Source organism: Anoplopoma fimbria, chromosome 9 (assembly GCF_027596085.1).
Source record: "Anoplopoma fimbria isolate UVic2021 breed Golden Eagle Sablefish chromosome 9, Afim_UVic_2022, whole genome shotgun sequence".
Classification (NCBI taxonomy): Eukaryota; Metazoa; Chordata; class Actinopteri; order Perciformes; family Anoplopomatidae; genus Anoplopoma; species Anoplopoma fimbria.
In genome coordinates, this window is record NC_072457.1 from 16,959,060 (window position 1) to 17,031,148 (window position 72,089).

At 40.5% G+C, this 72,089-nt stretch overlaps 4 protein-coding genes across 4 annotated transcripts in view; 2 read left to right on the plus strand and 2 right to left on the minus strand.

Annotated features, from left to right (window-relative positions):
- pmm2 (phosphomannomutase 2) overlaps window positions 1-6,473 on the minus strand; it is a 9,138-nt gene extending 2,665 nt beyond the window's left edge. Inside the window, exons 1-7 of the mRNA XM_054603726.1 lie at window positions 6,313-6,473; window positions 3,891-4,002; window positions 3,711-3,787; window positions 3,473-3,564; window positions 3,201-3,300; window positions 1,610-1,685; window positions 1,270-1,385 (exon numbers count right to left, since the gene is read on the minus strand). Of these exons, the coding sequence (XP_054459701.1) occupies window positions 1,270-1,385; window positions 1,610-1,685; window positions 3,201-3,300; window positions 3,473-3,564; window positions 3,711-3,787; window positions 3,891-4,002; window positions 6,313-6,387 (648 nt within the window). The 5' untranslated portion in view covers window positions 6,388-6,473. The remainder of the gene's footprint in view (window positions 1-1,269; window positions 1,386-1,609; window positions 1,686-3,200; window positions 3,301-3,472; window positions 3,565-3,710; window positions 3,788-3,890; window positions 4,003-6,312) is intronic.
- Window positions 6,474-12,511: 6,038 nt separating this feature from the next.
- On the plus strand, window positions 12,512-15,189 carry hmgb2a (high mobility group box 2a). Its single transcript, XM_054604691.1, has 5 exons — window positions 12,512-12,617; window positions 13,426-13,586; window positions 13,868-14,019; window positions 14,191-14,365; window positions 14,488-15,189. Exons 2-5 carry the CDS (start codon window positions 13,440-13,442, stop codon window positions 14,653-14,655), a joined length of 642 nt encoding a protein of 213 aa, XP_054460666.1. The 5' UTR covers window positions 12,512-12,617; window positions 13,426-13,439; the 3' UTR covers window positions 14,656-15,189.
- Window positions 15,190-20,017: 4,828 nt separating this feature from the next.
- On the plus strand, window positions 20,018-52,823 carry wdr17 (WD repeat domain 17). The gene is made up of 31 exons (XM_054604689.1): window positions 20,018-20,140; window positions 20,527-20,710; window positions 21,162-21,392; window positions 21,860-21,970; window positions 22,264-22,404; window positions 22,716-22,842; window positions 23,228-23,408; window positions 23,516-23,684; window positions 27,981-28,072; window positions 28,307-28,389; window positions 28,490-28,576; window positions 29,096-29,260; window positions 29,711-29,826; window positions 33,318-33,404; window positions 37,967-38,116; window positions 38,202-38,332; window positions 39,634-39,759; window positions 41,321-41,476; window positions 42,126-42,190; window positions 43,931-44,063; window positions 44,208-44,296; window positions 46,473-46,572; window positions 46,764-46,903; window positions 47,471-47,582; window positions 47,718-47,859; window positions 48,390-48,492; window positions 48,712-48,813; window positions 49,617-49,715; window positions 51,249-51,316; window positions 52,010-52,107; window positions 52,207-52,823. Exons 1-31 carry the CDS (start codon window positions 20,018-20,020, stop codon window positions 52,324-52,326), a joined length of 3,831 nt encoding a protein of 1,276 aa, XP_054460664.1. The 3' UTR covers window positions 52,327-52,823.
- A 16,004-nt stretch (window positions 52,824-68,827) lies between these two features.
- Window positions 68,828-72,089, minus strand: part of hpgd (15-hydroxyprostaglandin dehydrogenase) — a 29,303-nt gene continuing 26,041 nt past the window's right edge. Inside the window, exon 7 of the mRNA XM_054604690.1 lies at window positions 68,828-69,426. Within this exon, the coding sequence (XP_054460665.1) occupies window positions 69,303-69,426 (124 nt within the window). The 3' untranslated portion in view covers window positions 68,828-69,302. The remainder of the gene's footprint in view (window positions 69,427-72,089) is intronic.

A 72,089-nucleotide genomic window follows, 5' to 3' on the forward strand; every position in this document is an offset into this window, starting at 1 on the left:
GGAAACAGCACAATCATGCCTTTAGAGAGTAGAGAGAAGACAGAGTAGAGAAAACTAGAACATGTCTTTTGTGCAGTGTAACACAGTTACCATACCATAAATCATAAGTAAGAATGAATTTGATAACTTATCTTACAGAAATTGGAATACAATGGAATCTAGATACACCAACTTTTTCCAAGTGTCCACAATCGTACCAATTTTGAGAAATTAAATGGAGGCTCCACGTACTATATTCATTGAACTGTTTACATTTTTACAACCTGTAGTTACAGCCTCTTCTCTTTGCACTGTGTTAAGCAGCCTGCAGTTCAGTCCAAGTTTCACATAATTTTTGTCACGTAACTTGGTCTCAGGTGAGTCACTAGTGGCTTCCTAGTTGCACGGTGAAGTGCAGAATTGAATGTTTTTTTACTGTCTCTGGTTGGAGCAGAGGCAATATTTTATATGACGCATGTAGAATAGAATGTTTTTGATGAAATAATTTAAGCTTCGTTTTGGCTGCTTTTCTGTTCGTCACACATGATTTGTTCAGGTACTATCATGAAGATGAAAATCTGCCGTTAATGACTGTTTTTAGAGCTTACGGCTATGATAAACGGTGTGGTTTTGCTGATTATTTAAAGAAAACATGCTTTTCAATCCCGCCTGTGGATTTTGGGTGTCAGAGGGTTTTAAACATCAACAATAAGCTGGGAGGTTTTAGAGCGTTTTCAGTGTTTGGAAACCAAACAATCAGCAAATGTGACTTTTAACCAAAATTCAGAAATATGCAGTATCTGCTCAAACAACTGGACAAAATGCCATTGAATGAGTAAAACTATAATTTAATAACCATTTCACACATCAGCTGCAACTCTGAATAAAGCCTTTTCCCCACTGGAAATCTGGCTTGGCCATGACAACTCTAGGCTGGTTAAATCTGCACTTTGTGTTTGTAAGAAACCATGGTTCCACTGCTCTGTTTTAAGGCTGTTTTCATAAAAGAGAGTTTACAGAGTGGTGAAATTTGTAAATGCCAGCTAAGCAAGTTTGAATGGCCTAAACTGAAATAAAGGGATCCGTTTTCAAAATTGAACTGGTAAAGTAACCTGAGGTAACCAGGGTTAGAGAAACTTGGACGATTAACTCAGCAGGTACGCTTCAAACTGTAGGCCTGTGTTGCCAAAAAAAAACACGGTCGTACCAGTCAGTTCTATTGATAGAACAATGTGCGTCAAACAGCCATCAGCCATTCTGGTGTGATTCAGCTGTAGTTAGCATACTCACAGGTTTGGTCTTGTCTCCAAAGAAGTGAATGGTTGAGTAGTTGTCCTTCTCAACAAACCCCAGACAGAATCTCTTATCCCAACCATCAGGAAACACATCAAAGCTGATCTGCCCCCCTGCAGAGAAACAAAGGCCAAGAGGCAGGGAGAGATGATGTGGATAATTTACATCACACTGAGAAAGAAACGGCCACAGCTGAACTGATATCTTATGCTTCCCAAAGTCTGAAACCTGGGGCACAAGTCTGAAGCTGCTACCGATGCTGTGTTCCTTAGGGATTTAACACAGACTCACTATTAATACAAACACTGTATATTTATCATGTATGCAGTCGACTCACCGATTGAGAAAGACAATCCTTTTCCTTTGAACTCTTCCTCTAATACCGACACAAATTTCTCTCTGATTTTCTCTTTCTAAAAGGAGCAAAAAGGAAGAGAATTGCATATGTAATCATTTTTTGTCCTTCCAACTTTAAAAAGATTTGTGAATTAATTGAATTACTAAAAAGGAAATTCAGCCAAATTTGGAAATTGACATTTAGCTTTTAATGAAGTAAACAAACACAAATAACAAACATTTACATTTGTATTTTGAGGATGCACACCTGGTGGCAGTTTATTAATCAAAGGTAAATATAAAAAAAAAAAAAGACAAACAGTTGCCTAATTGCAGAGTGTTAAGACTCAGAGGAACAACGTTTGATACAATAAACATGTTTCTGGCTACCTGACCTGTTTTTGGTTTTGGTCTTCACCATCTCGTGAGAAAAATGTCTGTCTCTTCAGCTGCTAAATGCTGTACTGTTCACCAGCTAGTGTCTAACTGTGTACTACACAATAATGGCAAGTGAACTGAGTGTTGAGGTCCTCTGCTTGGAGGGTAAAGCTTAATTTACACTCGCCGTAGTGAAGCAGGCGTGAGGTGTGCGCGCCAGAAAATGAGGTATACATACAAAATTCCTAGATGGTCGTACATCTACAAATTTTTGTAACTTGCCGCACGCAAGCAGAGCTTTGTAGACGTGACTGTTGCAAATAGTTCGCTGATAGAAGAACCATTTACATCTCTAGTGATTTTACAGAAAACGATCAATTACTTTTTAAATGCTTTAGGAACAGGAGGTCTTAAAAGTCTACATTTGAGTATACATGTTGCCAGCCAAATCAAATTGTTTACAGGATAATCAACCTTTGTTTCTTTTTAATGCATTTAATACTTTACTTTTGTATTTACAGGGCTTTTATAAAAGGCAGCAAAGTAGTCCATGAATATGAGATACGAGTTAACAGGTAATTACAATTCTTCCTCGGCATTGTTGAGGTTGGTTTATGGTGTTTTGTTGGTAACAGTTGTTGTAGTCTTGCCTCTTCTCAGCACATTTTGTTGTACGCCCACTGGCGTTTCTAAGAATAATGTGTTGAGAATTCACGCTTTTTTGTGTGCTAGTAGCTTGCGCACTATCTACAGATGCTTGTGCTAGGGTGCCATGCGCACAAACAAAGCTTGAGTAGCTCATGGACTTTTTTTTTGGGGTTGTTGTGCCCAAATAACAGGTCCTCAAAACGTCCTACCCGTTATGTAACTACCTCTGTGTCGGCTGAGAGGTGGAACAACTCTGTCAACCCATTTCTCCGTACATAAACGTTATTAGAATCGTCATACATGTACATTCAGGTTCATACATGAAATTTGACCTCGGTATTTAACCCATTCTAAGCATTTGATTAATCAGTTGGCTGCTGTGAAGTGCCCTGGCAGCAACTTGGGGTTCAGTGTCTCGCCCAGGAACCCTCTCGAAAAGGCGGTCAGTACGAGCTGGGGATTGAACTGCTGATGGACGACCCACTCTACCCACTAAGCTACAGCCGCCCGATTCATTTTATACCGCCTTGAACAGGATGTGTGAAATGGGCTTATGTGTGTGCTACCTGATCTAGCTCGTAGAACTCAATCCTCTCCTCCTGTGTACAGCTGCGTCCAATGGGGGAGATGTTCAACATGCCGCTACGGAATTCAATGAATGTCCCCCTGTTTGACATTAAACAATACCATTTATTCTCAATATAGCAAAATCAGGTCTTTACCATCCATTAATATGGCTTCCAATCCCCCTTCGATTCCCAGTGCATCTGAACTACAGGACCCAAAAGACAAATACACATTGATAGATGTAGAGATCATGACGTTAACATGTCTGTACCTCTTCTTAGGCAGTTTGATCTTGGCCATGTAGTTGAGACAGAAGTTGATGAAATCTTGGAGTAGCTCTTCTCCCATATGGGTCTGGATGGACTGACAACAGCAAGCAGACAAAGTAAACCTCTGTGGGCCTGTTACACGAGGTAACGCCATTATGTTTAGTGTTTGTTTTTTGTTTTACAAAACCAAGATTAGGATGGCAAATCAGATCAATCTTGGTCAGATTACGTCAATTTTACCTGGACAGAGAGTAACTCTCCATTCTTATAGGCCACCAGACCGTTCTCAGCAAACACGTAGTCCACTTTCTGGATCACTGCACACATAAACATACAGGCAAACAGAGAGTAAAACTAACAACATATTTGAGGTATCGATATATAACAGGTTGACTATAGAGAAACAGATGTGCGTTTTACCATCATTTCCCAGCTGCTCTTTGATCTTACTGAGGTCCGAACCTCCTACCACTCCGACACAAACTCGAGTCCTGAGCTTCTGGAGAAACTCTGCCACGTTTGGAGTCACACGCTGAAAAACACACAATACTTATCTAAGTCATCAGTCAAATAATAACTCCAGCTTTTGCACCACATTCAGTACCAGATATACAAAATCTGCCCTTTATTTCAGTTGTCAGGATTCATGTCAACTGTTAAGCCTCCCAACCGAAAAGGCCTGTTAACTCATGTCCTACGTCTCTGACAACTGACTAATATTAGTCATAGTATCACCATCTCTATATAACTTTGCACTTTTCTTTCTGCTCGTAAGTCTTTCTGCAGTTATTGTACATTGAGTTACCTGTTTTGTCTGTTGCACAAGGACGCCTACTTAACCCTCTTATGATAAGGAAAGTGCAAGCGTGGAAAAGCATTTTACATTTTATGGAGGCAGGGACTGATGATCAAATACATGGTATGCGAGTGGGAGGGAACGTTTTCTACTGTGTAATGGACTTTCTAAGAGTGAGAACTATTCAGGTTGAAATATGGTCAGGACTACCAAGTGAACTGAGAGAATGAAACACCTCAGGAGAGTGTCATAAGTCCTACCAAAGATGACTCATTACAAGCTCCGCCCAATGGTTTCAAATGTTACACTTCTGGAGGAGGAGCAAAGATCGTGTCTCTGTGATGTCGTTGTGGCTCTGCATTACGATGATAAAAACAAAAAAAGATTTAAAGAGCTAACTGAAAAACTATAGTACTTCCCAACAGTAGTCTGACCATTAAGAACCACAATATAACATTGTTTTTCTTAATTCTGTTCATGACATTAATCACAATGACATAGCACTGCAAGACAAACTGAAATGACTTCTGTGTTATAAAAACAAAATTCTTCAGGAGCAACTTGGGGTTAAGTGTCTTGCCCAAGGCCACATTGACATGAACTGCCGGAGCCGGGGATTGAGCCATTTTACCAAGTGGTAAAATGAGACTACAAAATTAAATAACGCATACTAGTTCCCCTTTACAGCCTCTTCGTATACACCTACGCTACTGTGGTGTAGTTTGTTAGTAGATTAACATTAGATATTTATATCTAATGTGTATACTTCTGTGGAATGCATTTACGTTTCAAAAATTATAAAAGTGCTATTCATTTGTGAAGATTATTTTGATGAAGGAAATGTGTTAGTATCATGGCACAGAGCTCAGGGAAAAGGACTGACTTTAAATGGGCTCCTTGGCTCTTGAGAGTTTAAACGATGGGAGTTTTACGAGAAATAATTGCAGTTCAGGCAGTTATTCAAGCTTAGACCTGACGTTGGCAGCACGGTCCTTGGCAGAGATTTCTATGTGGGAGGTATGGAATCATTCTACTGTTGGAAGTGATCATTATCTCATTTTCATGAGAGAAGGTAGTGAAAGCAGGGTGGGTTTGCAGATTCAACAGAAAGGTGGGTATTTGGAAAGACTTCAGAGAAATAAATGAATCATGTTTTTAAAAATATATATAGATAACAGTATTTGGAAATGTATAAATAAAAAAGGTGAGACATGCTATAATCTAATCAGACAATTATAAGGAAACTGACACGAAAAGGCAGCATGTCACCATCCGAAAAGTGCTATTGAGCCATGCTGGGAACATAAAAAAAGGCCAACAAAGAGCTTTGTTGGGTTGTTAAAAAGAAGACTAGTGAGATGGGTATACTGGATACCAGTCACTATCCAGCTGTTGTTCTGCCAGCTTTACCTCTTCGGTTATTGCCACAGCCAGAAATTGAACTTGAACTCATTAGAAATGAATGTGGCCGGAATTGTAAAATCTTTAAATAATAAATAAGAAGGAACAGTTTCCCACAGTTGACAGTCATCTCTACGCGGTGTTTGAGTATGAATGCAAATCGACCTGACATCAGATAAATAACGATATATGATTCAAATATATGACGGACAACAAGAGAGTTTTGTAAAACATTTATTGACGTGTGTGTTTTGAACAGGCATCGACGTCTACCACTAACTTCGTCATTCACTCTCACGAACGTGTGGAGAGTGTTTCTGCAAACGGCTCCGTCTACAGGCTGTTAAAGACGCCGTACACACCGTGACGGAGCGGCTGGGCGACCTGAACGGTTACTTCCTGGTTAGTCAACATGGGTCCTGAACGGTTACTTCCTGGTTAGTCAACATGGGTCCTGAACGGTTACTTCCTGGTTAGTCAACATGGGTCCTGAACGGCGACGCATCTGCCTCACGCACGCGAATATCACCAGTTAACAGTTCATCGCGCACACCGGATGTTACACTGACACGTCGTGGCCTGCTGACAGGCGTCAGTACTGTTAGTACGGCTGCTGTCGCGCACACACAAGCACTCTCACACTACCTGTCTCGCGGACGTGAGCGTGCCGTCAACGTCGAAAAGGCAGAGCGTGCTCGAGTCCACAGTGGCTTCGCTCATCTTTTTGTCTCGATGTTCTTCTCTGTGGACACAGTCCCTGTAATGTATTTTCTCTCTTTCTCTTCTTCTTCTTCTCCTAGTTTAAATGGCGGATGGCAAACAGCTTGACGTGAATACCGCCACCTACTGTACAGCGTGTTTTATATCACACCATTTCTACCCACCAACCTTGTGTTGTTTAAATAGGGAAAGATCTGCCATCCTGGCGACTTTCACTCATTCTTTTGTTTCCAGTATCCCGGCCAGACATTCTCGTACAGCCTCTCATGCAATCACTGTCTTTAAGCTTCTAGCAGTTGCAATTCAACAACAAATATTTAACCCTACATAGTTTAATTCAACATAGTGCTGTTTAAACCTGTGTGATCCCATCTTAATCTCCTCCCTTCAGTGGTGCACAAAAGAACTGCACATCAACATCACCTCTGTGTAGTCTTAGAAGACATGGATGCAGTTCGATGTGTAAATCTTCCTGTGTAGAATTTTTTGACTTTACGCTTTTAATGACAGCTGCTGAATCCGAGCACACCACCACCCTATCAGGCTATTCCCCTAAGAAACTCTTTCTGAAAACGACTCACTAAGCCTCTCTATGTTCAAGAACATGTAAAAGCCTGCAAACACAAATAAATAGAACAAAGATGGTTCCAAGCTTCTCTCCGGCGATGTGATGTCACATCCTTTTTGGATAAGCTGATGTCGCCAGGCTGTGATTTGGTTATTATATGTTGTCTTAAAAAATATCTCATCTGACTGTCAGAGCTTCAAGAGATGATTTTTGGTTGTTTGTGGAACTGTCTTTCCTTCAGACTATTGTTTTTTGTTTTGTTGTTTACTTTAAGTTGATTTACTTTGAAACATTAAATCTGATTTAATCATTCCCTGTTTTCCTGCAGCTGTGTTCTTTAACATTTTGCACTCCTGTATGGACACTAGAGTTAAAATATAACACATTGTAGATTCTCCAACTTGTCCAATCATGAACTTTTCAGGGCTGTATAAAACCATATACTTGATCCATCTACACAGTGGGCCTTTAACCCCTAATTTATTTAGTTTAATTAATAGTCCTTCCTGTCCCATCATATTATAGGACTTTTCTTAATGTCCCAAAAAAAGATGGCTGTTACACTTTCCCTAATAATAAGTGCTTTCCTTACCTTATGTTCTAGACATAAAGCAGGGTCCATGGTATTTTGACATCTTCTGAATCAACTCTGATAAAATGATATAAAGCCTTTGTTTTCCATATCATTTATTAATCTTTTATTCATCAGTCTCTTCATCGACTCCAGCTCCGCCATAACCGTAAATAGGATAGGTGTTTACAGGTAATGGATGGATGGATGTTAAAGCAACAGGCCTAAATCTCCATGGGTTTGTGCAATCTTTTCGTGGCTAACATATCAAAACTAATACAGCTCCTTCCCAGATTGTTGGTATTTTTCCCTTTTCCCCCTCTTCACTAATGTAATTAGATCCATGAACTTTAACAAAAGTCTCTTCCAACATCCATGCTTTCTTCTCATCTGTCACAGCTACATTTCATTGTCAATTGAGACTTGATATCCATACTCTCTTTTAATCCCATTGATTCTTTTTATCATCCCCATTTCTTTTAAATTTCGGTTTCTCCTCCGAATTACAAAATATCCTCAAAAAACCCTTGCATTTTTATTGTTTACCTCCTCCTATTCAATTGCAACCTTTTATATTCAAAAGATTCTGAATGTTTTTGATTTCTTTCTGACATTTGACATGCTTTATTTTAAGATTTTATTGCATTTTCACATTCTTTTGCCCACCATGGCACAATTTTCTTTTGATGGTAAAAGAAAAATGGTTAATGGACCTACATTTGTATACACCAAATGTCAACATTCACCTATTCACACACATCCATACGCTGATGGCAGAGGCAACCTTGCAAGGTGCCACCTGCCCATCAGGACCCTTAACTAATTAATTAATGCACAGTCATACACCAATGGCACAGCCTTTGGGAGCAATATCGGGTTAATTGTCTTGCCTAGGGACACTTCTGCATGTGGATTGGAGGGGCAGGGGCATGGGATGATTGGAGCCGACCCCCACCTCCCTTCCTTTGAATTGTATGCTTTGCAGAATGGCTTCAAAAACTAATCAATCAACATTTAGATAAAAAAAATGTTTGCCTTTTTTTTTTAATCACTAATTTGCTTAAGTTTTTCCCAATCAGTACTACTGTAACCCATCTATCCAATCCTACAGTAACATACTTTTCTAAATTCGAGCCTTCCTGTTGGTGGTCACTTTCTGCTGTTGTTTCTCTTACAATTTCCTAAGTGCATATACCTGCCACTGTTTCTGAAACCAATGCTGATTCTGTACGATTTCTAACATCAATTATTGTACTGTTTCCATCATTGATCCTAGTGTTAATTGAGGATACAGTGAGTTTGGGCGACATCTTAAGCTGTTTGCTGATGGAGAAACATGTGCATGAAGATGCTGAAACACTGCTAGATGTAAACAAAGAAAATTAGGCCACCTTAACATCTCCCCAATGTTTTATCCATTAGTTTGCTCTGTGGTCTTCACTGAAAAAATAGTGCCATCATCCCATCAACACCGTCAGCTAAGAATTCCTTACAGACGATGATGCAAATGCAAACCACCATGCAGCTTGCTGAGTAAAGGCAGAGTGTTGGTATATCTTATGGTGCCCAATATAAACCCAATATAAAGGTTATGGTCAGAACAGTCAGAAGTTTATTTTTTTTAACCATACTGTAGTTTGTGGTTCTGTAGTCTGTTATATTAAAGGGCTTTTAGGGGAGTATTTCCTGTGCCGATGTGAGGGTCCCAGGACAAGAGGATGTCGTATGTGTACAGATTGTAAAGCCCTCTGAGGAAAAATTGTGATTTATGATTTTGGGCTATACAAAATACATTTTATTGAATTTAATTGAATGATATTGTTATGGTTGTTTTATTGACTTGTAGTGCTGACCTTAGGAGGGAAAAGATTTGCAACCAACCATTTGCCCCAAACAAAGGAAGAACCGTTTGCAGATGTTTTTCTTTGTCATGTTGCACCCATCCCCACTCTAGCCACTCTGGAAAGATAACCATCTATTTGCATGGATGACCTAAAGACAGTGATTCTGAGGTCTGACCACTAGCTTAGATAGATCACCCTCCATCCACTTAAACTGGGTTTCTCATTTACATCACGCATGAAAGAAATGATTAGTACTACTTTTATTTGATTTATTTGTGGTTTATTTTACTAGAATTTATTATTTATTGTGGTAGTTATAGTTTATCCTTAATCTTCTTCAAACAGTATATACTAATTATATATATTTTTCGTTTAGGAACCATGACACAGTATTTTGTTTCATTTAGAATTAGTACAAATTTTAATTGTTTCTTATTGCAGAGTTATGTGCACTTCACCCTCCACACAGTTACCCACTTCATATGTACTGGGATTTGGAGATGGTACTCTGGGCTATGGAGAAGACCCCCATTAGAGTCAATCAATGTTCTTTTTTTGTGTCATTAAATCTTGTCCTGGACAAGTTGTCCAGGCTCCTATATTAAGCATGATGTTCCTTTGAACGATCCCATAATTTCTTCCAAACTCCTTTCTGACTTAAATTCGGGCCAGATTGTATTGAGCAGATCGAAATAGGCTACTTGGTTTATCTTTTTTCCGCCACCTTTTTAGTAATTTTAATTGAAGTGGACGTTGTTCCTCATCTGCCTGTTTTTTTCCCTCATGTTCAAATTTGTTTTTAGAGTCATTTTTTTTACCAGGGCCTTCCTATAGTTTACAGAAACCCTAAACCACGGCCCAGGAAAACAAAAGGACATTTTCTATTGTTACTTAAAATGTTTTGTTAAAATATGCCGGTGGTAAATGCAATCAAACAGCTCCAATTCAGGTGATTGTGATGCGTTTTCATGAATCCCACTGTTCTTCTTGGCAAGACCCCCTCTGTGTAGCATTCAAGCTTTAGGATTGGCCAGGCGTCATTGCTTGCTGATTTTGAGAGCTCTGCCTCAGCAAAATCACCCAGACAGTGTGTCTACAGGTCAACATAGCAATAATTCCTTTCATTATCCAATGCGTCCTTGAATGAAAAAGAAAGTACCATGAAATTTTGAGGGAAAGGTTTTTATTCTTTGATTTTTGCTTGCTGGAAAAAAATAATAATAATAACAACAGATACATTTTAGTAAAAGACATTTCTGAGTACACACAGACACAAATACAAACATTTTTACTGTATCAATTGAGAGTTATTCCAAAGTTAAAGCCACATATTTGTACCTTGACATATTTACATTATGAATTTATGAATTTACATTTATGAATACTTGAAGTGATATAAAAACACATTACTCTAAAGTTCCTGACATCGACTGATATATTTGAGTTCAGAGCATGGATGACTAACTAATGAAAATCGAGAAATCTTACTGTATCACTGTACCGTATATTATGAGATAGACACATATCTTCTTCTTCGGCATCTAAAGACAGAATCAATCATCCGAGATCGCCACACAATGCATGCCGGTTACGTTTTTGTCCGACTTACTCTGACGACATAGACATGTAGAAAACAATGACCTCACAAGTTCGTGGGGGCCGCAGATTTTGGAGCCAGGCACCGCAGCTGCTCTCTAACAACTGCTCTCTAACAACTGCAAGACCCAGGACATGATGGGAAACGCCTGGCTTTGGCCCCCACAAAGAACTGATTGGCTCTTAATTTGACAACAATACCAGGTTTTGTTGAAAATCCTAAATGTTCCGTGAAATTGTAATATTTAATACCAGATTGTTGGCTATTCATTTCATGTTGTGCCAAGGTTTAGTCTTAAAAACATATATTGTGTGATTGATAATGTTAAAGCTTATATAATTTATCAAAACAAGCATCAAAGTGTTTTACAAGGCAGACATAAAAAGATCAAATGAAAGAATACAATGCCAGCTTCACGCACATTTCCACATAAATATATATTTACAAACACATATAAACATATATTTTTTGGTAATGCTCTAGAATAAATCAGCACGACATTTTCTCTAACAAACCAAAACCTCAAGTAAAAGTATGCTCTATTAAACAGGATCCTTTCTTTGATCATCTTAATACAAAAGATGTGAAGGCCCAACCGAAAGAGAAACTAAGGATCTTCAAACACTTGACATTTTTAATATTACACAGCAAAGATAGAATACTAAGTGGAACACTAGGCCTACATATCATGGCCTACAAAAATGACTGTAATATCATTATTACTATGTGACAAAATGCCCCTTGACAAAATTGTGACTTTTTCCCTGGCCCTCTCTGAATTGTTGATAAGTTATGGATACAGAAACAACAATTACACTATAGCTCATTGATGGAAAACTATAAAATATATTCAGCTTTTTCTGTTATTTTCACATTGTGCATGTTCCCGCCTTTGAAGAAAGAAAAAAAAACCACATCAGTTTATTTGTATCATATTTTTGCACATCACACACGCATACATTGCAATTAACAGCAGATGTTCATTTGTTGTTTCCAGTATGTAAAACTGTCTATATTTAGGCAAAATGCTAAATTATTATTAATTATTAGTAGTTTTCATTCTTAATTTGACTTCTCCATTATTAGATGTGAGTAACAATTATGTTCAAATAGCCAAGCTCAATTCCAAAGTATAATTTTCTCTCTGTTTTGGTCAGTTTGCTGGTTAAATAAAAGAGCAGTTTTGTTTTTTGACTGTCCTAACAAGGGTGGTTTGACGTTTCTCCTTGAAATGTAGCTTGTTCAATGAAACGAAATAGAAACGGCCCTATAGCTGTCCTGCTGCTGGCCGTCTCCTCTAAAAAACGGCCAAACGAGCACAAACCCCCTGCACCTCATGAATAGATGAACATATTTTGACTCGAAGCAGACAAAGGGATTTTCGCGCCGCATGTTTAAAGCCCAGTTAAACCAATCAGCGCACCAACGACACACACAAACATGATCGCACTTCCTCCGACCAATCACAGGGCAGCTTCTTTCTTGAGCCCGAGGTTCAAACGTAAATGTTTGAATCCGGCCAATCCGCTGATGGCGGGGAGGAGCTGTGGAAGTAATTCGAGTCAAGGTAGGTTGCCCGCGCAGACAGTGACAAAACAGTCGAGCTTTTGTCTTCGTGCAGTCGTTCCCAACTTGTCTAGCTGAGAACAGGTAAGGCACTGGGCGTTATTGCATTCTTGTCCAAGTAATGTTGATATTTAATGCCTCCGATGGTCTCCGTTGTAGTATATCTCTGTACACGTTTATTGTAACCAACTAAAGCCTACAGGCGAATTAAGTTTAATGTGTGTTAGCGTGACGTTAACGGTAAATCCGTACGTTTCCTTAATCGTGTGTATTCTCGGTGTATGTTATGTGTTTATATATATACATTGTGTTTATGTGGACGTGTGCTCTCCTCCGGTGGTCCCGTGAGAGCAGTGTGACGTTAAGGCAGTCCGGCTGAGTGCGCAACACGCAGTCAAACGCCATTTGGTTTGCTAGCTTAGCCTGCTGCTAGCTTAGCCTGCTGCTAGCTTAGCCTGCTGCTACACACGGCGCAGGCCGCACGTGTGCGCCGGACTCCGGTCCAGGCTCGCCCCCGGGCTGTAGCTGCGGGAGAGCCGCCGTGGTGAAGCCCACCGGTGCTGCTGGGTTATCTGGCCTCGTAGGGGCGGTTTCGTAAGCGTTTGGCTCAGATAAGTTTAGGCGGGAAGTTACAAAATGGAGTCTCGTCTTTTTGTCCCAGCGAGGCAGAAATCCGATTAGAGCCTCAAAACACCCGCGGCCGTGTAGCGAGCCAACACACGGCTCATTTAAAACCCGCCAGCCCCGGGGACCACGGGTAATACGGCCTCTTACTGAATTAACGCCCTACGTGAGCACGTGGTTCTTATTTTCGGTTATTGTGTAGATAGATTACAGGAGTAAAGCTATAACTTGTGTCATCGTGGTGTCATGTGACTTTTTTTGCCTCTAGATCCAATCGCAGCCATGACAAAGGACCCAAATAAGCCAAGAGGAAAGACCTCCTCATATGCGTTCTTTGTTGCTACCTGCCGTGAAGAGCACAAAAAGAAGCACCCAGGTGTGAGTGTAGGCTTTGCAGAGTTTTCCAAGAAGTGCTCTGAGAGATGGAAGGTAAGCTGCCACACATTTATTGTATAAGATTTAAAAAAATAAATAAAATAAAAAAACACGTATGTTTTGCATGAACTGGGTGTGGCTTCCCCTGTGTCATAATCTGTCATGTTGAATTGAATGATGCACATGGGCAATGACGTGCTTAAAATGTAAAACTACATGAAATGGTTAAGTGGACCCCCCCCATAAGCATGTTCAGCATATTCTCAATATAATGTAATTTGTGATTTCTTTAAAGACATTTGAGGTGTTGCTAAACTTGGCTTCTGTTTTTATAGACCATGTCAGCCAAGGAGAAGGTTAAGTTCGAGGATTTGGCTAAGAACGACAAGGTCCGATATGAGAGAGAGATGAAAACATACATCCCCCCTAAAGGTGCTCCAGGCAAAGGCAAGAAGAAAAAGGACCCAAACGCACCCAAAAGGCCACCGTAAGTCTTTCACCTCACTGGTGCGCCGCACTGCCGCATGTACGGTTCAAACATTATAGACTACGGATGAGTTGTATGACAACATTATCATATTTAGCTTTTACCTGCTTTCATAAACTGAACGAATGCAGTCTGGTGTGTTCTGACATTCATTCCCCCCCTTCTCTCCAGCTCTGCTTTCTTCGTGTTCTGTTCTGATCACCGTCCCAGAATCAAGGAAGAGAATCCTGGTATTTCCATTGGTGACATTGCCAAGAAGCTTGGAGAGTTTTGGTCTACACAGACTTCCAAGGACAAGGTTCCCTATGAGGCCAGGGCTGGCAAACTGAAGGAAAAATATGAGAAGGTATCTACACATTTCCTATATTTTTGATTGGTACTAATGGTGAAGTAACTTCAAGTTAAAATGTATATCGTAAAATTTCTGTTAATGAAACTGACAAGTGGTTACAAAAATTTGCCCGTTAGGATGTTGCAGCATACAAAGCCAAAAGTGGCTTGGGGAAGAGTGATGCTGGCAAGAAGAGTGGCCCAGGCAGGCCCCCTGCCAAGAAGGCAACCCCGGTTGACGATGATGATGACGACGACGAGGACGAAGATGACGAGGATGACGACGATGATGATGACGATGACTAAGCAGTTTATATGTTAAAGGATGTGAATTTGCGATGCATTGTTCAGATCAAATTTTGTGTGGATGATTCAAACAGTATAGACTGCTGTCCCTGTTGGTCTGCCTCTGTAGGATACCAGACCTGTATTCCTTTTCACATTCAGGGATTTAGTTTTTATTTTGTAACTTAGTCCCCCTAATTTTTTTAACGTTTTTTCTGCTGAACTCATTTGTTACATCTAAAGACCCTCATTGCTATCTTAACAGGCAGCTAGATATGAATTTCCTGTGAAATACAATGGACTGAAACTCATGTACAAGTGGAGGACAGCAGCAAATCGGTAACGTTTTAAAAAAAAAAAAAAAAAAAAAAAGTGTATTGTTTCTGGAAGCACTGCTTGTTTTCTGTTGGTGGTGCGGTTTTTTCACTGTCATTTTACTACCAAAAGTTATCTGTAGTTTGATTAAAAATGAGTGAAGCCATTTTTAATGTGGAACTTTGAAAACTTTCATGTAGAACAACTTTTTTTTTTGTAATAAAATTTTGTATATTATAACTGCATGGACTTCAAATTATTCATTTTATTGTCTGAATTAAGTAGGGAGGTATTTCTTGACTGGTTTATCTTATTCGCTGCCATTTTTTCAGATGCACTAGAAATGTAAATAACTAGCTCTGAATTAGAATTGGACTTATTTACCTTTATCCTTTGCGTCCTGTCAGGGCATACGGTTGTGCCTTTATTTACTGTTGACAGATAAATATCCTTATGACATTTGAACCCATTCTTCATTCAGCAGAACAATTTGTGTATGCAGCCAGACTGCCAATTTGTCAGGCATTATAAAAAATGAAAACAGTCAGTTTAAACATCAGTTAGAGAATGTGAAACAGTTCATTACTAGAGCTACTGTTATGTTATATCATGACAGCTTCGCTATGTGTCTGCAGATTTTTCAATGGGTATGTAGATGATTTTTATGGTTAATCATAAGAATGTGGATTGGATGCAGTGCAGTGATAGGCGTGTTTGGGTTGTGGGATAAGTTGTAGTTATTTCATGATGGCTACTCTTATTGGTCTTTTTTTGGCGTAAAACATACAAACCAGTATTTGTTTAATAGATTGAATCGACGACAACGATGGAAACTATGCAGGATATAAAATAATATATAAATAAAAGTCGGCTTTGCAAATTTGCCCTCGGCACGTGCGTTTCGGCGAGTCACACGGAATTGCACTTTTGATCGCCTACAATGAATAATGTTCTGATAACAGTGAAGAGGAACGGTGCCAGTACAGTTACTTGGGGTGCGCCGGTGTTGCTGATCACAGACTCAGAGACACAGCCATCCACCCTGACGTACTGTGGCCGGCCTGTGAGGTAGTCTGTGATCCAGGAAGTGGTGTCGGGGTGCAGGTTCATCTCCAGCAGCTTCTCTCTCAGTAGGGAGGGCTGGATGGTGTTGAAAGCACTGGAGAAGTCGAAGAACATGACTCTCACAGTGCTTCCCAGCTTCTCCAGGTGAGAGAGGGCCTTGTGTGTCAGGTAGATGATGGAGTCCTCCACCCCGATGTGTGGCAGATAGGCAAACTGTAGTGGGTCCAGGAAAGCTGTAAGCTGGGTCCTCGCAGAACCATCCTCTGGTCTTAAAAGTCTGCTGAGAGAGGGGGAGGTGGCAGAGGTGTAGATGGGAGGGGGAGCAGAGACTCCAGTAGAGGTGTGAATGGGGTCAGAGGCCTCACTGTCTGAGCACACCGGGGTGGAGGTAGTGTCAAACCTGTTGAAAAATAGGTTGAGCTCCGATGCAAATGCCCGGTCACCCTGTATGGAACAGACCTTAATTGCAAAAAGCAATGAGAGATCTGTCTAATTCTGATCCAGGCACAAGGTTTGAACATCATTAAAACTAATATAATCCTACATCATGTTGGACGGAGTCACGAGGGGAGACTGCACTTCTCGTTTGCACAGAAAAACAGTTTCACTGACGCCCCAGACAGCCAATAGCTGATCAAATTGATCATTCCCACGGACCAATCACCGCCGTCCTTACGGCCCACCTCCCATGGAGGACAGTGAGGGGGGATTTCAGAACCTGGAGCTGTCCATTGTGCACGAGCCAGCTGAGAACCGACGGTAAGAATAAACATAGACATCACATTAGCTGTCTGCTATACTGTAATACAGTTCAATAGCGCAGACACACGACACAGATGTGAAGCCTCGCAGAATGTGTTTAATCAGCAACCTGCGCTCAGCTGTCAGGTATCAGTGTGTCAGTGTGTCTCGACCTCCCGGATCTGCGACATTGAAGTGCCTCAGTTACAGAGATTAGTTTGTGAAACCTGTTGATGTCATCTTTATGTTTAGTCTGTGTGGCAGCAGTTTTGTATGGAAATAGCTAGTGAGTAGCTGGAAACAGGGTTAGCATTGTGGTTTAACGGCGGTTCAGTGCAGCATTTGATTGTAGCCGGTTAGCATGTCCAACACATCTTTGGTAATAATAGTTCCGTGAGGTGAATGCCTCTCTGCTAGCCTACACCAGGAGAGCACGGTTTGGGCCACTTGTATGTGAAAACCGATCTTAAAACCTTGTACTTTGAGCTAGAAAACAACGCATTATTATTTGAATGTAGTAGAAACAGCATTTCACCCTTTAACCTTCAGAATATATATAAATGACCCAGGCCATGGTAAATATATTATGGCTAATGATGACTATCCACCCTAAGAACCTAGACAGCACCATTGTCTTATCTAAGTACATGTACAATTTTAAGAGTCTGCCTAATTATTTTACAATAGCAACGACAATTTCAATGACTGCATTGTTTTACGGTTTTGATCTGTTTTGCTGGTTGACTGAGCTAATCTACTGTATAGAAAATACTCCCCCAAAGTCATAATTGGTCTCCTGGCAGCACATCTAGTTTACAGACCCTTCTCTATGGCAGAAAGTCATTAATAATATTGTCATGGCTGTATTCCATTTAGGTGAGCTAGATCCAGGGTCTTGATATGTTGGCTCACTTGATAGGATTCCTGTAGCAGAGCAACACAAAGACTTGTTAATACAAAAACGTTATCTCTAATACATAGCCAATATGCCATGACAAACTCAACCACAGCTTTTGGTGTGATTCTATGAACTTTTCCCTCACCCATCAGTGCATTTACACATATATTTTGGTACCAGGAGTGCCTACCAACCCACAAACTGTGAAATAAGAAACCCAGTCAATTTTTTGTGGGCTTCCAAGATCAGAAAACATGTGATTCAACGAGCCATTCAGATTTGGCTCACCTTTCTATGTCATATGCAGGCTCATAAGAATATACAGCCCACAGTTTTACCTTTGCAAAGGTGCCCCATGAATTTCTCGGAAGCCAATCAGAGTGGATTGGTCTTTTTTTGGGAGGGGGCTAGTAGAAAACCCGCCTTCAAGTATGAACCTGAAAATTTGTATGTTATGTTCCCTTTAAAACAACAAATGTAATGCTGCTCTCTATGGTGCTGAAAAGATTGATTAATTTAATTCAAAGAACATGTCTAATTTAACCTTTTGTACATTTTAGAACAAAAACATTTGAAACACAAAACATTGTCAACACAGAATACATATTATAAATATTTGATATGCTTAAAACCATCACCCAATGAATTGCAAAGATATAGTTTAGTGTACGCTCGGAGGTGAGCAAACAGGAAGTATGAGGAAAAAACAATTAGAACAATGTAATCAATATGGTTGTTGTTTGTTGCAGCCCTTCAGCTCAAATCAAGTAATGATAGTTCTTAAAAATGTCCTAAACAGGAGCGACATTAACAGCAGTGCATGTTTCATCAAGTTAAAACTACTATGTATGACGCTTCTTTGAAGAAGAAAAAGGGAAACAGCATTAAGAAAATCAAGACAGTGGCATTTGGGCTGAAGGAGATTAACATAACATAGGAGATAGACCGTTTCAAAGACATTAGCTTGCTGACAAATACAAATCAAATGTAATCATGTAATGTCCAGAAAGGTCCAAATGTTGTGTGGTCATTGCTGTGACAACTGCACATCATTATTGTTTGGATTACGATTTATTCCTTTATTGATCCCCATGGGGGAAATTCGGGTGTTGCAGCAGCAGTTTAGATGATCACACCTGTAATTCATATAAAAGAGAAAATTATATGTAAATCAGCCTATTTGCAACTGACAGGCAGAGGTTACAGGGTAACTCGTCAACATCTTTTTGAAGAATACCTTTGTTGCAAAATCCACACTACCCTGTTTGGGCGAACAGCCATGGTATAACAAATATACCAAGTATGACAAGTAGGCTACAATTCTTCCCAAGGTTAGTTTTTTTTACTTGTTTTGGCTTTAAAAAAAAGATTTCTACTTTTTTTTACAGAAATCTTTTTACGACTCATGGTTTGAAGATGTGTAGTTGCTATAATGAGTACAGTCCCACCATTCAGACATACTTATGTTGTTAAGTCACTTGTCAGCTCAACACAGTTACAATAAGCAGCCGTCTTAGCCAATCACAACAGGGATTAATTCAATCCTCTCTTTCTCTTTAATCATCTTATCCTCTCCAACCTGTGGCTCTATGTAGTATGTTGTGAGTGTTACTCTGGTACTAATAGAACTGTACACTAGAATTCAATCCATAATTCATAAAAAATAATAGTTGATGATTGAGGTGTTGATTTAAATCTGAGTTGTGTGGTTGTTGTTGCAACACAACACCTAACAATACAATATAACCTAGCAATATAAAAGCACAGATTAGAGTCTTTCAACTGACAACTGGTCTTTAGACCCTGTTCAACCTACATTTTAGCCGTGTTGTGTCCAGAGATACTGAGAATCTGATCAGTTATTAGTAAGTTATTTGCAAAAATGTGCTTATTGATGCCATTAATTTACATCTGCGATCAATGAGTTTTAAGTGCGATCTGCATTTAAAACCCATCTATTTAAATCTGCTTTCAACCTGTGATGCTAGTTATGTATGTCTTTTTTTTCTTTTCTTGTTGTTGTTTTGTTTATTTCTGTTATAATGTCATCTCTCTGCCTTGTTTACATTATTTATTCTATTGTTTCTGTCTTTATTATGTAAAGGGCCTTTCAGTACCTTTTAAAGTGCTAGACAAATACAATTTGTTATTATTATTATTATTATTGTAATTATATTATTATTATTATTATTAATGCTTGTTTGTCCGCAAAGTTGTAGCCACTCAAAAACATTGAACATAATATGGAAATACACAGAACATATATCTGAAAGCTATGAAAAAGATGAATCTTTGGATTTGTAAAAAAAGACTAAAATATAACATAATTAGCATCTGCGTGTGTTTGTGTGTCTCTAGGTAAAAATGGCCAAGGTGAAGCAGGTGGGCTTGCTGGCAGCAGGCTGTCAGCCCTGGAATAAAGATGTGTGTGCTGCTAGTGGAGACCGCTTTGCATACTGTGCTACTTTGGCTATATACATTTACCAGGTGAAGTAGTTGTGTGTATTTGTTCTAATGAGGCTGGTGAATGATTCAAATCTAAGATGGCATTGTGTTAGCATACCACTTAAACCTTCATCCTTTGTCATAGGAAATGTGAGTTTGCTGTATGGTTGACCTAGTACAGTGTACAGATACACATGGAATCCATAGGCAATAAACCACAATACATGCATTCTGTGTGCTGCAACACCCATAACACATGATTATACACAGTATTCAAATCTTAAACAGAACTATTTAAAACATTCAAATAAAAACACTGCAACCCATTTACCCATGTGATGTTTTTTCCCTTTTGCTTGTTCAGGACATTGCTGCAGTACTTTCCCTTTCTTTATTTTCTTGTCATTCTCTCTGTCTCCTTGTTGTAGTTGGACCAGCAGTACAATGAATTTAAGTTGACGTCCATCATGTCAGAGCACAAGAAGACCATAACAGCCATCAGCTGGTGTCCTGACAACCCTGATCTGTTTGCGTCAGCCTCGGCTGATAACCTGCTCATCGTATGGAACGTAGCAGAACAAAAGACTGTAGCCAGACTGGATAATACTAAAGGTTGATAGATGATCCACACCAGGTTTTATCAGCACACTAGAGTGTTTCACCCTCAGCATACCAAGTCTGCTGCATCTGTGTCTGTCTGTGTTAAAATGGATGACAGAGTGCCCCTTCCGCCCTGATAGTGTGTGATACTTTAAATCAGGACCAATGGCAAACATTTGATCTATCTATTGTAATCCATCTACTAAAACTGAATAGGCTGCAATTGGGTGCTTTTTACTGGGGTTATCAGCACCTATTAAAACAAAAGCAGAAAACAATGATACAAGTCATTAGGAACAAATTGATTGACAAAGTCAAATAGAATATACCACCTGTGAGATATGACAAAAAGTATACTTCTGAGATCTGCAGGGACCCCAGTTGGTAGGATGAGGGTCAAGGTTTGAGTAATGCAACGTCCTCTCCTGCATAAAGTATCACAGTGTCTCCCATTCTTTCCCAGGTGTTCCTGCGTCAGTAAGTTGGTGCTGGAACTTTGCTGATGGAGTGGCGTTTATCTCCCAACGCGGACCGCTGTATATCTGGGTATATGGAGGTACTGACCCCGGGGTCACAGTGCATAAAGAAGCCCACTCCTTCCTGTCTGATATCTGTCTCTTCAGATGGCACCCTTCCAAGAAGGGCAAACTGGTGTTTGGACACACAGACGGAAGTCTGTCTGTTTTTCAGCCAGGTACCTATGTTTTGATTAAAATACATTCACATTAATTTGTGTATTTTCTGGGGACAGAAAGACCACAACATGTATCAGTGCAAATCCTGGTAGTCAGCCTCCATAAGACATATTTTCTTAGCATATATAAGAATTACGGTCTCTGAAGTTTCCCTAGGAATGTGTGGAAGTGACCTTTCGTCCACTTGGAGACTTGAGACAGATGGCTATTTCCCTTTCCATACAGATTGCTATAGTTTGAGTCGCCCTTGCTCTGAATCTCCATCTTGTCAAGAGAGATTTCATGATGGCTCTCTATCTCCGCTGCCCAGTGAAATAAATCTCATCATTACAATCATCAAATAGGGTCTGCAACCTTTTTGTCTAATGTTTAACGCTACTCTTGTCTTCAGGTTCCATAAGCAGAGGCTTGTTTCTGTACACACACACACATATTTTCATTATTCTGTCTGTCCTCTTTTGTTTAGGAAGTAAATGCCAAAAGCATGTGTTGCGTCCAGAGTCATTAGAAGGGACAGATGAAGAAGACCCAGTAAGTGCTCTGGAATGGGACCCTTTGTCAACTGACTATTTACTAGGTAGGAACAAAATATGAACAACATCACCATTATTTTGTTAGCTGGAGTGATTTGAATTTGAAATAAGAAACAGGACTCAAACAAGACAAACAGAATTGAACAATAAAGTAGATTTGGATTTTGTAGTACAGTTGTTGTGAGTGTTTTCTGAGCAATTACAATTTAGTAACATAAAATAAAAATTAACCAGGTCTATTCATGTAACTCATTCAGTAACTTGGTATTACACAAGTTTCTGTGAGTAACATTGCAACCGCAGATGCTAAATGATGAAAACCATCTCTCTTTCACAGTGTCTAACCTCCATAATGGCATCAGGCTGGTGGACAGCGAAGCCTTGGCTTGTATCACCTCCTTCTGCTTCCCCTCAGCTGCTGCGTCAGTTCAGTGTTTGGCCTGGGTCCCCTCTGCACCAGGCATGTTCATAACTGGAGGTAAAGACTGGGCATTTCTGTGTGGGATGTGTGTATGATTTCGGTTCCCCTTTGGCTTCATGTGTTTAACGCTTCAGTTTCAACTTGCCTTTCATCCAGCTGGTATGTGGGACCTGTTGTTGCCACAGTACCTCTGTCTATGTATACATGCATATAAATGAATACATTTGGCTTCTTAATACCACAGTAATACTTAGTATTTATACAACCCATGCAATATGAGAGGGCATGTTACAGACCAAAAATTCAACATATTTGTATTATGAGGGAGACCTTTGAAATAAACTGAATTGTCTCTAACTGTCTGTCAGACTCCCAGGTTGGAGTGTTGAGGGTATGGAATGTGTCTCGCTCCACTCCTTTGGAGAGCTTTAAACTGAAAAAGACCGGATTTCATGCTTTGCATGTCCTAAACTCCCCACCTGCCAAGAAAGGTAGGTAACATTTAGACTAAAACCTTTTGAGTTTACAAATGTGGTTTGAACTGAAAAATATATATCCCACAGCTTTTAGAAGTCGCCAGGCTTCTATTTTCAGTTGGTATCAAAATGTGTGCCAAATTACATCCTTACAAATGCAGGTTTTACACAAAATCCACATCCTCAGATTTGTGCACAACACATGGTATTGAAATTCTCATAATGTATTTTCTTAAATAAAGCAGCCATTCAAACAAGGAGCAGTTTTACTTCTCCTCTTGTATGGCTTCATTTGATCTGCTCGTCAGCAGTCTGTCCCCAACATAAGGATGACTGTTAAGAAATGTAAGGATTATCAAAGATTTCTTGAATAACACAACAGATATTTTCTATATAGCTCACAGTTCCTGTTCTCCAAGTAAAAGTCACCACACCAGTTCCACCAGTGAGGCTGTACCTCCCCCAACACTGTCTCAGAACCGGTCCTTCTCTCTGCCTCCTGGCCACGCTGTGTGCTGTTTTATGGATGGAGGGGTGGGACTCTATGACATGGGGGCCAAGAAGTGGGACTTCCTACGGGACTTGGTATTCTATAACATCCTTTGTAAAGCCAAAAGCGTACACATGCCTACACGTGGCATAATGAAGAATCCTTGTACTGTGATTTTGACTTGTTTTAATATTGTTTCCAGGGTCATGTAGAGACTATTTTTGACTGTAAATTTAAGCCTGATGATCACAACCTGCTGGCCACAGCTAGCTTTGATGGAACCATCAAAATCTGGGACACAGACACACTAACAGCTGTTTACACCTCCCCCGGCAATGAAGGAGTGGTCTACTCCTTGTCGTGGGCTCCAGGTATTTTAGCTCCCCCTCTACACACACAAGTACATGCATGCATACAGCCAACACAAAAATCTATAGCCGTGTTTCCACCTAGAAGTTCCTGGTCATTTTAGTCCCAGGACTACTTTTCAAGGGACTAAAAGATTCCTTCAGCCTATTGTTGTCTGCGTTTCCATAGCTGCTAAAATGAATTAGTCTGTGGAGTATGAAAAAACATCATGACATGGGATGAGGGCTGCTGGTGGTTGCAGGGGTAAACACACTCTGGAGCCTGCAGTTCGGTGTTCCCGCCCATTTCATCTAAAAAACATATTGACATCTACTGCATATTTCCTTTGGATGTAATGAAAATGAAACTAAGACCGTCTGTGTCCACATAATTAATCTGTAACAATCAGGAAATAGCTTTTTTCCCCTCATTTACAACACTGCACCGCTCTTGCTCTCCCTTCTATCACTCGCCCTCTCCGCTTGCTCTTGCAATTTCTGTCTTTTTAAAAATGAGTCAGAAAAGGACAGTAAAGCCTAATTTTAATTTAAATGTTGTCAAACATTAACCTTCTGAGAGACAGCAAACCTCTGCTAATGCACTTTTATAATCAGGTACTATGGTAACAGACCCAGTGTTTAGGTTACCTTGCTGTAACTTAATACCCATGGTTTCCCTCATCGCAGGGTTAACTAACTCTGAGTTTTCACTAAACTTGCTTTCTGATAAAGGACCCAGGGCCTTTTGAGGAGTAAAATGTCCCCATTTAATTTAGACTCTGGTCCCTGCGGTTGAAACGGAACGAGTTTCTCTTGAACAGGCCCTATTATGCTCTTTTTCAGGTGCATATTATATATATATATAATATATTTTTTATCTCAAATTACAGTTACAACATGTTTACATGTGCCTTGTTTTTCTCATCCCGGATGTGCTGCAGCACCTCTTCTCACCCTCTCTGTGAAACGATCTGTTGTAGCGCTTGCTCCTCCCCCCAGACAGCCAAGTCTGCCCTGATTGGTCAGCCAGCCCGCTCTGTTGCGATTGGTCAACCACGCAGTGCATATGCGGAAATGTCCCGCCCCTTACCGCCAACAGAATTCAGCTCGCGTCTGTGCTGCAATACCAGTATGAACGCAAGTCAGTTATTAAAGTCAGGAGGAAGAAGCAGACCCAAACAGCCGTCACTACCAGGACTGGAGCAGGACGTTTCACAGTGGTGAGTTGTTACCAGTTTAATCCATTCCTGCGCTATGTAGCTAACGCTAGCAGTAGGCTTTAGGCCTATGCTGTGCTGTAAAACACGAGTCCCTCTCTTTATCTAAGAAGCTAAGAGTTACACTCACGTTGCCTGTAAATTAGCTATTAACACATGTTCCCTGTAAAATACAAATGTGTGTTATCAGTGACTTTGGTTATATTATGAAGAGCACAGCAGATTTAGAGATTACAAATGTGTGTTGTATATTGTAAAAACACTAGGACTACACAGTAACAACAACAGTACTATAAAATGTCATCTTAACTGTAACCTTTCTGCAAAAATGTAGCTGCATTTGACAATCCCCTTGTGGTTGTTATTATGTTTGTAAACAACAATATGATCACAACGTTTTATTTGAAGTAACATTTTTTACTTCCTGGATTAAGATTTGTCCTATGCAGTGATGTTGCCTCCTGAGTCATTATTTGCTTTATTATAACAGTATTTCTTGTAAATCAGTATCTTATTTTCCTCATCCTCTGTCGTCAGGTTTTGAAACAAATGAACCAGGTTCCAGTCCCTTCTACATGCATGGTTCACCATCCTGACCTCGATCCAAACTGTTTGAATCCATACAACCTTCAGATTATCCACAACATATACAGAGCTGACTATGGACGTTTTCAGGCGTAGTATAGAAGAGGAGTAAGTTGTAATAACATTTAATGAAATCTTTGTAAACTACATCTGAACACAATTGTTTCATTATAACACAAGATCATAAGAACTAATGAAGGAATGAGAATTGTTTATTTTCCCCCAAATTACTTTATTTATTTTCAAATATAAAAAAAATAGCTAAAAAAATAAACATTTGTTAATACTGTTATACTGTATAGATAGTTTTTAGCTGCATTGGTAATGATGTGTGATTTGTCAGTTGGTGATATTTAATATATTTAGGATGACACATGATGCTCGCCGTCCCGCCATGTGTTGTATTTCAAAAACTCAGGGAGTTTCCTGATCCGGCTGGTCAGAATCTTGGCTTCAGGCTGCTCCTTGACAGAAGAGGGACACATGGCGGGCAACACTTTCTCCTTTTGAGGGTCTCTCACACTAGGACGACAAACACAAGCCTCATCAGTTTATGTACTCTGTAAAAACATAGCATTTTATTGTTTTAAACTAAGTATGCTTCCTTCCTTATTTATATTTTAATGGTATTTCACATTTTATTGTTATTGTATTATATTTGTTATAAAAAATAAATATTATTTTACAACCTACTGTATGTAGGGTCTGTTTTAACTGGATTTGCTATGCATTCACCCTTCTTTGGCTATGGGAACAAGACCTTATAGACAGATGTTCCTGCAGATGTTCACGGTCCTCATTTTCATAATAATAAATGAAAAGGCATAACCTACAATAATAGAATGCAAAGTCAAAGGTTTACAAGAATGTCAACCTGAAATATGAAATTCAGGAGGTTTTAATGAAACTAGTGCTCTGTATTCCCCATAGTCCACATAAGAGTATTTCACAAGTCTACAATGTTAGCAAGTACTATATCTAAAAGTGAAACACAAAAGTACCTTAAATGTATAACATACCGTAGCTTATCAGGTGAGTATCCCTCAGAGTACCACCGGACAGCTGAGTGCCAACAGATACTTTGAGAAGTCTGTGTGCCCTCTGAGACTGTTTATGGACGGTCTGTTGTCGGTACCGGGTCCTGTGATCCGTGATGTACTCTTAAAAGACAGAGACCAATTTATTCATTAAAACTAATATGAATCAGATGAAAACAGTCAACATCTTTCAAGCTAAACATCAAATGTGCATTTAAGCACATGCACAAAGACTCAATATTATTTTATGACACAAATACAGCCCTGCTGTCTGGCTATGAGTAAAATGTACGTTGTTGGGATGTATCTGGTTGACCTATTGTTGGCAGTTTATGAAAGGAGCCCAGTGGCTCAGAGCAGAAACAGCGAGGTAACAGTCATTAAAATAGCTACAAAGTCAAGTGGATATTGGCAGTAACATTATAGCTTGTAATCACAAACCTACCTCCTCACTTGAACACTATTCAGGATGGACATATTCAGTCCTCATATTCTACACAGTGTTAGCAGTGGGGCTAAAGCTGATTAGCAGAGCCATTAGAACACAATAACGTTAGCTACCAACACTAGTCGAGGCTACAGCTGAGCACTGTGTTAACATTTGAACCCCGGCTAGTAACGTTAGCTACCTTTGTTGTGTTAAACATTAATCATCCCCAAATAATAAATCTACTTACAGGTTGTGATCCTGAACCGCCATCATCTTTCAGTAGTAAGCGTTTGGAAAATCCAGCCGTGAACTGTGTCCATTTCTGAAAGTTGTCCTCGGTAAAATGCATTTAAAGCCATTTTTAGCCACATATTCTTCAAGTCATCTTCCTTTGGGGGTTCATACAAAGAACATTTCCTTTCTCAGAGCAGAACACAGTGTCTTCTCAGCATGACGGCAGCTGAACAAACTCTTCCTCAGGAGCTCCAGCTCCTTCTCTCCGTAGCTTTGTTTGAGGGCGGGCAAAACTAGCAGAGGTTTATGAAAATATTTCTCTGTATCACTCTGTAACTTTATGACCTCATAAAGTTACAGAGTGAAGGAGATAATTCAATCCAGCGTTTTCAGGCAGCTCAGGAGCAGTGTTTCTGAAGGGGAGAGTAACTCCTTTTAAGCATTGACTTCAGGTTTTACACTCCACGGACCTTTTACATGTAAATAAATATATATAACACGCTAAAGGAGAGGGAAAAAGTGGAAAAGCATAATAGGGCCACTTTAAGATACCTAGTTCTGGGGGAATGTCCCTGCGATTGAAAAGGGGCTTATGCATGAAACCTTTGCAAACTGGAAGAACAAAGGAAGGACTTGCAATCCACTGTACGTGATCTAGACATTTAAACATACATATTACAAGCAGAACATCCCGGCCCACAAAAGAAAAAGTACATACACAAACACGTCAGGTATGCTGTACAAAAGACAATATGTCAATAAAGTGAATCATGTGTTGCTAATGTTAAAGTTGGTTACCTTTGTGTGTTTTTTGAAGGAGACCTGAACTGCATTGCAGGTGCAACATCTCGTAATGGAGCGTTCATTTGGGATGTCAGGAAAGGAAAGATCATCACTCGCTTTAACGAGGTTACTTTGACTTTCAGTTCAAAATGACTTTTCTAAAACAAATCTGTGTATCATGTATGAAAGGCTTTAATATGTTAGAATGTGGCTGCTGTCTCCCCCTTTTTTCTCTGACAATCAATAAATTATTACTCTATCCTTACCAACTACCACTTAGTAAGACATCTGACTCCAACTTATTCAAAATTATGGATGGTATGATGTGTCTGCAGTGACAACCTCTTTGTCTTCCTCCAGCATGGTAAGAACGGTATATTCTGTATATCATGGAGCCATAAGGATTCTAAGAGGATTGCTACCTGTAGTGGAGACGGATTCTGGTCAGTCCTCATATTCCCTGATACCTTTATAATGACAATAAAAAAGCACAATATCTGTCCTTCATAGAAGTCTTACACGTTTATTTTGTTTTGAATACAGTATCATCCGGACCATTGATGGTAAAATCCTCCATAAGTACAAACATCCGGCTGCTGTGTTTGGTTGTGACTGGAGCCAGAACAACAAGTAGGAATGCAATACACCTGCCATCTCTCTCAGTGGGTTGGTCAATATGCATTGGAGAGTCAGTTTGCATACAACTGGACCTAAGAGAGAATTTTTTTTTTCAACCTAAACCACATATTGGAACACAATTACAAGATACTACTGGATAAACAAAGGAGGATTTTGAAAAAAGATTAAAAAAATAAGGCTAATAAAAGTTAGGAAGAATAAAACAAAAAGCAGGTGAAATTTGTAAAAAGAATTGTCTTTGTGAGAAAGGATGGAGACGAGTGTAAGTAGGAGAGGTGCCTAGAGAGTAAATGCAGTGACAGATAGCCTTCAACAGAGCAAGAAGATATCCAAACAATTTAACTGAACAGTTGACAGTAAACTGAGCAGTGAGTGCCCAAGTAAACAATTACTTTCAATGCAAAATCAGACCAGTTCCCACCCTGTCTAAAGTGATGTTTTTCGCACATTAATCCTGCCGTGACATTTGGTAGTTTTTCCATCTTCCTGTCTTTCCTTCTCTCATTTTAGGGATATGATAGCAACAGGCTGTGAGGATAAAAATGTTCGCGTGTACTACCTGGCCACCAGCTCCGATCAGCCTCTGAAGGTCTTCACTGGTCACTTAGCTAAAGTATTCCATGTTCGCTGGTCTCCACTTAGAGAAGGAATACTGTGTTCTGGATCAGATGATGGGTGAGTGCGGACTAAGATAGCTAGGTCGAATAAACATTATAAAATATATTTCTTTCTTTGATGAGATGGACATTTAATTGGGAATCTGTTTCCAATAAAAAAGGAATCAAATAAGAATATTATAATGCATAAATAACACATACTGAGTAAATGTGTGGATTAAAAAATGTGGACATTGTGTTTTAGCAGCATGTATGTATTGAGAGGCAAATATGCCATGTGTCATTTATGTGTAATTTTGAAAAAAATCTAAATGGAATGAAATCTTAATGTTCAGAAAATGTGGAATATGCAGTCCCATTGTTTACAAATACAGGAAAGATTTTTGTAGAGAGGTTGTCTAGAGCTGACATATAGAAACTTTTGTAACAAAATTTTTCATTTGTCAAGATATCTTACTGTGAAAATGAATGAAAAGAGATACCCCTGTGTGTGTGTCTGTCTGTGTAGCACTGTTCGTATATGGGACTACACACAGGATGCGTGTATCAATGTGTTGAGTGGTCATGCAGCTCCTGTAAGAGGCTTGATGTGGAACACCGAGGTCCCTTACCTCCTCATTTCAGGTAATGTTACTGGAAGTATTTTATTTTTATTTTCCAGTAACCTTCTCTTATTCAATTCAAATCACAAATTACAAATTTGCCTCAGAGGGCTTTACAATCTGTACACATGCGGCATCCTCTGTCCTTCCCTCACATCGGCACAGGAAAAACTCCCCTAAAAAACCCATTTAACAGGGAGAAAAAAGGAAGAAACCTATGGGAGAGCGACAGAGGAGGGATCCTTCTCCCAGGATGGACAGAATGCAATAGATGTCATGTGTACAGAATGAACAACATAACAGAGATACAACACATTCAATGTACAGTGGGTACGGAAAGTATTCAGACCCCTTTAAATTTTTCACTCTTTGTTTCATTGCAGCCATTTGCTAAAATCGAAAAAGTTCATTTTTTTTCGCATGTAGAAATTTTTGCAAATTTATTAAAAAAGAAAAACTGAAATATCACATGGTCATAAGTATTCAGACCCTTTGCTGTGACACTCATATTTAACTCACATGCTGTCCATTTCTTCTGATCCTCCTTGAGATGGTTCTACTCCTTCATTGGAGTCCAGCTGTGTTTAATTAAACTGATTGGACTTGATTAGGAAAGGCACACACCTGTCTATATAAGACCTTACAGCTCACAGTGCATGTCAGAACAAATGAGAATCATGAGGTCGAAGGAACTGCCCAAGGTGCTCAGAGACAGAATTGTGGCAAGGCACAGATCTGGCCAAGGTTACAAAAGAATTTCTGCAGCACTCAAGGTTCCTAAGAGCACAGTGGCCTCCATAATCCTTAAATGGAAGAAGTATGGGATGACCAGAACTCTTCCTAGACCTGGCCGTCCAGCCAAACTGAGCAATCGTGGGAGAAGAGCCTTGGTGAGAGAGGTAAAGAAGAACCCAAAGATCACTGTGGCTGAGCTCCAGAGATGCAGTAGGGAGATGGGAGAAAGTTCCACAAAGTCAACTATCACTGCAGCCCTCCACCAGTCGGGGCTTTATGGCAGAGTGGCCCGACGGAAGCCTCTCCTCAGTGCAAGACATATGAAAGCCCGCATAGAGTTTGCCAAAAAACACATGGAGGACTCCCAAACTATGAGAAATAAGATTCTCTGGTCTGATGAGACCAAGATTGAACTTTTTGGTGTTAATTCTAAGCGGTATGTGTGGAGAAAACCAGGCACTGCTCATCACCTGCCCAATACAATCCCAACAGTGAAACATGGTGGTGGTGGTGGCAGCATCATGCTATGGGGGTGTTTTTCAGCTGCAGGGACAGGACGACTGGTTGCAATTGAAGGAAAGATGAATGCGGCCAAGTACAGAGATATCCTGGAAGAAAACCTCCTCCAGAGTGCTCAGGACCTCAGACTGGGCCGAAGGTTCACCTTCCAACAAGACAATGACCCGAAGCACACAGCTAAAATAACAAAGGAGTGGCTTCGGAACAAGTCTGTGACCATTCTTGACTGGCCCAGCCAGAGCCCTGACCTAAACCCAATTGAGCATCTCTGGAGAGACCTGAAAATGGCTGTCCACCAACGTTCACCATCCAACCTGACAGAACTGGAGAGGATCTGCAAGGAAGAATGGCAGAGGATCCCCAAATCCAGGTGTGAGAAACTTGTTGCATCATTCCCAAGAAGACTCATGGCTGTACTAGCTCAAAAGGGTGCTTCTACTCAATACTGAGCAAAGGGTCTGAATACTTATGACCATGTGATATTTCAGTTTTTCTTTTTTAATAAATTTGCAAAAATTTCTACATTTCTGTTTTTTTATGTCAAGATGGGTTGCTGAGTGTACATTAATGCAAAAAAAAAATGAACTTTTTCGATTTTAGCAAATTGCTGCAATGAAACAAAGGGTGAAAAATTTAAAGGGGTCTGAATACTTTCCGTACCCACTGTATATGACATAAATTATTCATATAATCACCGTAGTAAGCAGAACTACACCAATCGTTTTGTGATCAATGTGTTGTAATTGACTTTGCTGTTGATCTACTTGTGTTCTTGCTTGTCAGTGTCTCTCCACTGTATTCAGAACAGGCCAAAAGATATTTAAGAACTACACAAAATACAGTCCATAAGTATCAAGGCAGTATTTCCACATATTTTTCTGTTCATTTCATTTTTATATATATTTTAATAATATAACATATATAATACAAATTTGTATTTCTTAATTCTTAAGTACGTAACATGACAGTTGTCACCATTTTGCCTTACAAAATAGTACAGTGAAGAGAAAGTGACAGGCTGATGGTGGGTTTGAGGTTTATATTTGGCGTACCAAGGAATTGATCAGAAACCTGTATACGAGTAAACCAGAAGCGAGTAGCTCCTCTGTAAAGAAACCTCTTGTTAAGATTTTTGTCACTATCAACTGACGATATGGAAGACAGGGTACAGGTCTAAAATACTTCAATAGCGTTGATAGTGTTTAGTTCAGCACTCTACTGTAACCAACAAGTAGTTGATGTATTAAAATGATTTAAAAGTTACACTATTATGAATCCTAGTGACACCACAAAGGTGATGACAGTAAAACATGGCTCTTTATTTACCTCTAATGTCAGTCGTAGGAAACTACAGCAACGTCAGCAAATACATGTCTCCTTTGCAATCCTTTGTTTTTGAGCAAATTGTATAATCAAATTTCAAGTTTACCATCTGTCACATAAAGCTCATATATTGCTCCTGAGATTGTCCACACATGGGCTCACAGAGTCAGTTAATATGGTATGACCCGGAGTTTAAGTTACATCTCTTTCTGAAACCGAAAACCAAGAGAGTCCCTCATCTCAGGGTTAACTAACTCAGAGTTTTCACTAAACCTGCTTTCTGAAACAAGACCTTTTTCTGAGTACAAAATGACTCAACAGACACGGTACTCAAACTAGCAGTTAAAGCTTAATTAATTATGTGTTTCTTTGGATAGCAAGAAAAGGCACAATGACAAAATGTTTTGATGTTTTGACATAAAATGTTGATAAATGTGATGCTATAGCCAGCTGAAATTTCCTATGTTTCATCGACAATAACATTAATTGCTGATATTGCTAATAGTACCTAAAACAAAGGATATTTACTTATCCAGAAAATAATATATATTCTATGCATTAAGTATTGAAATGGAGTCTAAAGCTCCTTCCATGATTTTAAACTCTGCCTGGTTACAATCTCTGTAACCATGTAGCTGACAAATGAGCAACTGGCATAGACCTGTTGCAAGCCCTTCCATCTACTGTATAGAACAAGTAATGTTCTAATGTTCTAACAAGTAATGTTGCATCGTTAACTTAAAATAAAAATTGGCTTGTAGTGGAAAAGATGCATTTTCCTATTGTTGATGCATGACAGTTGTTGGTGTTGCATTTAGATTAGTGGCAGTTTTACTGACAGGTGTAAGATGTACAATGGACTGTATTTTATAGTGTTGCGACAGTGCTGTCAGAGGCTGTTGAACGCAAATTGTAAAATGTTCTATTATTTTGTAGGTTCTTGGGATTATACAATCAGAGTGTGGGACACAAGAGATGGCACATGTCTAGATGCAGTTTACGACCACGGAGCGGATGTCTATGGTAAGATCCAAGCTTTATTCTCCATATTAGACTTTTAATACTGCAGATACATGATTGGTGACAAGTATTTATTTGATGAAGGGAAGGTCCTTCACTTAAAATGCAATCAAAGCTGTTACTCAAAAGGAAGTTCATTCAAATTACATATAAACTGCTGTGGAGTCAAACGGCATGCAACATATTGGTTTTAGAAAGGCATGTTATGTTGCAGTTAGTTATTTGATACACCTTGTGTTGGACACATTGTAAGTGATGGACTCGATTTCATCAGGTGTTTTGGGTCTTAACATCATTATTATATTCCTTTATTGATCCCCATGGGGGAAATTCAAGTGTTGCAGCAGCTCAACTACACAGACAGACAATAAATACACATACTATACAACTACATAGACACAGACAATAAATACACATACTATACAACTACACAGACACAGACAATAAATACACATACTATACAACTACACAGACACAGACAATAAATACACATACTATACAACTACACAGACACAGACAATAAATACACATACTATACAACTACACAGACACAGACAATAAATACACATACTATCAGACACTCAACCGGGACACAGGTGGCGGTGATCAAGCCCTGAGTTGTGTTCAGGTAGCGCATTATGCCACGTGTCACCCTTCTTTAACAAGAGTCAATGGGAAGCATTTTCAGATGCCACATCTCAACAAAATATTCAAACATCACTTAAGTGAAATTTGGATCCTCTGGAGCAGCAAACAGAGCCAGAAGCTGTTCAAAGCTCTCTATCTTTTCAAGGCAATTATCAAACATCAATATAACTCTACAGTTGGCTGCAGCTAAAAAACGAGATATTAACACTGCTTGTTCTATTGCAAACCTCTCAGTTTCTACCTCACAGGGACATTCCAGTATTTGATGGAGCTTCTCTGCAGCTCAAATTGTTAATTAAGGTATTTTAACTTTTTGTTAAAGCAAAGGCCAACAGTAAAGGGTGACAGCCAAGTATCTTAGATGCAGTTGTCTTCACATGACTCTAGAGCAGGGGTCTCAAACTCAATTTGGCTTGGGGCCACTGCTGGTATTGTCGTCTCATAGGAGGGCCACTTCAACATTCAAGCACTACAAGAAAGCGCAATATTTTTGAAAATTTACTTTTTTATTTCCATGTTTTTAATAACTTATTGAAACATTGCACTGAACCAACACATACAATCCCTGAATACATTTGTGCTTTATTCTATTTCTTGCCAGAGACCTGGCAGCGCTTCTGCTCACACAGCTGAGCAACATTTGCCCTGATCAAGGTTACAGTAGAAACTCTGAGTACAGCTTCAACATGGGCATCACTAAGTACTTGCATTATTAAAGTTCATAGTCAAGAAAAGTTTTTCACACAGATACGTGCTTCCAAAAAGGCACATTACCCGACTGAACATTTTTGACAGCTCAGGGAAGGATGGAAGTAATTCTCTCATGAATTGTCCAGTCATGTCTGCTTTTCCCGGTGCCTCTCTGAATTTAGCTTTTAGATCACTGTTGCACTGCAAGTCAATAAGTTCCATTTGCAACATACTTGGGACACTCTCCACATCAGCTGAGAAGGGGTCAGCAAACAGCTGGAAAGTGTCACAGCGTGCCTTGAAGTCAGCAAAACGCTGATCAAACTCCTGCAGAAGGTTTTCACTAGCACAGGCATATTCACCACCACTGAAGGCTGTGCCCTCCTCCACGAGAGACCTGCATGTTGTGAAATGGCTGAGATATTTTACAGAAAGCTGAGTTTTCCACAATTTCAGTTTAACGGAGAAGACTTTCACATTTTCATAAGCTGCAGTGATAAGCTGACCAGGGCCCTGGAGCTTCAGGTTAAGGATGTTCAGCTCCTGTGTTAAGTCCACTAGGAATGCAAGGTCCATAACCCACCCTGGATCATCAGGTTCAGGAACATCCATTCTGTCATCTTCCATGAATTTCTTCACTTCTGCTCTTAAGTCAAAACATCTCTTCAGGGCACTACTAAATGATGTACTTTTACTAAAGTAAAGTACATCACCATATGTTGTAAAAAGGCCCTGAACTGGCGGTGCTGTAAACTCCTGGACCTGATGTAACTGATACATCTCAGGACAACAGACATGACATGCTGCACAGTGCCTGTTGGTGTACGATGCAGTGCAGAACGACTGCTGGATCTGCATTTTCCTCTAACTTTCTTTGAACCAGCGCTACCAGTCGGTCATAGACGGGGCTCCATCCGTGGTAATGCCCACCAGTCTGTTCGCACAGCTCCTGAAATATATCCTTGGCTGTGGACACAAACTCAGCAGCTCTTCTGCTTTATCGGGGACTGTTATTGCCGACGGACAGGTGTCGGTATGTGACTGCAGACCACATTAGGCTACATTATTTTCTTACTTTTCTTTTATCTCGCCGCGTACGCATCACTTTGATTTATTTTGTCAGAGAGAGACATATATATGTATAATGTCCCGCTGGGCAGCAACTTAAAAAACTTTTTTTGGAGGTGTTGTGAACGCAGCGCGCTGGGACGAATGTCCGCGTTTGCCTCATAGAAACGAGGCAGCCAGCCAGGCACGGAGAGAACTCTCCATGGCAACGCTGCTGTAACTCTCCATGGCAACGCTGCTGTCACTGTCACTCATTGAGAATGTTTCTCTGCTTGCATCAAGCCCGGTCGATGTCCCGCCCCCGAGAGCCATATACCCCACCGTGATTGGTAGGTTCGTTCAGCTCCGCACACAACACTGTAAAGTGCCATTCATATAACACTCGCGGGCCGCACTAACATTAAACTTTCATATTAAGGTGGGGGCCACAAAATATCGTCTAGCGGGCCGCAATTGGCCCGCGGGCCGCGACTTTGAGACCCCTGCTCTAGAGCGAGGTTATGCTGTCGCCAAACATCTGCTCAAGAAGCATTTTGAAAATGGTTTAAAGATAACAGCAGACTACATGGAAAAGATCATTGGATGGCCAGGTGCCAAGTCTGAGGACATTAAAGGACTTCAAGCATATGCTCTTCATCAATGTGAATGTTCCAATGCTATGGAGGAGCTACAATACTAGGACGAGCTAAACATGCAAAATGAAAACCATGATTCAGAAATGTCCATATAAAGTCAGAAAAATGAAACAATCATTCAAAAGAAACAGTTTTGCAACTCGTGTCTATTACTGATGAATTAATAGCAGATGCTCATGAGAATGACAAGGTTGGAAATTAAGTTATCTCCTGCACAAAGGCATACCCTACCTCCTGTCTGTATTGTGCACAGGACACTTAAGCAAGACTTGCGATAGGCGCATTCCTTGCATGCAGTGCAAACAAACTCATCCTAGCAGAGGCATTAACAAGCTGAATTAGTAATTGCTTGGGAATCATAGAATTGTCCGGCAACCATTTTCTATGAGCTTCTTAATGTTTTTACCCACAATGAGATGCCTGTTACTGTAAACAGGACTATTGTAAACAGGAGAGAGGAATTGTTAACCAACCAATACAACCATGACTTCAATGAGAACACTTCTAAAGACCAAGAAGAGATGTCAGGAGAGGAAAAGAAGTTTGGGGAAATTGTGGAAAGTCATGTTCAGTTTATGAAGGATACTATAAAATTTAGCTGCCTTTCAAATCAACAAAAATGTCAACATGCCAGACTGCGTTGCCAAGCAACGTAGTCATGGTCTAAGGAAGACATTTATAAAGGATGCAAGTTTTCATGATCTCTTAGAAGCTGAGAAATAAATGTTCTCCTTTTGTCCGCGAGAGAGATTCCACAATAAAATTGCTGCATTAACATCTGGCAAACCAGAAGTACAAAGGGCAAGCACCATCTATAAACTGAATCCGATTGTAGAAGAAGGGCCTCTGAGTTGGAGGTTGTGATTTTTTTTCGGGCTCCTCTATATATTATTTAAGAATTGCTCTGTCTTCCACCAGAAGCAATTAGGGACTGGTGTGAAGGAGCCATGTATTTAATTTGTGTTTTTGTGTCATATGCGTTTCAAGCAAAGGTGGTGTTTTTGGTAGAGGCCCAGCCCAGCCTCAGTTTATTAGGTTGATGCAAGTAATTGCAGGTGTTGCTGATTGGGGGAGGAAGCAAACAGTTTTGGACTGTGCTCCGTTAATATCATGTGGCGTTATTTGTTTTAACTCTGTCACGAAACTTATGGTAGGATGTACACTAGAGGGAAATATAAATGCAGTGATATAAACTACTGGTGATGTTGTGTATCGTTTTTCTGATTACACGTCTAAACATTTCACTGACTGGAACACTTAACCCCAAATCGCTCCCACTGGCTGTTCCTACGTTGTATCAATGGCTATGAATGGTTAGTTAGTCCTGATGGGCAGGTGGCACATTGCATGGAGCGCTTTGAGTGGTCGGAAGCCTAGAAAAGTTCTAACTTCAGTTACTTTGCTGAATTTTGGTATTACATGATTGCTAACATCGATTTTTGAACCTTAACCCTCAACCCCCGTAATACTACCTAATTAATTATGTTATGACATGCATTTGCGAAACTGTGCCTGTGTCTGTAGGTTTAACATGTCATCAGAGTCGTCCGTTCACCATGGCCAGCTGTAGCAGAGACAGTACAGTCAGGCTTTGGTCTCTCACACCCCTCATCTCTCCACTGTTGCTGAACATCCTCACCAACCAGCCTTGGGAAAAGATAATAGGAAACACAGGTAAGAACAGACTCCTTCTCACTTCTTTTTGATTGTGTTCTATTCTTATACCTCATTTAACCATTCTGGCTGTGTGTGTTTGCAGACACAGCTATGGTTCCTGGCTCTCCACCGCTGCTCTGTGGTAAAGTGTCTCGGGACATCAAGCAGGAGCTGGATAAACTGAGCTCTGACATCAGGGCCAAGAAGCTACGCTGGTTCTCTGAATGCTTTTCGGTACCTACATTCTGAAGGCTTATTTATCACTGGGGATGATATCAGTGTGATACCTTCAGTCATTTTTTTTTACAATTTCCTCTAGGCTCTGAGTCTGTGTCTGCATTTTCAGTAGTTCATATCACAGCTTGCAACACACAGCTAAGAATTGACCTGGCCTCAGATTTCTGCTGCTTAACATGAGTTCACTACAGGGGACTTTGTTTTCATAACAAAAGCCCAGCTGATATTGCATATTACATTACCTTGGGTTGGAAATCTATAAATCAGTTTCTAAATGCAGGTAAAATTGGAATATACTGTATCTGGATGTCCAGCTTGCAGGTCTGATTTATTGAGGTTCACTATGTTGCTGGCATATTGTATATTTTGTTGATTAATGGGCCGGAAGGCTGCATGACAGCGAGGAAATGAGGGAGAACAATTGGCACGCAAAGTCGAGTCCATCAAACTTCCATAGCTTCTTAGCAAGCATTTGCTTTGATTTTGTCCTCTCTCTTTTGTCCTCAATATGCAATTTCAGGCTATTCTTTAAAACACAATTTACAGATAAAAGGATTTAATTTCCAAGCAATAGACTATTAATTGTATTTACAAAAGCTGATAAAAGGTTACATGTATTTGATGTTATATCGATGAGCAGCTGTTAACATGGAAGGAGCTTTCATAGCTAAGAATAAACTGTCTCTGTGTAACATCCAGAGGTGACTGACATTGTGACTGACATTAGTCGTGTAACGTATAGCCCAAAGTCAAGTTTTAAGCATGAGTGTACTGATCATGCATGAGGCTCATTTAAATTTTTTAAATACAATTTGAGGGTGAGTCAACAAAGACAGGCACCACTCTGAACCTGAATCGCTGAAAAACGCTGATGAAAATGAAATCTCTTTACAAATTTCAATTCAATTCAGTTTATTTTGTATAGCCCAGAATCACAAATTACAAATTTGCCTCAGAGGGCTTTACAATCTGTACACACTAAGCAACATAGAAAAAGAAGTTGACCTATCATTTATGTTGAGATTTAAAGTAATTAAAGAGGTATTACACTAAAACACAAGCAGATATTGAGAATTGTCTATTTAACACTAAAGATGATCACATATTTTGTTACATAGTTACATACATTAATATACAATTTAAAATAATACCAAAAAAATGGCAACATGTATAAACCACATTGACCATAGTTTATTATAATTCTATATATTAGTTGCATCCTTTGTGTGAGTATGCATGCTGCTTGTGTGTCTATGTTTGTTTCTGAACATATTTTTGCATACTTTATCCTGAGCCAGCCTCCAGGAGGCAGTAGCAATCTGTGGGACCTGGTGTCAGTCATTAATGGCCAGGACGACTCACTGCTACCAGCCAGCTACAGCAAGGGAGTGATGCACATGAAACACCTGCTCAAGTTTAAAACGGTGAGTAGCTCTGATTCCGAGTCGCTGTCAAGGTGTTTAAAAAGTTTAAATCCCAAATGTCCCAGCTCAACCATGATGGAGATGTGTGATGCTGACTCTGGGAAACATAAAACTGTTTACTTGCTCCATCTCAGCTCCATTCATGTAAAAAGGGGTGTGTGTGTACGCCTCCTTTTTTCCAAAATCAACAATCAGCTCCTTGGTTTTACTGAGCAGTAGGTTGTTCTCTGAGCACCACTCTGCAAGATTGTTGATTTCTTCTCCATATGAATTATCATCGTTGTTTGAAATTTGGCCGATGACAGTAGTGTCATCTACAAACTTCAGAACAGAGTTCTCTTCATGTTATGGGTTGCAGTCATGGGTGTATAGTGTGAACAGGGGGCTGAGCATACAGCTCTGGGGGGCTCCAGTGTTTAACACTAGAGTCTATGAGGTGTGACTGCCAATCCAAACTGGCCATGGTACTCAAGCCCAGAGTGCTCAGTTTGCTTATTAGTTTCATTGGGGAGATTGAACCAGGGACGTTATCAGGCCCAGCAACTTTATTCACATTCCTTTTGAGCAGGGTTCTTCTGCTGTGAAAACTGGCAGTGGCCTCTCCTCTAAAGGTGCAGTAGAATACCAGATATCTGAGGGTTCTCTCCAGTCTCTCTTGATGCCTCTGCTTTGCATCTTTAATGCCTGCTGTCAGATGAGCTCTGGCGGTGCTGTATGCTTCCTTGTCACCTGAATAACAGACAGCTTTTTTTGGCTTTCTCCAGGGCCCTCACCTCTCCATTCATCCGGGCGTTCTGGTTTGGGAAAGATTTTAATAAGGATTTATTTTCCTTATATAAATATAAGGATTTATATTTATGAACTTTTTAATCAACTGGGAGTAAGGTGGGAAGAGACAGAAAGGTCATCATGTGTGAGGTGGGAGTACCCCCAAATGTACTGTGGTTTATAAGAGACAGCTAATCAAATCACTGAGTGGACGGAGTCAGAAAAGAGTATTTCACTCAGGGATAAGTGAATAATTACAGCAAAAGAAACACTTTTTGTAAACAATATGCCAAAAACAGGTCTACTTCTACAGGTCTTTCATTCCACTAATGAATTCTACAGTCAAGGACAAACTGCTATACCAACACACACAAATAAATAAGAAATGCACACATAATACAATGATCTATGAAGTGAGACAAAAGTGTTTTATTATTTTTGAAACCTTTATTTATCCAGATAACCACAAGAGAATTGCTAATCTGAAAAACGTCAGAAAATAAGGAAAAGCACAGTAAATCCAAAAGTAACAGCAGATGCATTTAATGAAAGCTACTGATAAAAATGTTAAGGCCGAGTTTGATGATGGGTTTGTGCGCCAGAAGTAGTGGGATAGGAAGTGGGGCCCCCCTCTCATCCTTAGACGGATTTGGCATCGCGCCTGGCATGATCCTATAAGAAGATGGTCTCTTTTTTCATTTGATTCTGTTCTATTCAATTGCAGTCCATTTTAAATGTTTTTAAAGAAGGTATTTGGATCACAAAAGTGTATTTTGCATCTACTTTCTCTCAGTCTGAAGCCCAGGAGCTCACTATAGTCAAGATGTCTAAATTTGGAGGAGGTATTGGAGCCCCCAGTAAAGAGGAGAGGCTGATAGAAGCAGCAGACATCCATCTGAGACTGGGACAGATTCAACGATACTGTGAATTAATGGTGGAGCTGGGACAGGTATGGTGTTTGTGTGTGTGTGTGTGTGTGTGTGTGTGTGTGTGTGTGTGTGTGTGTGTGTGTGTGTGTGTGTGTGTGTGTCTAGTGAGACTTGATTAGTTAGTTGTGTTGGCACTAATGCTGTTCGAGACTTTGACCATTTTAATATTTAACAACAACAATTAGTCTCTTTTCATTTCTTTATACCATGTCAAATGGCAAATTCAAGTTTGTGGGACTAAAGGGAAAAACCCTCACCCAAGCAACGTTTTCTAGCTGTTATTACCGATATCTGTACCTCCATTTTTGCTCGGCCATCATCCAATGCTTTGGAGATCCTGCAAGTGGAAAATGTAGGTGACAGAAGTTCAAAGGAGATGCCGTGTAGCTGTAAGCATGGAGGACTTCTGACAGAGTGGACAGTCGAAGCAGGGGCAGACAGGCAGCTGCATGCAGCAGCTGCAGAGATTGAAGCCAGGGATAGAAGAGTTTGAGTGACATTTGGGCATTATCAAGATATTCTGAAGTCAGTTCTTAGTTTGAAGTATATTTGGTCACAGCCACAGTGATGATTCCATTTATTTTGTGAGAAAAAGACATAAATACAAATATAGAAAATAATTATATTGCCAATGTTACTTAAGCTAATGGAGGGATATCTCTCTTCCAGTGGGAGAAAGCATTATCTGTGGCACCAGGAGTCTCCATGAAGTACTGGAAGAAGCTCATGCAGAGGTAATTCATGTTGAAGTTTATTGTTTCAGCTTTTACCCTTAACAACAACAAAAGGGAAACACAACAATGTCCCAGTGTTTTTAAATGTGAGGTCCCAGGATGGTTTTAAATATGTTTGCTCAAAAAGATGTGGTACTGTCTTTGTGTCTGTAACATGGCGTAATGCCACCAAACTAATGCAGATAAACAGAGGTGGCCAAAATAAAAGCAACACTTTTACAGTATCAGTGCAATCCAATGCAATAATACTGAACTACCATCAACTCTGACAGAGGCATGTCCGAGACATGCTGATTCAATAATATAGGGATTTCTGAGGCTGCAATCCGAGTTGTCAGAAGGTAAACACAAACTCTGTAGCTCAGTAACTCAGTATTAATTACATAGCTGTTGTTTTTATTTGCAATCAGATGTATAGTTGTTGCTTTTATAGACCTTTTTCCTCAGCAGACATTTTGACAGGTGTTACTAATAACAGTAACGGTGGCTCTGTTCCACTCGTCCCAGTAAGCAGAGCCAGTAAGCCAGCATGTACAATACCAGGGCCTTAAAACTGGCACATCAAGAATGCAGCTATGACTAATGTTATTTGCTCCTGGACTTTTCCTGCTTTTACATGTCAAAATGTTAAAAAAGTCCACTGTATCCACCTCCTGCATGCTTCATTTAGATTTTAGTAGAGCCTGGCTAGTAGGGCTGTTAATTCTGTCTGAGTAATGTTTGTTATTTGGGTTTTTTACTACTTTTCCAATTGTCAAAATTCTGTTGGAACCGAATTACACCTAAATCTGATGTTTGTGTTTATATTAAGATTTTCTTTTACCCCAGGACACTGTTTATCCAAATACCTTTTTACAGTAACAGTGGTCTTGTTTAGCAATGGAGAAGAGAAAAAAAAACAGCTGCAGCAGATCAGGAAGAGGACCGTAAAACTAGATATAGAATGATAATATATAAATAGATGTAAAAGGACAGACAACACAAAATGTGTATTGCAAATGGTGTACAACAGTTTTAGAGGCCCATGCTGTCCAAGCTGCTGTCCCCGAGAACGTGTCTTTGTCTCAGGAGTGTTTGTTAAAGGCATAGTTTGGTTGTATGAGGTACATTTAGATACTCAGTGTATTACTACCTACAGTAGACTGCGGTCGGCAACTCCTAGCTTTGAAAAACAGATAGGAGTACCAGCACAGAATCTAAGCATCTGATCGTGTCTATGGGGCCACCAGTAAACTGTTGATAAAAATGGAGTCTTGTGGCTTTGAATATAGCATAAATAAGATTCACTTTCAGTTAGGTTTCCCGTCAAAAAGGGCTGTCTGACGGCAAGATAGAGCGGTGAAAATAACTATAACATACCCTTAACTGAAAATAGAGGGTTTTTTTAGGTGAGCCTTTTCTTTAGTTGGTTAAAATACATTTTGCTGCTGGCCCATTCCACAACAGTACATTGCTTTGCTCCCGTGCTGGTACTCCTGTCTGCTTTTCCAAGTTAGGGGTGTGCTGACCGCCGTCTGCTGTTGGTAATACACTGGATTACCTCATACAACCCCACTTTAAAACAACCGAACTCTCCCTTTCAACAAACAAGTTGACGTTGTTGATTTTGTTTTGGATTATTAATTTTGTCATTTTAATTTGACCAATTCTAATATAAATACAAACAAAATGATATACCTGTATGTGTTGCAGTTTGCTTATGTTATTTATATATGTAATTTTAATATGCCCATGTCCCAGGAGAGCTGACCAGCTGATGGCTGAGGATAATGATGATGCTATCCCATACTGCATCGCCACAGGAGACATAAAAAAACTTGTAACTTTCTTCACCAGCCATGGACAACTGCTAGAGGCCTTAATAATAGCACAGGTACACAGAGTGAGGGGATGACAGGGAACAGTAGTTTTTTTAGGGCTGGACGATACATGGTAGAGCTTGAGTCATTTTAATGCCTGTGAAAATATTGACAGTGAAATGATAAATGATAATAATTAATAATGTTCCATATTTTAGGGAGCATGTGAAGGGAACATTCGTGCACCTCAAAGCTCCCCAGTTAATAACACCACTAATGATGTGGATAACAGACTACAATACCAGAGGTAAAGCACACACACACAAACACACACACAATGATAACATTCTTTGGTGCGTGCATTCAACCTTTCTTAAAACTAACATTCAACCACAATAGGCAGCACAAATCTGATATGAAGTTACGGATACATTTGGACTGAGGCTAGTCTAAGCTTACATACTGTGATGATATTCAGTGTCTTTGTCAAATGTTGACATTTGGCACTATTGGCTAACGTTAGTGTAAGAACAATTTACTATAGTTACATCAGAAAGACTTCTGAGTAGTTTGGCATCTAACAGGTTACTAAATGTCTGAAGATACACTGGGACTGGGATATTGATAATTCAAAAGTTTATATGACAGTTTAAATGACTCTTTTAATAAAAAAAAGTAATTAAGGGTTTGTTTTGACTAGCATGGAGAAACATTGCAGCATTTACCACCTTTTATACGTATGTCTAATCAGTGTTGAGGGAAAATGTAGTCCATGGAAAATATAAATTCCACAGTGTGTACTTTGAGTTCTCCTCGGTTACCCTACTTGTTGAGCAGTGCCTACATGCATTCCACATGAGCTAAGGACGCCCAATCAAACCATAGCGTAGCTTAGTTGTGCCTATACGTATGGAGATAATAAAATAAAAACACGGAGACTGGGTAATCTGAACCAGCGTGAACCAAGATGGCAACAACTCTTTTACATTACATTACATTACATTACAGTCATTTAGCAGACGCTTTTATCCAAAGCGACTTACAGGAAGTGTATTCAACATAGGTATTCAAGAGAACTACTAGTCACAACAGTTTTACCTTTAACAATAAAAGTTAACTTACATTCCTTCAGAATTTCACAAAGAGGTGACTCAACAAAACATCTCTTAGTGTGTTAGGGGACAAAAAATCCTACTCAATGGTCACCTGCCCTCTTGACCCTGCTGGTCTCTCCACTGCATTTCTTTGGCTGTGTGCTCTGGTGTGAATAAACATGAACGAATATCCGAGTCAGCTAAAACAGTGGCCTTATATGTGGCCTTATCTCCTCTGCACTCATAATTTGGGTTGCCATTTTAGCAGTTGGAAACATAATTAGTTAGATGCACCAGTGAAGAGAATGAGGAAGTTTGTTTTTTGAGAGGCATCTAGAACGGCTACTCAGAGAAATCCAAGCTGAGACGGCCAGTAGTTCTTCCTACCAGCAACTACGTCACTGTCACGTGAAATGATGGCGCTGGATGCAGGAAGAACAACAGATATTGCAGCTGCGCCCCAGAGACACAGAGAACATTGGCAAGAACTGCAGGTGTTTTTCACACTATATCCTAACTTTGATAAATTGATATAAGAGGCAAATTTTCCCTTTAAGAAGGAGAGACTTCAATTCTGTTCAAAGCAGATATATCAATTCAGTATTATCCCACCAGTAATCAGCTTGAATTCATGTCACTTCCAATGGCTTCAAATTGTGATCAGGTTTCACAGTGGACAAATGTGGAAAATTCTGCTCAGTTTATTAACAAACACTTAATATACAAGTACAATCATAAGACATAATGGAGATATGTGAAATGGGACACCTTGATAAGCTACCTGAAGCATGAGAATAGGTTCGGTGGCTGTGTCTCCAACATTTCACCACGGACGAGACACACAATCCCTTGTTGCTCCCAGCGGGCTTCACAGCAGACAACTGCTCCTTAATGCTTAGGATGGGTTTAATGCAAAGGTCTTATTTCATTTATGTACTTGTATGTAGTAAGTAAATGTAAGTTTGTTTTGTATGAAAAATGACTATAGTAAGTTCTTTAACTACACAACATAATCTCTTTATCCATTGGCCATGCATAAACTCAACACTCATATTCTTGCCTAAATATGGCTAAATACACTGTTTACATCCCCATCCTCACTGTACCGTAAGTGAATCACACTTACATTTAACCCTGTATTTATGTGTTCATTAAGTGTGTTTCATTGTATACAATCTGAAAGAAAAGTCATGTGGAGAAATGGATCTTCTGATTACAGTATCTAAAAAACACATTGTATCTAGAAACTACTTCTTCACTCAGACTCTTGTACAATACAAAATAACCTTGGCATTCTCGTAAATTGCTCCCTGAAAGTAATCCTAGAATGTTTCTGAGATGAGGTGTTTGATCACAATCCCTGGCTAGATTTGCTCTTTTTCTGTCCAGTCTTCTCCATAAGGTATGTAAGGAACTAGCTGAGTGGTACTTCCAGGACGGATGCGCTGTCCTGGCAGCATGCTGCCACCTAGCTGTGGACAACATCAAGGTACACACCAGTGTCAGAATTATTTACATACAGTGTATTCGCATTAGTTTCTATATGCATTGTGCAAGAATATCGTTCAGTTTTATATGTCTCACCTTTATAATTACTGATCATTAATGATAATACAATATCTGATTTGAAAAATGTGGCTGAAATGTGGGTTTCTGTATGTGTGTGTGTTATGCTTCTAGTTAGCCATGTCAAGTCTTATCCGCGGTAATGAGCTGGAGTTGGCAGCATGTGTGGGTATTGTCCTAGGAGAGGCAGCTAATCAGAGCACTGCATACTGTCTTGAACTCTTGGCCAGGAAATACATGACAACAACTACATGGTACGTCTCAATCCATGCATGTCCAGTTAGTGTAACGTATATTATTCTTCTGTATACTTTGAAAGAAATCCAAAATAACATCAGTCCAGGTTAAGCTTTTCAGTGCTAAAAAATCCTTTAGAATGTCGTATTTATATTAGCTTTTTCCCACTTTTAAGAAGATTTGATCTTAATCTTTTCATGTTGCAAACCCCAGGTTGCTCATAACCATTTAGCTGATGGAACCATATTTGGTTTGCTGTTAAGCCAGCTGTAAAGATATGTTAGACTTTGCATCATGACACATGTCCCTGGTTTTAAAGGCTATACATTGAATCCCTTGTTCTTTGAGCACAGGTGGAGCCTACTGACGGCAAACCTATTTTCAGCTTGGACTTTATAAAATTCACCTTTGCATTGATCAATGTGTTATCTGTGACTGTAGATGAGCAGGGAGCTAGAGTTAGAGGGCTGTACTTCTGCTGCTAGAACTTGGGCTGCAGTGCACAACAACATACCTTAAGTGGTTGCTTCTAAGCTGTAGTCCATGCAAAGCAGAACTTTTATCTTTACCATTTTAACATTTAGGGAGCTCTCAGCTGACCTACTGCGAATGATTCCAGACAACCAAATTCTATTGGCTAAGCTGTGTGCATTTTACCCAGGAAGTGTTGCTGAAATCAACCAATTCCATGAGAAGGTGAGTAGGCAATCATTAAGTTAAATCTAAGACATGTTTTGGATCAAATGGAATGGATGCTCCATGTCTGATGTTGATGAAATTAACATTTTGAAGATTATAGTGACTACAATTATATGTTGTTTGTCATTCAAGTGCGGTCTCCCTTCATTGGAGGAATGTAAGGCCCTGGCAGAAACAGCCTTGGGTGAAGGAGATTTGTTTTCAGCAGTAAAATTCCACCTGCTGAGCTCTGAACCCAAGAACGCCCTTCGGATAGGCCTGGATCATGTTAAAGGTATTGGCAACTGAGTTTCAGTGTGTGTCTGTTTATGGTTACCCACCTATCATAACATCTACACATTTTAAATATGATGGAACAAATTACCTTTAATATGAAACAATTGGCAATAATTTACATGTTGATTGTTGTAAAACTTAGATTCTGACATGCAGTTGGTGTGATTGACATTCTTCTGCCAATACTGTTATTAATCAATATAATATTGAATATATAGATATAATTTGCCATTCCATGGTTGTCCCACATACTGGAGCAATAACAAGTGTAATCTATGAATGGCCAGTTTCCAAACCAATCTCTATGAAGATCCTAAAAATCTGCACTTTCTAATTGATTCGGTATAAACTACAGTGAAATACAATGAAAACATTCACCAATTTTTCAAAAGAAATACGCATATCCAATTGAGTTAATTATAACAATTACTTATTTTTACTTAACTGTGCATTACAGACAGTGTCACATTTCTGACTTAATAAAGAACTGATCAATTAGAAACTCTTTTTGATTTTCCTCCTCACCAGAACAGCTGACTCGACCTGATTGGACAGTGGATGTTGTTCAGCCAATCTTGGACCTGATGAGTTACATCAGAACTGACTGCCTCCTCATGGCCAAGTTGACTGGGTAAGAGCATCTATTACTTAGTATTCATATTTATTTGAATTACTTTCTCCAATGCTGTTACATTGTTAGATTTGATCATCATCCAGGCCTTTGTGTGTGTGTGTGTGTGTGTGTGTGTGTGTGTGTGTGTGTGTGTGTGTGTGTGTGTGTGTGTGTGTGTGTGTGTGTGTGTGTGTGTGTGTGGTGGGTACGTGTGTGTGTGCATGTGCGTGTGCACAGAGCCCGCAGTGAGCTCTTGATCCTGTGTGGTTACATTGGAGGTCTGCTCGCCATCAGAAGACAGTACTCTAGCATTGTGCCTGCACTCTACGAATACACCAGGTAGACACAAAACTATGTATGTCTGTGTCTGTGCATATGTGTTAAGAATTATTTGTTTAACATGGCTTTTACCTTTGAAATACTGTCTATTCTGTGGTGTTTTGCATGAACCAAAAAGGTGTGGTGTAAAAAAACAGCCACATACATTTTTCTATGTGATTCACATATTGTCTTTATGGTTTAGCAAGACTGGTGGTAATTTATGGAGTTCTTTAATCTATTCTAAGGGCGCAGGACTAATCAGATTATAGTATATTTTAGATGTGGCCAGTTGTCATCTTGACAACTTCAATATCAGTAAAGGAGTACTTGACCCACACCTGTATATCAATAATTCACCCCACGTTACCTTTAATTCTTGAAGAAACCTTTATTTTTCTCACATGCCTCCAGAGTGAAAGAAGAATAAAAAAACAGAGAAAAGTATAAATGAACCTGGGTCAATTACAAAGCAAAACTAAATCAAAACATTGTTTACAAACTCGCACAACTCAATTACAATACTTCCCAAACAATTTCGCCACAACGATTTAAAACACTTCTTCCACTAAAGTCTTAGTGCGCCTTGGCAAACATGAGACGATATAACTCCGGAAGGGTTTTAAATGGTACAGTTTTGGTGAAGATGGATATGTATGGGAAGCGCTGTGCATACAACTGGATTAATCAGTCTAAGATTATACTGTTGTGTGAGAGTTTGTAAATGGATATTTAGATTTTTCTCTCGTTCATCAAATTGTTTAGATTGGGTGAACGATTTGTATTTCAGTCCAACCATGTTTTTCTTTTCTTCTGTTTCTCAGTCAGTTGTTGAAGCGGAGGGAAGTGTGTGTTCCACTGAAGATTGAGCAGCTGTCTTTGGAGCTGGATGCCTGGCGGGCCTGCACACAAAGTAACAGCAAGTAGGTAACACAGAGACACACACAAACACAAAGAAAATGGTATTACAATCGAATGTTATTAATAACACCATCTAGAGCAGCTGAATAACCACTGGTGAGACGGATGTGTCATAAGTAATGATTGCGATGATCATGTTGCTGCCTGACAAACAGATTTGGTGACTGAAGATTAACATCTTTTTAAGGTATTGAGGACTTGCTGATGAGGAGACGCTGACTACGTTGACATGCATACTCATACTCCACTATTAATCAGAATATGAAAATACTCAGAATTTGATATAGTTTATGTAAACATCATATTCTGTTTGGATATTCTGAATAAGGCCTTATTTGGAAATTTCCGACTAAGACCTGAGAGATATTAATCGCGTTTTAGGAGCATTCTTTGGAAATGTATGCAGCGCATTCAGAATGTCTCAATAGGTTTTTTTTTACAGCACTTTACAACAAATGGCCCCTTTCCTGTTTACAACCAGCTCTGTGCTTCGTACACACACCAACTAGCCAATAGTTTGCAAAACTAAGGTAGAGATGCATGCCCAAAAGAAAAGCCCACATTTCTGGTTGGAAGGAGAAACACATCTACTTTTAAGCATTATGAACGACTTGGATAACAATAGGTTTTTGAGTATGTGCAAATATCGCAACACCGACCTTTTTAAGAAGGTGGTTGGATGAATGAAAGAGGTAGGCTGTGTTCGCACAGTCAAAGTCCATCACTGATGGAAAACTTAAAAAAACAAACATATTTTGACAAAAAGAAGCAAAATTGCACAAGTGACTTCCCGTTCAACTGTTCTATATTTTAATGTGATAAACGACTTTTTAGAGCATTTACACGTCAAACACAGCAGAGAATGGCGACGAGTTGGGATTAACTGTTGAGGATGCGGCAAGGGGTCGTTTTACATTCCTCGGAATTATGCACGTCTGCATGTAAATGTGAATATTAGTGGAATATTCATTTTAATTAGCGATGTAAACAGCTTATCGAATAAGGACAAATACTGGAATATTTGGCGCATGTAAACTTATTCACTATATCGAGCCTCATGTTAAGTGCACCAAGGACTATCTTAGAGTGCTGGGCAGCATTGTTAAAACCAATGAAGCTAGAGTTTCTTGACTGACTAATATCAGACTTTACTGGGTTTGTCTGTAGGAAAGAGACTTAAATGGCCAGCAGGCTTTGTATACACAATGTCAGGCATATAAGGGGGAGGGTGGCAGCAACACTGTGCCAAATTGTGGACACCACTGCTGCAAAAGTGTGTCACATTTAATTCTGTAAAGAGGAAAAATGTTTTTTTCCCTCTTTCCAAAAGAGGTAGAGAGGGTGACTCAGGGGATTTATAGAACTAGATAAAGAGTTTTATGAGGTATCATTGCTTTTACTACCAACCTCCTGGATGATTTGTTCTAGGTGGAAATATGTCAAACACTCACAAACTGATGAGAGATACATCTATGTTCATACTACCATATATATATAGCTTCACAATTGTATCTCTGTCCGTCTTTTGTCAACAGTCCGTCATCAGAGTGTCAAAGAGAGGAGTTCAGCTGCCTCGAGAGGAGAATTCAGCCAACACACCCTGGTATAAATAATGGTTCTAAACATTTATCAGGGGAGTTTATGGACCTTGAATTCTATCTTTTGGTCTTCATGACTTTTATCTGACAAAGAAACATTTGTGATGTGCTATTATGTGTAGCTTTGTATGGTGTGTCTTGTGTGTTCTTTCTTGTATGACTTTGTTTGATGTTTTTATTCTGTACTGTTTGTTATCGTGTTCTCTTTGTTTTGACCTGCCAAAGGAATACAGATGCACATTCGCTTGAAGCTATAATCTGGTGTGGTGCATCAAATTGTGACAGTTATGTTTTAAAATTAACATAGTCCATTTAAGATAAAAATGTATAAAATCTGATTACATTAAGTCAAATACTGCTCATAAAAGGTATATTTTTGGCTCTGCAAAATAAGCCCCAGGCTAAGTAGGGTGCATATGATGGTCGTTGCATCAGCAACAGGAGCTGGAGGCAGCGTGCCTCAGGTGCACTAGGTTGGACTGATAAAGAGTGTGACGATGGCTGCTGTGCGTAAGTGGCTCTTTGATTGGATGTGTGGCTGAGAAGGATAAATGAATAAAGGAGCAGAGGAGGCAGAACTAAGTATTATCTTGCTAGACGCCATAATAATTATGGACTTTGTAATCTATAAAACTTGATGGTAATACAAACAGATTATGTGTAATGGTTACTAAGAAACCTATTTCTTTCTCTCTTAGATGGTTTAGTCATGTGTGGTGCTGATTATGTGACCGGCTCCAATCTTCCAAGCCACTCAGATGTTCAACTGTCGTGTTTCACTGGACACAGAATACAGGTGTGTGTTTCCTTATTTATTGGTTTGTTTCTATCTTCACTAACATGTCTCGTCGACTTGTGAGTTTTTTCACTATTTTTTTTTTTTTTTTATGTGCAGGGTCCAGTATTTTTGCTGGAGGATGATAAATCAGCGATCTCTCTTAATGATGCCTTAATGTGGGCAGAAGTAAATCCTTTCTCTCCTCTGGGAACAGGACTCCGCATCAACCCCTTCTAACATACACACACACACACACACACACACACACACACACACACACACACACACACACACACACACACACACACACACACACGCACACACACGCACACACACACACACTGAAAACAAAATTAAAACTGAGCTAAAAATAAAATGTTTGTGATCTAGGGTTAGGGTTAGGGTTGCAAAGAAATAACATGCAGACAGCAAAAAACAAAAACACTAATGCTACAATTCAGAAATATCAACATTAATTAGAAATGCTGACACCTGAAATGTGAAATAATTTGTCTGAAGAATCCCAAATGCATTGCACTGCACTATTGAAACTGAAATGTAGAATTCAGAATTGGAAGATCAACCAGAAAGAAGTTCAGAAAATAAATGTATTACTAGAAAAGCTAAAAAGTGAAACATTAGGATGCAAAGTGTCAAGGGTGGGAATTTAAATTTTGAGGATAATAATGCTAGAAAAAAATGCTTTGTGCTTTAAAAAGTGTATTTCATGGAAAAAGTTGAATACAAGCATACATGTCAATAAAGAGCATTATGTTTTGGCATTTGAACAGCTGGAATACATTTCAAAGCACTGCTGATGTAATGTAAAATTAGTTTGAAGCTGAACTGCATTGCCTAAAAAAGCTGGAAGCTGAACTAATACTGTCAAAGGTGGAAGTTTAAATTGATTAACGTAAAGGCTAAATGAAAAAATACTTTGTGTTTTAAAATAAGCATGAAAGGCAGAAAAACATTAAATCCTGTCTATAATGAGCAAAGTGTTTCTGTGGCTGAAAAGGACGCAGAAGTAGTAGTTGACAAAAAAATATATAGATAAGAATAAATAAACGTCTACTACCTTTTGAGACTTATTTTGTTCAGCCTGCTGTAGGGTGGTTCACATAGGGTGTAGGTAAATGCTGTATGTGTTCTAACCAAAGCACCACTGAGCGCCCTAAAAATGTCTGCAATTATTAAAAGGTGCAACGTGTACAACCTGGCCTGAATTCTAGTTTTAAAAAATGAAGAAGTAACAGTTTGGACCATGCCAAATATCTACTGCCAATCATAGACCATGAATTTAAGAAGTGGATGTAGTCACCCTGATGTCACTCATTGGTTTGTAGACTATGGTTGGAGCTAAGTACACGCGAACTCTGAAAATACATTTTAAGGCAATACAAATGTTACGTTAAATGACTAAGACGGACAACTCCTAGACCGGGCAATCCCGTGGTAGCGACCTGTTCATCACAAGGAAGCCACACCCTAAATTATTCCCTGCTAAAATGGACATCATGCTGTATTGAAAAATACTTGAAACAAGTGATTAACACATAAGAATTATTATATATAATGTTTACTGGTACAAGGAAAAAGTTCAAGGAACTTCAGCACTTGCCTCACTTTTCAGAATTGGAGGCTGCCACCTGCTGCAACCAGCAATGTCCAGCACATACTTTCTTATTACACTACTTTTTCCTCAAGAAGCAATAGTTAGTCACTAGCGCCAGTCTGCCCTCAGTCCATAGAACAAATAATTAGAGCTGCGGACCATGGATTTGTTAATGACAAGACCTCGAGGCAGCTCTGTTATTTTGATAGCCTCGTCTTCACAGCTGCCAGGAGACTGTTGCGCCTGGAGAAGAGTGTGCGACAGTTGCGGGAGAAGTATTTTTCCCAAAACTAAAAAATGTCTCTTGCAGGAACGAAGTACACTATCCCTGGAAATCAGAAAATTTGGTTGGTTTTAAGGTATAACTTCACCTATAGTCAAAACGCATTGAGTATATTTCAAGCAACACTAAATGCAACAAGATATATGCATAAACCTATGGGTCCTCAACCTGATTGCTTCAATGTATTATTTGGTGGTATTAATGATTATTAAGGCAAAAGATTGCCATTTTTGTTAGTCAACATTAGCGGTCAGCTGTGGTTTCCCATGTTATGCTGCTGTTCCCTGTGCATTTCTCAGCTGTGTGCTGCGGAGTAGCAGCTCTGCTCTCTGCTATAATCAAATCAGAGAATTTAGAGAATGCACCGTAATTTACATTTTCATGGAAGTGATATTTGATCATTTTTATTATATAAGAAAATGGAATTCATTAAAGCAAGCAATTTGGCGTTAATTAAAGGCATGGCGTCTTTGAGTATTAGGTGAGTGCCATCACAGCCCCTAGCTGTCTGCTAGGTATCACCTCAGATAATTTGTGTCACAGAACTTAATCTCAAGGCTGTGTTTAAATTGGTTGGGATTTTTTCATGCAAAAATCCAGAAATAATATGGCTTGCTGTGTGGCTTATTGTAAGCCGGACATCCTGCTGGCCAATGATGTGCCCGCATCAGTTTTTATATAGTTTTTATATCAGGAACTGTAATGTCTGTGAAACTTGGCTAAATTCTGGAATAGCGGGCAGCACCATTCAACAGGGACTCTTTTTCTATAGACCAATATGACAACAGAGGACTCTGGCCAGAAGAAAAAAGGAGGCTTGTGCTCTATGGCGAATGAGGTTTATGTTAATGCACAGATTGAAAGAGTTCACAGGAGTTGTAAATTTACCTTGTACGATTTCATGTGACAAATAAATTGATTGATTGATTGAATAGGCCTGTGCTCCAGTTTTTTCGGTGAGTAAATTCTAATGTTATTATTCTGTGTGGCTGTGTAGCAACAAGGCCGTAAAGCCTTGTGCAACAGCACACAGTACAGCGGGTAAAATAAGTATTGAACACGTCACCATTTTTTTCAGTAAATATATTTCTTTTTTTTTTAAACTTTTTATTTTGGATTTTGAATTTTGGACAGAAAGAAATAAAGGAAAAAAAAGGAAAAACATACAACATACTCATGGGTGTAACAGTATAGGGTCACATTCTTCTCAATACATCGAAGTACAGTGTCATACTATTCCAGGTACAGTGCATACATAATCCATTTTTCCCAACGTTCAACACATTTCTCCAATTCCAATCTTAAAATATAAGTCAGTCTCTCCATACAGTAAACTTCTTTCACTATCCCCCTCCACTGGTGCAATGTTGGGGGGTCAGTTTGGAGCCATCTTCGGGTTATAGCCTTTCTACCACATGCCAAGAGAATCTTTAGCAGGTATTTGTATTTGTGAGGGATAAATTCTGGTATTTTACCTAGATACAAAGTAGTAAAAGAGTAGTCTAATTTAATTCCCATCATCTTACATATTTCATTAGTTACTTCCCTCCAATATGGTTGAATTCTTTGACAAGCCCAAAAGACATGAAAATGGTTGGCCATGATGGCTCCACATTGTCTCCAACAAAGCCCCGGACTCTGAGAGCCTGATTGCAAAGCCGTTATTTTAGGAGTGATAAAAAACCTCACAACATTCTTCCAACCAAACTCTCTTAATGATCTTGAGTTTGCAGTGGTTGCTTGTGTCTCACATATCTCCATCCAAGACTCATCTGATATTTCTGTACCAGACTCCTTTTCCCATTTTTGTTTGATGTATAACGTAGAGTGATTTTTGGAGGTTTGTATACTTTCATATATTCGTGAGATCAGTTTTTTAATGTTGTTTTTTTCATATGCTTCATGGAATATAGAGATCAGGTTATATTCTTTCCCCGTTTTGATTTGTGATATTTTATTAAAGTAGTCTCTAGCTTGTAGGTATCTAAAAAAATTGCATTTTTCCAATCCAAATGAGTCAGAAATTGCCTTATAACTCTGAAATTTACCGTTAGAAGTGAGTGAACAAAAGGATGTGATGCCTCTCCTAATCCACTGTTTAAAGCTCCCGTCCAGTCTCGCAGGTTCAAATTCTGGATCATATGCTACCCAATTCAAGACCCTGGCCTGTTTCTCTAGCTGCAATTTCCTCAACACCTTAAACCACAGTTTAACCGTGAATAGGGTCCATTGATTCAAGCTGTCATAATTCTTTTCTGTTTGGCTTTTGTTTCCTAATATTGATTGTATTGGAATATCTGTCTGTGTAATTTCCAAAGACTTCCATTTAGATTCATAATTTGGTGTACACCAGTATACTAAGGGTTTCAATTGTGCAGCATGATAATAGGCCTGTAAGCATGGTAGAGCTCTCCCTCCCCTCTCCTTCTTCAACTGCAGTGTCTTGAACTGTACCCTCGGTCTTTTACCGTTCCAAATAAACCTTGAAATCCACCCGTCCCATTCATCAAATTGTTTGGGTGGTATCTCCAGGGGTAAGGACTGGAAGAGATAAAGAAATCGTGGCAACACATTCATTTTGATTATTTCTATTCTATTGCTCATATCCAGCGGGAGCATCGTCCATCTAGAGATGTCTGATTTTACCGCTTTGTTGATGGGGCCATAATTAATTTCAGAAAGCTTCGACATATCTTTTGGTAGATTTATTCCTAGATATTTTATTGTGGAAGAGTCCCATTTAAAGTTGTACTTCTTTTTTATATCTGGATGGGGAGTATAATTAAATGTAAGGGTTTGAGTTTTTTGAATATTTAGCTTGTATCCAGAGTATGAGTTGTAAGTCTTTATTAGACACATCAATCTGGGGATGCTCGAGTCAGGGGTTGTGATAAAGAGCAGGACATCATCCGCAAACATACAAATTTTATGTTCCTCTCCTCTAATAGTTATCCCCTTTATCTCAGGGTCCTCTCTAATTGCTTGGGCCAAAGGTTCAATAAATAAGGCAAACAAGGTCGGACTCAGGGGACATCCCTGGCGTGTCCCTCTTTCTAGGCGAATAGTTTGTGACAGGTGTCCATTTATCCTAATCCTGGCTGTTGGAGAGGAGTATAACGATTTAATACATGTAATGAAGCAGTCCTTAAAGCCAAATCTTGCAAGTACCCTATACAAATATTCCCAACCTACTGAGTCGAAAGCCTTTTCGGCATCTAGACTAACCAACATTGCACCAATTTTGGTCGAAGTAACATGACTCATCACTTGTAATGTTCTCCTTAAATTATCCTGTGTCTGTCTATTTAGTACAAAGCCTGTTTGGTCCAAATCTATTAGCTCCGGGATAATAGCTTCCAGCCTTTTAGATAGGACTGAGGCAAATAGTTTATAGTCTACATTGAGTACTGATATTGGTCTATATGAGCTGCATTCCTTTTTATCTTTACCTTCTTTTGGGATGACAGAAATGACTGCTTCCTTCCATGACTGCGGGGCTTCTCCTGTTCTCAAGGTGTGGTTAAAGCAGTTAAGCAGCATAGGTGTTATTTGTGTTCTAAATGTTTTGTACCATTCAGACGAATATCCATCTGCACCAGGAGCTTTATTAGCTTTCAATCTTGAGATGGCTTTATTCAGTTCTTCTAGCTTTATCTCAGCCATAATTTCTTTATTCTGTTTTTCTCCTATGGATGGCAGGTCCAGCGAACTTAGAAACGTCTCTATTATTGTGGTATCGGCTCTGGTTGGTTGAGTATACAAGTCCTTATAATATAGTTCAAAAGAGCGTTGGATGTCTTCTAGATTACCGCTCATATTTTTTGTCATAGGGTTCCTAATTTTATATATTGTATTCTTTTCCTGTTGTTTTCGTATCCTCCAAGAAAGGAGTTTCATAGCCCTCGATCCTGTCTCATAGTACTTTTGTTTGGTAAATTTAAGTTGTTTTTCAATTTCCTCATCATATATACCATTTATATCTTGTTTGATTTTATTTATTTTAATTAATATTTGAGGATCTTTTTGTTCTGTATGTCTAATCTCTAGTGACTTAAGTTCCTCTTGTAATTCGTTAAGTCTTTTCTGTTTTTCTTTTTTCCGTGAGGCCGTAAGGGCAATTATTTTACCTCGAATTACAGCCTTTGCTGCATCCCACAAAGTATTAGGAGACACTTCTCCATTATCATTATACTGTAGGTATGTTTCAAATTCCTGCTGGATCTGTTTCTGTACTGCTTTGTCATTTAAAATGCTTGTGTTAAGCCTCCAAAGTGTATTTTTCCGTTGGCTGTTTAAATATAAGGTTAAATATACGCCTGAATGATCAGATACGTCTCTAATCCCTATCTCACAATCTCTGACCCTATGCCAGTCTGATTTATACATAAATAAGTAATCAATCCGCGAGTAAACAGAGTGACAAGGGGAGTAATATGTAAATTGTTTTTCTATGGGATGGGATTCTCTCCACACATCAATCAGGCCCAGTTGTGTAAGCATTCGCTGAACCAAGATGGCATTTGGGCTTTTCTTTTGGCGTTGGTTAGATGTATCTAATTTTGGTTGAAGTTGGATGTTAAAGTCACCACCAAGAATCAGGGTTCCCTGTGTTTCCTTTACCATCAATTCGAATATTTTCTTAAAAAAAGATTTGTTACTCCCTGGGGAGCATACACATTAAATAAAGTTACTGCTTCATTATCTAATTTGCCTTTTACTAAGACAAATCTCCCTTCATTATCTTTTACCTGAGAAATAAACTCAAAATTTACTGTATTGGGGATCAGTATGGCCACACCTCTCCTCCGGCCTGATTTATGAAATGAATAATAGGTATTTTGAAACCCAAGCTTTTTTAATTTTTCATGTTCAGAAGAAGAGAGATGTGTCTCCTGCCAATATATTATCTGCTGCTTTTCTCGCTTCATTTTTGCAATAATTTTACTCCTTTTTATCGGATTATGCAGCCCATTGACGTTGAGTGTGACTACTTTATACTCCTGACGATGCATATCTTTTTCCAAACTGTGTAAACTTGTGTGACATTACCCATGATAACAAGAACAACGAACAGTGAACAATGAACTAGAAAAACAGAAACCAAAGACTTCCAAGTCCGAAGTTCAAATAAAGCTTCAAAATGAGAGGAAATCCTCGCGTCCATCGAGGGCCTCTCTGTGTCAGAGATGGTACTCTGCACCGGTAACATTTAAAACAGCTCCCAAAAACCGGTAAAAAGTTCAAACCTGTCCAGCTCTGTGAGAAACGATAGTCAGTGTCTTAGTAGCTCACCCACAGACGCTTCACTCTGCAGCGTCAGATGTTCCCGGAGAGGCGCGCTGAAAGCTCCGTAGTTTCTCCCTGATCCGTCCGCGATCCACCGCCCGTCCGGATCGATTTGCACCCGCTTTCTCCCACGTTGATAATCTCCGTTGTTTCTCCACGGTCGGGTCTGGCTCTGTCACATTTTCCAGAGTGATTCCTCTCTTCTTCAGGTCCTTTGCAGCCTCCGCCGCGCTCTCGTAGATCCGGGTGCCGCTGTCAAAAAACACCTTCAATTTAGCTGGATGTGGCGTCTGGAAGCGGATACCCTTGGCTTTGAGCTCTCTCAGCATTCCCGCATATGCCTTTCTCTTTTTCAAGATCTCGGGAGGGTAATCTTGGTCGAAATAGATCCTTTTCCCCTCATATCGAACGACTTTTTTCTTCCATGCTGTGTGCAGCACCTGCTCTTTCACTCTGAACTCGAGGAAGCAAATCACCAGTGATCTTGGCGGAGCGCCTTGGGGAGGTTTTGGAGCCAGTGCCCGGTGGCAGCGCTGTATGCCGAGGTCCATGTCCGCTACCGGCATGCCGACTTCTGATTTTATTAGCTTGGTCACAAACGCCGACAGATCGGGCCCCTCAGACTCTTCCGGTATTCCGTGTATACGGAGGTTGTTTCGGCGTGAGCGTGCTTCTAATTCGGTTAATTTAGCCTGCAAAGTGTCTTGGGTCTCTAATGCCTGGATGAGAGCCTCCTCGCAGCTTCATCCCTGTCTTCGATATCAGATATACGTTGTTCTGCCTCCGCAACTCTAACTACAGTAGCATTTAGCTCGCTAGTAGCTTCTTCAAGTTTCTGGTTGATTTCTCCTTTAAACTCGTTCAGTTCCTTCTTCATGTCGTTGCGAAAAGAGCGTCGGAATTCACTCATTTCACTTTTTAGGTCTGACCTGAGTGCCCGAATCTCGTTGTAGATAGCCTGCATGTTCGGGTTAGCTACTTCTTTATCAGCGCCGCCATTGTCCTCATTGCCGTCTTCGTCTTCATATGTTTCGTCGGATGTCGCCGTTTTATCACGTTTTGAGCTTGGTTTAAGTTTAGTCTTTTTTTGCTTCTCCCCTTCCATGGTTAATATCAGTACGTTGTTTTTATCAGTAAGGTTTTTCTAAGGGGATTATATCACACCGGGTGGGAGCGAGATTTTCAAGCAGCCATTAGGTTCAGCGCCACCGGAAGTCTCAGTAAATATATTTCTAAAGGTGCTATTGACATGAATTTTTCACCAGATGTCGGTACAACCCAAGTAATCCATACATACAAAGAAAACCAAACAAATAAATTCAGAAATTAGGTAATGTGTAATAAAATGGAATGACAGGGAAAAAGTATTGAACACGCTTACGGAAATTTATTTAATACTTCGTACAAAAGCCTTTGTTGGTAATGACAGCTTCAAGATGCCTCCTGTATGGAGAAACTAGTCGCAGGCATTGCTCAGGTGTGATTTTGGCCCATTCTTCCACACAAACAGTCTTCAAATCTTGAAGGTTCTGTGGGCCTCTTCTATGAACTCTGATCTTTAGTTCTTTCCATAGATTTTCTATTGGATTCAAGTCAGGTGATTGGCTGGGCCATTCTAGCAGCTTTATTTTCTTTCTCTGAAACCGATTGAGAGTTTCCTTGGCTGTGTGTTTGGGATCATTGTCTTGCTGAAATGTCCACCCTCGTTTCATCTTCATCATCCTGGTAGATGGCAGCAGATTTTTATCAAGAATGTCTCGGTACATTTTTCCATTCATCCTTCCTTCAATTATATGAAGTTTGCCAGTGCCGTATGCTGAAAAACAGCCCCACACCATGATGTTCCCACCTCCAAACTTCACTGTTGGTCTGGTGCTTTTGGGGTGATGTGCAGTGCCATTTGACCTCCAAACATGGTGTGTATTATGGCATTCAAAGAGTTAAATTTTGGTCTCATCTGACCAGGCTATATTCTCCCAGTATTTCACAGACTTGTCTAAATGTTGTGCAGCAAACTTTAAATGAGCTTCAACATGCTTTTTCTTCAGCAACGGAGTCTTGCATGGTGAGCGTGCATACAGGCCATGGCGGTTGAGTGCATTACTTATTGTTTTCTTTGAAACAATTGTACCTGCTAATTCCAGGTCTTTCTGAAGCTCTCCACAAGTGCTCCTTGGCTCTTGGACAACTCTTCTGATAATTTTTTTCACTCCTCTGTCAGAAATCTTGCGAGGAGCACCTGGTCGTGGCCGGTTTATGGTGAAATGATTCTTTCTACTTCCGGATTATGGCCCCAACAGTGCTCACTGGAACATTCAGAAGTTTAGAAATCCTTCTGTAACTAATGCCATCAGTATGTTTTGCAACAATAAGGTTGCAAAGGTCTTGAGAGAGCTCTTTGCTTTTACCCATCATGAGATGTTTCTTGTGTGACACCTTGGTAATGAGACACCTTTTTATAGGCCATCAGTTGGGATTGAACCATCTGATATTAATTTACACTGACAAGGGGCAGGATTGCTTTCTAATTACTGATAGATTTCAGCTGGTGTCTTGGCTTTCCATGCCTTTTTGCACCTCCCTTTCTTCATGTGTTCAATACTTTTTCCCTGTGTCATTCCATTTTATTACATATAATTTAATTTCTGAACTTATTTGTTTGGTTTTCTTTGTATGTATGGATTACTTGGGTTGTTAAAGTTCATGTCAATAGCACCTTTAGAAATATATTTACTGAGAAAAATGGTGACGTGTTCAATACTTATTTTACCCGCTGTATATAATCCTGTGAGTTTATTCGATTTATTCTCCATCTTCCGCCGCATATTTTGTCCGACTACTCCTCCCACAGCGTTGCCAGCGCATGCATCAAAATACATCAAAACGTGCGGCCTAATCGGGAATCGTGTGTTCCACGGGAACCAGGAAAAACGGCGGGAAAAACGAGGGGAAATTTCCCCATAGAGATGAATGCGTTTTGGGAGTGAAGAGAGTTAAAAAACACTCAACTTTGGGCCCAGACTGACTCGCCATAGTTTAATAAAGAAATATTATGTTTAAAACGTTAACAAACCTCTGGACTATATTGGGCCAAATGGGCATTTTGATAGCTAGCACAGATTTCATGACATCAGAGTTTAAGTTTCAGGAAAATCGAAGCCTTTTTCAGATTTTATAATGGGTGTGCATTACCGCTGCAATCACCTGTCCCAAACCATCGGCGAGCTGGAAGGACGTATCTCAACTCTGTACCAAATCAGGGAAGAAGAACGGTTCCTTGATTCCCTGGTTACAGTGGGTGCCGCTGCTACTGCCTCAGCCGAACCCGAGCTGGACTCGACCATTCCGGCCGCCAAACATTTGGAGGACCTCTGGCTACAGCATGGTGCTAAACCAAAGAGATTGACTAGCTCCACTCCTAGTCAGGCGCCCTGGGCCGTAGTTCGCAGACATAGCAGAGGTAAAAAAGTCTCCTCTCCGGCTTTCTCCTCCATGTGATTTTCAGCTCACAAACCGGTACAGCATCCTGGATGAGCAGTACTTTCCCCTGCTTACACGGGATTGCCACCGCCACAACTTCTCACAGCCATCGTCTCAAAGCACAACAGGTCCCCCAGCTCCAGCGGCGCCACCCGGCTACATGGTCAACCACACCGGCTACCGATCAAAGCAGGTTCCCTAAGAGCCAGCTGCCGGACGCCCCTCTCCGCGGACTGCAACCACATCTTCTCATCACAAACCGGCACGGCGGACTGCATCTCTGATTGTCGGGGATTCCGTCGTTAGACACATCAGATCTAAATCTGCAGTCACTCCTGGTAGTTACTGCCTACCAGGAGCCAACATTTTAGATGTCATGCAGCAGATTCCTTGTCTTCTCAGCAAACACCCCCACGTCCACAATGTTATTATTCATGTTGGCACAAATGACACCACCATGCAGCAATCTGAAAATCTCGCTGACTGCCCGACAATAGCTCCCCAACATTTTTGGACTACACACCGGTCACTACTTGCTCTCCCTCATCCTTAGTGACCTCTTCACCTACAGTTCATACCACTAGCTCCCCCTGCTGCCCAAATACATCCTATGGCAATTTAGTGCTAAACCCCACTGTGTTCCCAATATCAGATGAATACAGTCCTGCAATCTTGCCCACAGATGTCGTGATCAGGGAAAGAAATAACAGAGTACTATCTACCTGCACAGCAACCCATTCAAATTTGATATTGATTCCCTGCCAGCCACCATCTACGTTAGACCCTACAACTAACTCTATAAAACTAGCCTTGCTAAATGTAAGATCTCTAGCAAATAAATCCTTCTTTATTAATGATCTTATTATTAATCATAAACTAGATTTTATGCTCTTAACTGAAACATGGCTAGATGCAAACAGCAATGCCACTCTTATTGAGGCAAGTCCACCGGACTACAACTACCATCAGTTGGTGAGACAGGAAAATAGAGGGGGCTGAATCGCCACAATCTACTCCAAATATTTTAACTGCATAAAGGTGGACCTTGGCAATTTCTCATCCTTTGAATATCTTGCCCTTGTTCTCAAGGAGCAAGCAGTACTCATCCTAACAATTTATAGGCCCCCAAAACAGCTATCCTTATTCTTTCCAGAATTCAGTCAGCTGGCTGTTCTTATAATCACCAAATATGACTAATAAGAATAATTTTAAATGGACATTTTAATGTTCATATTAATAACAGACATGACCCTAAAGCCATGGATTTTATGAACCTACTTGAAAGCCTTGAACTTACCCAATATGTAACAGAGGCCACCCATCAGCATGGCAACATCCTCGATTTGGTAATATCAAAAGGGCAGCAGTTGATAATGTTTCAGTAACTGATATCCCCGTTTCTGATCATTGCTGTATATTTCTTGACAGTGTTGCACATATAGCTAGGACCACAGATGAGCGTCTGGTCGCGAAACGACTGTTAGATGCTGCAGCTCAAGATAAATTCTCTGAGCTTATGTTTTTCTCCGATCCCTTGGATACGACCTGCTCACTTGATGAAATGGTCACTTCTTTCAGTAACCACCTGACTAACACACTGAACAAAGTTGCACCACTGAAGACTAAAAAGAAAGCAAGCATTAAAACATCTCCCTGGATAGATAACACTATCCATGAGCTTAAGAGACTATGCAGAGCAGCAGAAAGGAAATGGAGGAAATCAGGAGGTCCACCGTAGCATCTACAAAGAACACATAGTAACCTACAATAATGCTATACGGTCAGCAAGAAGGGCTTATTTTTCAAAGATAAGAGAAAAAAATAAATAACTCAAGAACATTGTTTTCTACCATTGACAGACTGCTGAATCCGGCGCCTGCAAATTACTTTCTAAGCCAAACTTCTACCCTCAAATGTGAAGAATTTGCAACTTTTTTCAACAACAAAATCACTAATATCAGAGCTAGCATTGCTAAACCTGCAAACAAATCAGGCATTCAACCTCATCAAAGGCAGGCAACCATGAGCAAATTCACCAGCATCTCAATCCCAGAACTCTGTAAAATCGTTAATCTGAGCAAACCGACGTCCTGTTGTCTTGACCCCATTCCTTCACGGTTCTTCCAGAAAGTTTTCAATAGCATCTCAAACCCAATCCAGAAAATTATTAACGCATCCCTTGAAATTGGAGTCTGCCCTGAGGCCTTCAAGACCGCTGTTATTAAACCACTACTGAAGAAGTCAAATTTAGACTGTGAAACCTTGAGTAATTATAGACCCATATCAAACTTCTCATTTTTAAGCAAGATACTCAAGAGAGTTGTTTTCACGAGTGAGGGTAAAATGGAGCGGGAGATGGACAGGCGGTTCGGTGCAGCGTCAGCAGTGATGCGGGCGTTGTACCGGACCGTTTTGGTGAAGAAGGAGCTGAGCCGTAAGGCAAAGCTCTCGATTTACCAGTCCATCTACGTTCCAACCCTCACCTATGGTCATGAGCTTTGGGTAGTGACCGAAAGAATGAGATCGCGAATACAAGCGGCCGAAATGAGCTTCCTTCGTAGGGTGGCTGGGCTCAGCCTTAGAGAGAGGGTGAGGAGCTCAGACATCCGGAGGGAGCTCGGAGTAGAGCCGCTGCTCCTTCGCGTCGAAAGGGGCCAGCTGAGGTGGCTCGGGCATCTGATCAGGATGCCTCCTGGACGCCTCCCTTTAGAGGTTTTCCAGGCATGTCCAACTGGTAAGAGGCCCCGGGGTAGACCCAGAACACGCTGGAGGGATTATATATCTCGTCTGGCCTAGGAACGCCTCGGGGTTCCCCAGGAGGAGCTGGAAAGTGTTGCTGGGGAGAAGGACGTCTGGAGGACCCTCCTAAGCTTGCTGCCCCCGCAACCCGGCCCCGGATAAGCGGAAGGAAATGGATGGATGGAGCTAACCACAGCACAGAGACTGCACTCACAAAAATTGTCAGTGATCTGAGACTCAGTACTGATGCAGGTAAGGTCTCAGTTCTGGTTTCCCTCGACCTAAGTGCAGCATTTGAAACGGTAGACCATGAAATTCTATTAAACCAGCTTGAAAACCGGGTTGGCCTAGCGGACTGTGCTCTAAACTGGCTCCGAACATAATAATAATAATAATAATAATAATCAATCCTTTATTAGTCCCACAATGGGGAAATTATTTCTCTGCATTTAACCCATCCCGGAGGAGCAGTGGGCTGCAATGAAGCGCCCGGGGAGCAACTTGGGGTTAGGTGTCTTGCTCAGGGACACCTCGGCATGTTGCCGGTAGAGGGGTTTGAACCACCAACCTTGTGGTTACGGGACAAGCGCTCTACCTCATGTGCCACAGCCGCCCCATACATCACAGGAAGACAATTTTATGTTCGTCTTGGGGAACATGAGTCATTGACACATGACATAACTTCCTATGCTGAAATTTCCTGGACTGTTGACAGTTGTTGCTCTGTACAAACATGTTATTCTGTTACTGTTTTTTATTTATTTATCTTATCTATTTTTATCTTTTACTTAAAAAAAATTCAAACACTTTGAGCTACTTAGTCTGTATGAAATGTGCTATATAAATAAAGATTATTATTATTATTAAAACTCTGGACTATATTGGGACAAATGGGCATTTTGATAGCTAGCACAGATTTCATGACATCAGAGTTTAAGTTTCCGGAAAATGTAAGCCTTTTTCAGATTTTATAATGAGTGTGTATTGGATGGAATGTTCAGACCTAGAGTGCGTGATGTCATCACCAGAGTGCAGATGAGCTGTAAAATCTTCTGTAATTTTTCCAAACAACTTGCTGCTATCTCCACAATTTTCACTCTTCATACACCATTTTGTGGTAAAAAAGTAGGAAATAATGTGCTGGTCGTAGACATATGTCTATGAAATCAATCAGATTTACACATTTGACTCCATGTGCCTGAAAGCAAAATGAACTCCAACCAACTGCTCTATCAGAAATCTGAAGTCAATTTCTCAAAGAAAGCAGATAGTAATAGTTTTTCTAATCTGCTCTGAAGCTCACATTTTTTTAAACAACAAACATACAAAGTAAATCTCTGCGCCAGAGTCTTATCTCTCTGATGATATCAATATGTTGTCCATTGGAGATATGTTTTTATGATTGGGGGAAGGAGTTTGAAAGGTAGTTTTGGGCTAAATCACTGTCTACTCTCTTAATTAGTCTGCCTCTCCACCCAGGTGCTCCCTCACCATGGCAACCAAGCCCACAGTGCGTGTGTGTGTCCGATGAATCTCTCATACAGAGATGAGAGGAGCGGTAGCTCCTCATTCTCAAGTGCCCTTTTGGTCACATTTTAAACACCACAAACATAAAAATGAATCAACGCATTCAGCAGAGTCTTTTCTCTCTGTTGATAATAATATTTTCGGGATTTGACTCAGGTTTTGTACCTCAAATTAACCCCAAACTAACACTAAATGAACCTCAATGATTAAACTGACATAGAACTGTCAATATATATGCAACTTTTTCAGGCAGTAGCAGCCACACGAAATTTTCTAGTTAATTATGTTATCACTGGGACCAATCGGCAGCCAAATGCAACAAGACCCTATTAGCTGGGTGGTTTACACAGAGTAGCATATCTCCTAGCTTGTTAGCCTAAGCTAGCTTGGTAGATTTGAGCTTTTCAATTTTGGCATGTTTCAGCAACCAGGTTTCATTCACGCCACCTCTTTGCTCTTTTTTAAATAAGGCTGTGCCTTCACCTACACTCTGTGTATTTGATAAGCACTCCCGTAAAATTCCTTAGGGGACTTGGAGCTTGTCCTTCTTTGACTTTCTCTCCGCCTGTCTACATGCCCGTTGGAGAGTGCAAGTAGTATCATTCTGCCACAGCTCTGAATGTGGTTAGTGTGTTTAATCCAAAGTGGAGCAACATCGTCCAAGATATCAGCAAGACCCAGCCGGCAAGGGTTCTATGGTCCACACCACCCATGCTGCTTCTGCGGACCTTATCTGTGGGTTTTCAAAGTTTATAATGACAGGAATCTGTGACCCAGCATGTGAATGACCTCTCTGAATTGGGAAATGAGCCAGTGAGCGTGGTGATGCTGGGGGAGGACAGTAGGGGGGCTAGTGCAAGAGACCGTGACCTGTGATAAGACAGGAGAGGAAGAGGGGGTGTCCAGTGCTTAATTTGTCAAGTGGGAGCTCCCGGAGCGCACAGGCACACAGGCGCGCGCCTGTCTCCGTGGCATGACAACAAACATTCAGTGACTTGCACACTGCAACCAGCACAGTAGAGAATAATAAAGTTCATCTTACTTACATCTCAGTTGTTCCCTCACGAACACTCTACCACCGACGCTCAACAAACTCTATCAAATGGAACGGTGTGCACGCTCCTTTTCCGCAATAGGCTAGCCCAGATATTTTGAGTATCTCGTTTCATGGGAGAATTGAGAAATCACCATGACAGATATTAAAACCAGATATTAAAACGAAACAAACTTTAATTGATGTATTTAATTATTTGATTTTTCACACACAAATCCAGATCCAGCTGGCGGAGCGCACGTCAGAGCTTCCGGAGCGCGCTCCCCCTTGCTCCCCCTCAAATTAAGCACTGGGGGTGTCTGACTGGATTGGATTTTATGCTGATTATTCGCGGACTGCATTTGGTGATCCCACTTGTTGGGATGAATCCCATCTCTTTTGAAAAGAACCACGATTTCAGAAAACCAGTTAAAATTAAATTTGTTAAATCCGCATGCTGGACTGGAGCGAGTGTGTAGTTTGAGGATACAGTAAAATATTAAGCAATGTGACCAGCCACCTCTGTTTGCATTGCCGACAGCGGTTTAAGGTTACAGGGTCTGCGCAGGCAGACGAGGACAAAGTGGCTCAGCCCGAGGTAGACCTCTTGAGCGTCCAATGATAGGTTCTCTTAGCATCCTACGGCAGCTTCCTCGTGGTAGAGTGACAGGCTACCCCACCAGCGGTGGCCCCAGTTGGAGTAGACGCAGGGGTGATGGAAGGAACCCTCTGGATTAATATCTTAATGTACACTTAGTCTTAGTTTTATTAGAATATCAATGAATGACTCAAATATCAACCATATTTAACAATGCTGCTTGATTTTTTCTTTTTTACACAAATCATATAAACAAGCTATTAAATACCTGTTACAGTTAAGTCGTCTAGGGACTACAGATGAAAAATAGCCTCTTGGAAATGTACATTTACAGAAATGTCTTATTAATGTGCATTGTCTCTACCAAATAAACCAAAAAAAAAAAAAAAAAAAATTAAAAAAAAAAAGAAGCACATTACTATAATTTGGATATAATTCATGTTTTAATTTGGACATCTGTAGGCTTATTTATACATGATCAGATGTTGTTCATGTTAGTTTTCCTGTAGAATCCAAATGATGCTGACGCAGGTCTGATATTTAGTCCAGCAGCAGCCAGATGTCCTGAACCCTTTTCCGGTTGGTTGTATATAGACAGGATAACGCTGTATTCTTTTCCTGAGCAGCAGTGTAGAATCCAGTACATCAAGGATCAAGCAGACATGGGTTCGTACGTGTGGAAGTGGATTCCTTTTGAGCAGGTGATCTTCATCACGGCTCCATTCAGAGTGGTGTCCATAATCAACCTCATCATGCCCTCCGCTATCAATGAAGGCCTGGAGATGAACACAGAGAGGAAATGGGGCATTAGATGAGTTTACAGATGAAAAGGAAGGGACAGACACACACCTTCAGACCTTTGAAGGTTAGTCCAAAAGTATACCAAGGTGTCTTAGGTTAGGTTAATGGTAAGGGTTACGATTAGGGTTAGAGTAAGTATCAAGGAAAATAATGTAGTTTAATGTCATGTCACCAAAAGTCATGAAAACAAGACTGTGTGTGAGTGATCCTAGCTTCAACTTTCTTGGAAACTAAACACTCTTGCTGCTTATCTCTGAACTTGTCAATTTGAACTGTTAAAAAAGGCTTCCCAGAGCCATAGATAAAAACAGTTTGGTCCCACCAGTATGCAACGTTAATAGTTATGATCAATGCTAATTGCTAACTATAATGAAGTGATGGATGGCCTTGGCATATATTTCATCTTATCCTTTCATAGCTGTCCTATTATTTCTATGTTATGCTATAAAGGATTATCTTATCTTACCCTGTCTGTACTTTGGTACAGTCCCTTTTCCAGTGACTCCAAAAAAACACTTGTCAGGTTGCCAGTTGGACTCTGGACCACTTGTGTGGCATAAAAATGTAATCAGAACAGACCGAAAAAGGGTCTGAAAGAAGCTGAGTGTTTTTCAAGACCACACATTACTGCTGTAGTTGTTTGGAAAGAGTCAAATGGTGTCACAGTCACGCCTGTTCACTCTTCCTGCACTATTTCTCTCAGCTCACAGCCCAGCCCCCGCTCTCTTACCACACTCTCCCTCACTCACCTAATCAGCCTCATGCAGTGCACCTGTCTGCCACACCCACCTCGTCAGCACAATCACTCTCACCTGCTCACTCTGCTGCACTACTCACCTCAGTATAAATACCCCAGTCTCACACACACTCACTGCCAGATCGTTCTCCACATTATGCCAGACCTTCCAGCATTATTCCCCGGACTGATTTCCTGTTGCCGACCCTGCTTGTTTGGACTTCTCCGCCTTGCCTCTGCCCCGGTAACTGACTCAGCCTTCCGTCCCAGACCACGGTATTCCTACCTTGCCTCTGCCCCGGTTAACCGACTCAGCCTTCTGTCCCCGACCACGAGATATTAGCCTTCGCTCCTCTTGGTTTTTGTCTGCCTGCTCCGCTGACGGATCAGCGCTCTCTAGAGTGGAATATCCCCCGTGAGTTATCCCCTGCCTGTCTACCTGCTGTTTGTTCCGCTTTGAATAAAGCTCCTGAACATTACCCTGTCTCCTGGTCGTACTGCACTTGGGTCCACACACCACCCGTTACAGTACGATCTGGCCAGAACATGGATCCAGCACACGACACCTCGCCACTGGCTCGGTTCGCGTCTATGGAGGAGGCGATCCAGAGACACGGGACTCAGCTCGCCGCCACCACCGCCGAGGTTCACCAAACCTTAGTGAACCAGGGACAGGCTGTGACCGCCTTGACGCACCAGGTTCAACAACTTACGGCGGCCTTCACCCAGGTTCTCGCGGCTCCGACTCACCCGGAGCTGTTACCAGCGTGTTCACTGCCGGTCTCGGAGGTCCGAGTCGGCGAGCCGGAACGTTGCACTGGGGATGCTGAGCGCTGTAACCCTTTTCTGATGAACATTAATCACCTGACGGGGAGAGCCTGCCTGTGGGGAACGGCGGAGTAGGACCGCCGAACGCCCGCCTGCACTTCCTTCCAGGCATTCTCCAAGAAATTACGCAAGGTTTTCGGAGTGGTTTCCTTGGGACCAGACACCACCGGTGGATTGTTGGGGCTCCAACAAGGTAATCAAACCGTCACGGATTACTCCATTGACTTTCGGACCAAGGCGCGGCTAAGCTCATGGAATATGGCCGCTCAATGCAATGCGTACATGCTTGGCTTGGCAGACTACATCAAGGATTAACTCATCTCCTTCGAGCTGCCCACCTCTTTGGGCGGACTGATCGAGGTGACCACTAGACTGGACCATCGCATCCAGGCCAGGCGGCTGGTGAAGCGCCAGGGACGTTTCAGCCACGGCTCATTTTCCTACTCCACGCACGCTACCTCTCCTAACCAACCATCGACCATTCCACCTCATCGGGAGACCGAGCCCATGCAGGTGGGTCACACCAGACTCTCGACTGAGGAACGTGACCGCCGCCGCAGGGACAACCTATGTATGTACTGTGGTCAGGCCGGCCATTTTTGTTCCCAACTGCCCGGTAAAAGCCAGGGCTCACCAGTAACCAAGGAGGTACTGGTAAGCCGAGCCATGTCACAACCCTCCTTCTGCCAGAGGCCCCGAGACTATCTCCACCTTCCTGGACTCCGGAGCGGATGCGTCCATCATGGACGAGGGACTCGCTCTGCAGCTGGGAATCGACCAGGTTCCTCTTCTTCGTCCTGTTCCAGCCAGCGCCCTCGACGGTCATCTCCTGGGGACCGTCACCCACCAAACCGTCCCAGTCCATATGCTTCTGTCCGGCAATCACCACGAAACCATCACCTTCCACATCCTGCAATCACCCCGTATTCCCCTCATCCTGGGGTATCCATGGTTACGACGCCACAACCCCCATATCGACTGGGCTACGGGGGCTTTCCGAGGCTGGAGTCCTTCCTGTCACCTTGTTTGGCTGAAACAAGCCGCCGCACCTCAGGTTCCTGCTCCAGTCAACTC

What these genes read in the sequence shown, in the direction of transcription:
- hmgb2a (XM_054604691.1), top strand. Translation starts at nt 13,440, where the DNA reads ATGACAAAGGACCCAAATAAGCCAAGAGGAAAGACCTCCTCATATGCG. An exon ending in AACGCACCCAAAAGGCCACC is followed by an intron (nt 14,020 to 14,190) that starts GTAAGTCTTTCA and finishes CCTTCTCTCCAG; the next exon opens with CTCTGCTTTCTTCGTGTTCT. An exon ending in TGAAGGAAAAATATGAGAAG is followed by an intron (nt 14,366 to 14,487) that starts GTATCTACACAT and finishes TTTGCCCGTTAG; the next exon opens with GATGTTGCAGCATACAAAGC.
- wdr17 (XM_054604689.1), top strand. Translation starts at nt 20,018, where the DNA reads ATGGCCAAGGTGAAGCAGGTGGGCTTGCTGGCAGCAGGCTGTCAGCCC. An exon ending in CAGACTGGATAATACTAAAG is followed by an intron (nt 20,711 to 21,161) that starts GTTGATAGATGA and finishes ATTCTTTCCCAG; the next exon opens with GTGTTCCTGCGTCAGTAAGT. An exon ending in TCTGTCTGTTTTTCAGCCAG is followed by an intron (nt 21,393 to 21,859) that starts GTACCTATGTTT and finishes TCTTTTGTTTAG; the next exon opens with GAAGTAAATGCCAAAAGCAT.